This window comes from Bactrocera dorsalis, chromosome 3 (assembly GCF_023373825.1).
Source record: "Bactrocera dorsalis isolate Fly_Bdor chromosome 3, ASM2337382v1, whole genome shotgun sequence".
NCBI lineage: Eukaryota > Metazoa > Arthropoda > Insecta > Diptera > Tephritidae > Bactrocera > Bactrocera dorsalis.
In genome coordinates, this window is record NC_064305.1 from 41,525,724 (window position 1) to 41,580,276 (window position 54,553).

The 54,553-nt window shown below is 35.8% G+C and overlaps 1 protein-coding gene across 1 annotated transcript; it reads left to right on the forward strand.

Annotated features, from left to right (window-relative positions):
• Window positions 1-276: 276 nt before the first annotated feature.
• LOC115066617 (uncharacterized) lies at window positions 277-36,944 on the forward strand. The gene is made up of 3 exons (XM_049451448.1): window positions 277-591; window positions 9,363-9,581; window positions 36,241-36,944. The coding sequence occupies exons 1-3, from the start codon at window positions 549-551 to the stop codon at window positions 36,531-36,533; spliced, it is 555 nt and encodes a 184-aa protein (XP_049307405.1). The 5' UTR covers window positions 277-548; the 3' UTR covers window positions 36,534-36,944.
• Window positions 36,945-54,553: the final 17,609 nt, after the last annotated feature.

Below are 54,553 nucleotides of genomic sequence, written 5' to 3' on the forward strand. Positions count from 1 at the left end.
ACTGAACCGGCATACCAATTTATTCGAATCGCTCTCGCGGTGTTTCTCTTCGCAGCTCTTGATATGTGGAATTACTTCACAACTTTTACTCTCTTAGTTTACGGCACGTGCAGTTCAGACTATGCTCACTGTGCGATTTATAGCGCATACTCAGTGTGCAGTACGAATACTTCAAAGAGAATATAGCTTTGTTTTTGAAGCATTCAAGAAGGTTGCACAAGACTTTCCAAACATATGCTATAACATTATGTTTACGTTATTCAAAGGATACGCACATATCCTTTGAAGTATACCTGGTATTTATTCCCAATACGAATTGTGAATTTTTAGTGGGGGAACAAATTATTTACACTATTTATTTGAGTATTTTGAATTATATGAATGTAAATAACGGAATAAAAAAAATATTTGTCGTAATATCGTCACTGTTCGGAGTCGCGGAAATGTTTTCGGTGTTTATTCGCCTGAGCCCGGTGTTCGGTGAAAATTCTATAGCGTTATCATCATTATAAAAGATAGTGACCATTAAAAATTGCAACTACAACAACATGTCGCGTCGTAAACAGGCAAAACCGCGTGCATTTCTTAAACGTAAGTAGCTTGGCTATACTACACAATTATTCATAGGTATATAACTACATATATACTTATAATTACATGAAGTTAATCAGTTATATAATAACATGCATATATTCAAAGTAAACATCATAACTAAATCATTGTGATCATCGTGTTTGAAATGCACATGCATTCGCAAATAAACTAAGGACTGCTTTTCCAGTCCAGAGGTGCAATATAGACTTTAACAACGTCTAAGTCGTTAAATTTATTTAAGAACAAGCTGGAAATTCCTTCTGATAACATCACACAATCTCCAATCAAACTGCATATTTTTATAGTTAATATGTGATTTGAGCGACATCAGCAACTTTAACTAATTTTTGCTTTAGAAGAACACTTTGGCGGCAGCCATGTAAAAGATATTAGGCATCACAAGCGAATACCTTTCGACCTGGGAATGCAGTGTTACTATACGAACAACCTTACACAATTTATTAGCAATACAATTCATGCATATAATGCACATGGATATTTGTTTTTATTCAACTTCGTTGTCGATGCACTTTTGGCGCAAAACGTCCTCCCATTGTGGCTAGCCATGCACCCATACCAAGTGTCCCTTGCACCTTTTATTTTTGCTCTTTCTCGTCCTGACTTTCGGCTAGAGTGAGAGTAGATTATGGTGTGTGGTGGAATGACAGGCACATGCACGTATTTCAGTTGCTCATACGCCACCGAGCGCAGCGATTTCCCATGTGGCGCGCACACTCACTCGATCCAATATCACAATAACAGCAACAAGGCTATATAAAACTTTATGTTTTGTTCGTATAGCAGCTTGCCTTCCTCGTCGCCGGAGGCATTACTATCGCCTCAATTTTGTTGTTGTGTATTTGTTGTATACACTCTACTTGTTGTCGGCCCGTAACGCAGCAGAGCGGCGCATCGAGGACGGTAAAACACAGAAAACCCATCGTTGGTATTTCTCTTGGGAGCTGTCAAACCCAAGGGACTTCCCCAGAGGATTAGATCCGCTTGGACTGCGCAGGAATGGTTGGGGTAGACTTTCGTTTTAATTCAGCCAGTTCAGTGTGGCTTGTTTCGTTTACTTTCAGTTATCTCGCAAATTTTGGAACGTACATATGCATTCGTGTTAGTGAGTAAGAATACAGTGAAACTTTTTTGAAAATCTCTCTGCTCTGCACAATAACATACTATCAGTAATAAAGCCATTACTGGTCTTGAGATTGTTAAGTGCGGTCATGAACGCAATTGGTTGCAGGTTCTGTTCTCTCCAATACTGTCCCTTACGAAACTGCAAAAAATGTAACGATGGTTCCATTTGCACCATTCTAAGGAATAACTTATAGGAAACTGTACAGCAGCATTACAAGATTGTACCTGCAATAACAATTTCCAAATATTTTAAAATATCCTGTCTCTAATTTCTCTATTAAATACACAACTATATATTTAATGGCGTCAACTTTGACTAAAAATTTCTAACAATACATACATATGTATGTCTTCTTCTTTACTGGCGTAGACACCGCTTACGCGATTATAGCCAAAAGGGGGGTCTCTCATCCGAGGCTGTTTGTTGTTTTTCATTGGGGGTGTTTTTTACGTAGCGGGTCCGAAACCCAGCGCAAAACCCTAAGTAGGGGATATTTCGCCTTCTCACTCTAGCTCGCCTTCAAACGGATGTTCTTAGGCTACCCAGAGGATACTTGGTCAAAGACCGGAAGTCGTGAGCTGCTTGAGTCATATGTAAAAGAATCGTTTCTGGCTACTCCCAAGTGAATGGCGATCAGAGAACTTTCCTCACTTGCGTAAACTTCTACACATGACTCCATCCTATGTATGTACATAGATGTAATTACTAATGGAATAACAAATCCCAGTCCTTTGGAAAAAACAATATGACATCTTATAGTTGTATCAAACTTTTTAGCTTCTAATAGTCCTATAATCGTCAGACATAACATCTTATCAAATATATAATTTTGATTTGCTTCAGATATAATGCCTTATCAAATACAATATATTGGTTTGTCGAAAAAGTCTTTTCGTATTTGGTCAATAAATGTCGTTGCAGTCGTATATCTACAGTGCTACCAATCACATTGTGTCATACTATATAGTTTTAGAAAGGCTGTGAAAGTTAAGCTGAAGCTTAATGAATTTAACAAAAAAAAATTAAATTCGGGTAAGTTGAAAAAAAATATTACAGCTGTTAAAAAATGAGTGAAAATGATAAAGAAATTCGCTATATTTTGAAATTTATGTATAAAAAAGGGAAGAATGCCACGCAAGCCACTAATGAAATTTCTAAAGTTTACGGAGACAATGCTGTATCAGTTTGTGTAGTACAACAATGGTTTGCCCGCTTCTATTCTGGAAATTTCGATTTACACTGATTGAATCATTTTTCTAGCGGAAAAATGGCAAAAAGTGGTCCACCAAAATGGTACACATTTATTTATTTATTATTATAAAAAAAAAAATAAGTTAAAATTCGATTAGAAATATGATACGACTTTTTCGACTACCCAATATGTATAAGTATAATTTGCTTATGATTGAACACAAAACTGATTAATATTATTGAGAATACGAATTTACTAAAATAATTGAAAACTATGCACAAATTTAAATACGACAATGTTTATTTGCCATGCTAGCTATAAATTTCGGTCTCGAGATAGATTTTGAAATTTTCATCAACCACTTCATTAAGCTATCTCCAAACCCATATGTAAGAATATGTACATATGTATAGGTTGGTATCCAGCTCTCAAGTTATTGCTCAAGAAAAAAAATGCATTATTTCTGCAAGTAGTTTTGACAGCTGGTTACGCATTGTGAATGATCCACATTAGAAGAGTAAGATAGAATAAACAAAGAAAATAAACATTGTGCGTAATATGTATGTATGTATGTGTGAAGTAACATAATTATTTTTCTTGCGATTTAAGGAATGTTGTTGATGATTCGTAAGTTTTATACAACATTTCAAAATGAAATATACTTCTTTATAATGATTTTAACTAATTTAAGACGATTTTAACGATTACTTTGAATTTCCTTCAAGAAACAATTGTTGATTTGATGTTTCTTCGCAAAACAAGGTTTGCCATATTCACATTTTATTGAAAAAAGCATTAAAAATTAGTACTAGATTACTTTAGAGCTGCATACTAGCACAAGTAAATTTATCGCAGGAAAGTTTCTTGACCGTTTCTTAAGCATTTTTTATATAAAGTTTTTACATTTCTTGAGAGCTGGATACTAAGCTTATACATATATGTATATATACATACATACGTTTGCATAACTAGAATTTTCTGACTGAATTGAACTATTACATTTCATATTTCTTTTATGTTTTTAGAATAACAATTTTATTGTAGATCAAGACAAGCGATAAAATTTATTCCAAGTGCGTGCCAAAAATAGACGCCATAATTTTGCCAGCTGACTTCCGTTCTTCCTCCTCCAGAATTTCGTTCATCTCCTTCAGTTCAATTGAATAACTATAGATTAGAATTCGGAAAATCGTGGAATCATGTTTCGCCTAGTGTTACTTTTTGGCGTCCACTGGATTCATAGGTAAACCACTTACGAGTGGTTGCTTCGTATTGCGTAGAAGCACACTCAAGTTTTGGTATTCTCAGTAGAGCTTTTTCGTCAAAACAATGTTTGATTAGCAGACAAAATCCTTTTATGGCTTTTTTGCATATACCAGGTATGTATCTTTTCATGGTTGGGTCTTACTAAGATATATGTTTTCCACTTATAGAAAGCATATGGACATCATTATATAACACATAGTCCGTTTATGTCTATCTGCCAGCGAAAGTACTATCAAAATTGTTTCAGAGATAAGCCGGAACAGACATACAGATAAAAATTTAAAAAAATGTTTCTTTGGTACAATGAATGCTATATTATATATTTAAAAAAAACATATTTCTGTACTTGTTATTTATGTGAAACTTTTTCAATGATCACCGACATATTTAAAACTAAGCTAAAAAACATTGCTGGAGTTGTTTTTGTTTATATAGGTAGGTAGATTTTAACCCATAAATGCGATGTAATTGTTTGAAATTTCTTTTTCCAAAATTTATCAATTCCGTAACCTTTGCTTGCTGGGTTATCCTTTCTGTTCATATATATTAAGTCAACACATATGAATGGGCCATTATAAAGTTGAGCTGTTGTTTTGATCAGGGGGAGGGTACATGCTTAGTGGTCATTTGGGACCAGCTTGAACAACACCAGTCGCGGTTCTGATGGGGGAAAAGGGGGTTATAACGGCATATACTTTCGCGTTCCTTACAAGCGTGTAAACTTAATATTGTTGTTATTGTGAGAAATATAATGAATGGCTTACAATCCTCTTCTCGCCATCCTGCGTTGCTACTCTTGCCTATTATATACATGTGTATGAATGTATTTTCTTTATCAAATGTAGTACAACGGTATTAGTAACAGTCATAAAAGTGCACCTTCGCTTTAGAACACCTCATATTTGCCGCTTTTGCCGCAACTAACTGCGTCGGCGGTCATGGTGGCCAACAGTAAAATGAATGAATGAACGAATGGGAACAAGACGCTTAAAATCGTTGTTGCTGCCGTGGACCACGGTTGTTGGCATCCAGAGCAAACGACAGTAATAAAGGCAACAACAACAAGTTTGGTGCGGGCTAGTGAGTGACTGAGTGCGAAATGCACTCTGGGGGGCTTTAAACTAAAATGAAAATCGCTTGCATATGTACATATGGGCGCTTGAACCCCAATGTATCCACCACCAATATGCGCTGCCGTACATCTCATATGAACATATTTATCCAGAAATATATACATATATATACATACATAAACCTTTACCTTGTGGAAAAATGGAGTATACGAGTATAGATGCCTTTGTACTGCTCGCTTACTCTGTAGCCGTATATAACGGGTGATTTTTTTGAGGTTAGGATTTTCATGCATTAGTATTTGACAGATCACGTGGGATTTCAGACATGGTGTCAAAGAGAAAGATGCTCAGTATGCTTTGACATTTCATCATGAATAGACTTACTAACGAGCAACGCTTGCAAATCATTGAATTTTATTACCAAAATCAGTGTTCGGTTCGAAATGTTTTTTATCGACAAATTTTGTTCAGCGATGAGGCTCATTTCTGGTTGAATGGCTACGTAAATAAGCAAAATTGCCGCATTTGGGGTGAAGAGCAACCAGAAGCCGTTCAAGAACTGCCCATGCATCCCGAAAAATGCACTGTTTGGTGTGGTTTGTACGCTGGTGGAATCATTGGACCGTATTTTTTCAAAGATGCTGTTGGACGCAACGTTACGGTGAATGGCGATCGCTATCGTTCGATGCTAACAAACTTTTTGTTGCCAAAAATGGAAGAACTGAACTTGGTTGACATGTGGTTTCAACAAGATGGCGCTACATGCCACACAGCTCGCGATTCTATGGCCATTTTGAGGGAAAACTTCGGACAACAATTCATCTCAAGAAATGGACCCGTAAGTTGGCCACCAAGATCATGCGATTTAACGCCTTTAGACTATTTTTTGTGGGGCTACGTCAAGTCTAAAGTCTACAGAAATAAGCCAGCAACTATTCCAGCTTTGGAAGACAACATTTCCGAAGAAATTCGGGCTATTCCGGCCGAAATGCTCGAAAAAGTTGCCCAAAATTGGACTTTCCGAATGGACCACCTAAGACGCAGCCGCGGTCAACATTTAAATGAAATTATCTTCAAAAAGTAAATGTCATGAACCAATCTAACGTTTCAAATAAAGAACCGATGAGATTTTGCAAATTTTATGCGTTTTTTTTTAAAAAAAAGTTATCAAGCTCTTAAAAAATCACCCTTTATATATACAAATATGCACTTATCTGATTATATATGTACCGTAATTGCATAAATACTGACCAACTATATGTATATTTCTCTACTTATTTAAAAATGTGAAGAGCGATCATTTCTTAAACATGTTTTACATATGTAACTGTTCTGCTGTCATCGTAGTTAAGTGCTGCATAACACATCTACTATGAATAAGTTTACAAAGTTCGTATTAGACCCCAATTCTTAACAAGTAAGTAAGTAAGTAAATTCGGGTGTAAATGAACATTTTATACTCAATCAGTTTTATCTATTTGATCAAATACTATTAACCTACCACATATTAATTAAACGCTCCCTGGGGATCATTAAGCAACCTCACATACACTCACCAATCTAAGTGGATCAATCTACCTGGATGCTCGAAAATTCTATTATATATTAGTTATTGTTTAGCATTGAACTAAACACTCAAAACAAACCTGTTTAAATGACGTATATTTTATATTTGCACTATGTACAATAAAACAACAATTCAATTGATATCTCTTTTAGGTCAGTACACTCCAAGTATCATCCAATTCATTTGAAGGACAACTACCTTTAATCTTATGCTTAACTCAAACTTATATAGAAAAATAGTATGTAAGCGAACTGGCGAAAGTAATAATGTTGTTATTGTATACGGAACGGCACAATGGTCTGATCAAAGAACAGTAAAATCGTATCGATATGCCAAAGCTAAAAAGCATCACCTAATAATGTTGATTCCAGTTGTTCTTGTATACTGCACAAAGGTCTGACCCAAACAATGGCAGAATGGCGAACACTAAAATACGTCAGCCGATAATGGTGATGCCAAATAGGGTAGCGTGTACCTGGATAATGGTTATGCCAAATTCCACAGTATAAATCATTTAAATTAAGTGAACTTATTATTAATCGTTAACAGTTATAAAATGTTTAGTTCAAGAATTCACTCGATAAGTAAAACACGCTCTGCTACCTGTGATATATGTAAAGTTACCCGAAGTTCAAAAATTTTTGTAGTAAGTATATGGGAGCTAAGGGAAGTATTGACTCGAATTAATCCATTTTTGACACACAGATATGCCATTGTCAGGTAGGCTTATCCCTGATTTTCAATTTTATATCTCACATTTTGACCGAAAGTTTCGGAAAAAAGTCAACTTTAGATACTGAAGTCCAAATAATCTGAATCAAATGGCTTGAACAGTTTTGTTGGATTTTGACAATTTTTTATCGTAAGATGGCATACTAACTGGTGTTCCAACAGATGTACTTTTTTCAATAGCCTTTTTTGACAGTTTTTATTTTATCTTTTTATTCATTATTGTTTGGCATATTATCAAACCGTTCAACTTTATTACGAAAATTCACATTATGTAAAGAATATGTTTTGCGCGGCTCGGTCAACTTATGGTCTACATAATCGGCCAACTGAGTGTACTATTCGCAACACCATCAGCCATCTTGTTACCCAGAATTCATTATTGGAATCGAATATTAACCAAATAGACCATGTCCAGCACGCACACGAAGACCATGGGGAGTCGATTCGGCGCCGTTCGCAGTAACTTGAACCGTTATCGTGCCATGATAACCGACTATTTAATTGAAGCTCGCATTTTGAGAGAACACTTCGGTGAGCAGATAATTTATCGTTTTGGCTTCGATGTAGGCTTTGGAACAAAACATAATGTGTATCATTCGCCAGTTACCAGTCGGAATGCTCGAACGAGTCATCGAAAATTTGACTCAACGAATGGACTATCTGAGACGTTGCCGCAGCCAACAGTTGAACGAGATAAGAGATAATGTTCTTTTGAACGATAAGAAACCTTCCCCATTAATTCATTGAAGTTTCTGTGTTTTTTACTAAAAAAAGAAGGCACTATAAGGTACTACTATCGCAAAGTTTTAACCCGTTATGTTAATTGCTTCTTGATTTAATGTTAATCGTATGTAGTATTGGCAAAATAGGTAAGATCGGGTATATACTACCCTCAATTCCCATATACTGTATATGCATAATTATTTTCGTTTAGCTAACAATTATGTCGAAAATTCCGGCCAATGTATGAGTTATATACACCATATGTGCATATATAATTGCTGGGCTTTGATTCTGTCAAGATGCAAGAGTTTAAAATGTTGAGTTGCACCCGAACTTAGCCCTTCCTGACTTGTTTTCAATGACTCCGTAAAGGAATATATAAACGAATCTATCAGATTATTTACCATATATATAATATATATAAATATATATGGCAAATAATATGACGTATATATATATATATTTTTTTTTTGTTTATACTAGATACAAGTATGAATTCTATTTAATGCTTAAATAATGACGTATAAAGTACCATATAGACATACAACTATAATTTGGACCAGGGGCATCTTTTAGGAAGTGTGCATGTGCCCCGGTCCTCTAATAGGTTTAATGTACACATCGGTGTAATGGGGTATAGTGATGCTTCTGGATAAGCAGTTCAGTCGTAGGGGTATACCCAAATTCTTGTCGCACACCCTGCAAACTTACTCACGTAAGATGCGGTAGCCAACCCTTGTGGAACTGAAGTCACGGTTAAAAGAGAGAGAAAGCTTCAGCTTTCTACAAATTAAATTATTGTGTTTTCATTTGTCATTATTACCGTTTACAATAGTAAAACTGATCTAAAATATACATTGGAACCGATCACCTTTGATTCTTGCCAGAAGTTTATTGTAGAGCCAAAATATTTCTATAGTCAAACTTTCCCGGAAATGCCGTTATATCATTTTTACTTACATGTGTAAGTACTTATGCACATACAGATATCAATGTGTTAACACATTAGCAGTATTATTAACTAACTAATCTTAATTTCTTTTTTCATCTTTCTTTTTATTATTTTATTAGTTGGCGAAGATCCGGATAAATGTTCTAATCTTGAGCTTTTGGAACCAAATGCTAAAAAACATGAAGAGAACAGAACAGCTAATTTGGAAAAACAAATGAAACCTGAATTTAGCAAAACACATAAACAGCAATGTGATCAAAAATTGAACTCAGCATCAGCAATTAAACTAAAAATAAAAGTATCTCATGAGACTTCAGCAGTATACACTAAATATGAACGTAAGTTTAACTTAAATATGCGTTAATATAGGCAGTTAAGGTATATATGATAAGTGAGTTAAGATGTGGTTTAATTCTATAAGAAGCATTTATTAGTCAACAATATAATTTATTATTTTAGTTAATGGCTCTAGGAAAGTATATACTGGCTAAGCCTGTGTTTATTCAAGGAATACAGCGTACACGGACGACAAGGTGTTTTCTGTATGTTATTTCATATTATACAAGTATACTTAAAATATTGTACGACACATTTACGGGGTACACAAAAATATTTTTCATTAGCAACTTTATTCATAACTTTTTTAAGATTTCGATAATACCTATTTTGCATATTTTTAAACAATTACATACCAAATATAGAAATTCACATTTCCGAATATATCGTAGACTAAATTACTACTAACTTGTGAACTAACTCTTACAATCCTCATAAATCGAACTTATTAATCAAAGCAAATGTGTGATACAAAGCAACTCTGTCATTCCTCGGCGCTTCTACGAGTTTGGGAAATAAAAGTTTTCTACCAGACACTGCCGTGTCTTTCAAGCAGAGGTGTCTTGACATCAAGGTAGCATAGATTTTCTACTTCGAACCGCAGTCCTTTTCAGAGAGGACTTCAATAGCAGAGCGCCAATGCTCGCCTTGAGTTCGCTCAGAGCTGAAGTTATTTTTCTTTCTTGAATAGAAAAATCTTTGTTCCATTTTATATATTATAAAAATATTTTCCAGCTTTCTTTTGTTTGCTTAATGCGGCAAACTAATGGAGACGTATTTTCTTATTTCGACACAATACGAACTATTTTGGAGTTACGAATTTTCAAAATGGAAAAACCTCAGAATTATACGTCCATTGACCCTATTAACGAAATATTTATCTAACTTACGCTTCTTTTCTATAATGCAACGCAACGGAATCTACATAAAAATATACATATACATGTCCATTTAAGCTTATCCCTAACAAATTTATACATTCATGGTCACTACCTGCTTATAGTTGGCAAATGATTGTCATAGTAAAGCGGAACCAAGCGTATCAATGCGAATTATGTGTTGGATGTGTCCTTCTTGGCTTATATTTATGTTCGTTATGGCCCGATTGGGTAAGGCCTACCTCGTGCTTAATAAAGAAAATATTCCTCTGTGTCCAGGCAATGGCACTTGGGTGGCACAAGTTGAAACGCAGCAGCAACATGTAACATAATGTTTGTTACGAGCGCGACTGGAGCAAGTTGACATTAAAGGCGTACAACTTGCGGTAACACACATAACAAGGCTTATGTAGCACGCTTGTAGGTATGCGTATAGCTTCATTTATTGCCACTATGGCATTTGTGCTTGCAAGTGTAAAACAAATGATTGTGTACTCTTTTTTGATTTAAAAATTACAGAAGTCCGTTTGCATATGAAAACAGCTCTTCGCTTTTTTCTTTTGTGTGTCGTTTACGTGTGCTAAAAGCATCCAGAGAAATCTATACGATCTATGTGAGAACATTGACATAAAGAGTTATATGAATATATCTTCAGTGTGTAGTTATTTTCAGTATAATAAGGAAACGGTTATAGTAAGCAGCGTTGGAAATAATGTGTTAAAAAATTATTGAATTAACATTTGAAGTTATTTTTAAATTTAATAATTCCGAAAACCTTAGTTTAACTAATAATTTTTAATTCTAATTACTTAATTGAAAAATTGTAATCCCAAGCTTATAATTAAACATTAAGAAAATAAATTGTTTTCAATTTACATTTTTCGCGTTTCGCAATTTACATTTCGTGCTCCTCAATTTTTAAACAGAGTTCATACAGAGCCATCACACTCTAGAGCAGCTTACACATTCAAACGATTTATATTTTATTAATTTTTAATCCAAGCTATTAAGCTGATGTCATATTATTTAAACAAATGTAAAAAATTTAGTGTTCGAAACAGAATCCATCCGTAATTGGATTTGTCCAGATCCTTGAAAATTAAGAATTTATACATATTATATACATATATATTTATATCAGGATAATTGGGTGTTAAAGGTATTAGAATTAAATTAATTCCACCAGAAATTCATATTATTTCATTAAAATAAGAATAACTAGTTGTAGGATAAGTGGAATATTCTCTGTCTTTGGGTACGTAGATAAAATTTTTCCTTTTGATAGAAATCAGCAAAATTCACCTTATTTGCTTAATTTATTGTGTTGATGGCAGAAGAATATGTCGATGTATCTTTGTGTCCTTTGGGTTATACTAACACATACCAGTACAATTTGAGAACTGTGTGCAAATAATACAATATATGAGTCAACAGTGTATAAGACCTCTGGGTATTGCATAATTTCTGGAGGGACATGTGAATGGGATACATTTCGAGTTCCGAAAATTCACTTTGTAACAATTAAGTAATTCACTATACATCTGAACATACATATGTATATTCCAATAACGAATATGTTTATATTAACAATTATATGAATGAGAAAAATCCTTGACGTCTTGTAACTAAATTCTGTTTATATGTACAGTCAAAGACAAAGGTTCAAATACACCAACAAAGCCCCATTTTTTTATTGAAATAAGATATCTTATCGGAAATGTAGGTATGTAGTTTATTTATAGTAAACTATTTACCAACATTGAAACCCAAAAAACGCATCGCATGTGTTCTGTAAATTCTGTAGGTAGCCATTATATTCCATGATTTAGCAACATATTTAAATACCGCAGGTTTGGAAAATAAATGGTTGTTGTATTATGCTGTTAGTCACCTCTATAGGCCGCCACAATCACCAGACTTGAACCCGATTGAGGATGTTTGGGAACTATTGGTAATGCATCTTCAACTAGCAAATAATCCTTGACATAAGCTCTAAAAAGGGTATGGTCTAAAATTACGTCATCGAAAATAAAAAGTTTGATTCTATCTATGTCACGCCGTCAAAAAGCAGTTATTGAAGTCCGAGGTGTATCAACAAATTACCAAGACAGTTTTATGTTCCTTATTTAAGTTTAATTTAGTAACAATATGAAACACTATGTAATGTATTCAAACTTTTGTATCGAGTAATTTTACATTTTTGATGAGATTACCGTTATATACGCGACATCGATATTTTGTTTAAAATAAATTGTTAGTTAATTATCTACTATAAATTAACTGCATTTTTACATTTTCGTTAAAATGCTTTATTCCAATAATATTATTGGTGTATTTAAGCTTTTGTCTTTGATTATATATATAGCATTGGGAATTATTCAGGTTAGGTATAATTATACTGATCTTCCCTTAAGATTTTTTAAACATAGAAAATTAAAATTCAGAAAATTTAGGTTAAATAAGGTCTCAGTCAACTGCAATTCCCCGGTGGTATAATTCTGAAATTTTATAACAGGTGTGCTAATGTGAAATAAAATTACGAATATAAATGTGTTCACTGTTGCCCCGTTTCGGCAATTGCCCTATGCCACTGTATTCGTATGCGTGTAAACGTTTACAGCGCTTGGACAATGAATCTACTTAAATTCATTATTTTTTCGGGCCGCGGCCAGACATAAAAAAACGTAGCATCTCTTTTGCAGGATCAGGTATCATACAGAGTTTAATTTTTCCATTATTTTTATGCGCTCCTGGATCTCTATCACTTTAAACTATCAGGGTGTTTTTTTGGGTTATTATACATACATATATCCATTTTAAATGCATAAGTCAGCATTGCTACATTTTGCGATGATCATCCATATAATTTTTTCAATGTTCTGCCCCTAACATTTGCTGCATATTCTTTAGAGGATTAGGGATGGGTGTTATTTTTATAAGGTCAAAATCAAGGCTGCGATTTTTTCCCCGATGTTGTGATTAAAAATTAAAAATATTGTCCTTGAAAATTTTATTTTTTAATATGAATGAAGAAGGCAAACGCAAAATGCTTTTTTTTATAATTCTTTATTATAAGCTTAGGATTAATTTTTGCTTATTTATTTTCCTAAGAGGCAATTCGGAGTAAAGATGATTCGGTATGCCGAATTAAATTTACAAATAAAAAAGATATCCTATTTTGTTGGCTATAACTGTATATTTACATACTAATACACCTCAGTTAATGTGCATGCTTGTGCGACGGTTTTTGCTTGCATTTGTGCTTTGGGTGAACATCTTGCGAGATGATTGTCCTTCACTTTTCTTGTATGTTCACTTCTTTCGCAACCACATGGAAGTTGCTCATTTTGTCATTATTATTCCGTTGGGTATAAAATATTAAACAAAAATAAGTTATCATATTTTCTTTACATATTTTTATTTTTCTTTCCACTTGTCATAGCTGCAACTTGTTACATTTTACATAAATAGGTTTGTAGCATTGAATAATATCATAAGAAAAGTAAAAAAAAATCTGTAGCTAATCTTGAAATAAAGAGACATAAAGTTCATCACTTTCCAATTAATACTGCTACTTTAATGATAATTTTTTAATTTTGTTTGTCTGCCTGTCTATGTTCGGCGGATGACCGGTAATAGTTTGTGGGTCCATGGGACCAAGTTTCTAAAGTTGATACGGATAGCGCGTATTACTCCTATGGCGGTATTAAGTTAAAGTACTGTACTTATTTCTCACTATCATTTAAAATCGTGATCACTGCGTTCACCCTTAGCCCCTATTCACTATCGCTTGGATATTGAAATAGTTTATTGTCAGTGTTCTGTCAAATATGAAGACCCATAGAATGGGTCGTGAGGTACTCCACTTGCAATATAAAGGTGTTGGTACTTCAATGTCGAACACCAGTCGTCAGATTTTAAAAAGCTCTTTAGATTGTTTAATATATATTAAGAATACTTTTCTAGTGGAGTATAAAAGCCGTAAATTTCTATTTTCATTCGCTGAGTGGGTTAAATAAAGTTTGACACGAAGTTTGCAGCAAGCTGAAGGAAACGTCTGATACACTATAAAATTTATATATAAATGATCGGCATGACGAGCTGAGTTGAGTTAGCCATGCCCGTCTGTCTGTCCATCTGTATGTACGCGAATAAGTCCCTTAGCAGCTTAAGATATTGTTTCCATACAAAATGATCGATCAAAATCAAGTCCTTATACATAAATCCTTTTCATTTAACAGTCTATCTTTACGAAATTGTGCATAGGATATTACTCAATGATCCGAATCTCCGAACATATTTCTTTGATTCGACCGCCATATCAATTATCTGTCAATCAAAATTACCGATCAAAATCCAGTTCTGTTATGAAACTTTTTTGTTTGACAAAATATCTTCATGGAATTTGGCATGGATTACTGTCCTAGACAACGCTACAGTCTTCACATAAATTGTTCAGATCAGACCGCTGTAGCACATATTTACCATTCTTCATAAAATATATGCCTCATGGCGTAAACGACTAGCAAAGCGAGTTTCCGTTGGAAACAAATCGTTGATCGGTTACCATATGTTTATGCTTTTGCAACCTGTTGTTACAGTTTTGTTCATACATATATATATGTATATACAAATAATCAGGATGATGAGACGAGTTGAATACCGATTGACTGTCTGTCTGTTCGTCCGTCCATCTATGCAATCTGTAACTTGAGTAAAAATTGAGATATCTTGATGAGACAAAAAAAAGTATAGGTTAAAGTATATATCTCTAAAACCGTTCAAGTAACAACTACAGATACATTAAATTTTTACACAGAGATGGTATTAGACAGATTTATGAGAGTCGGGATTAAAATTGGACAATGAGGCTGGCAGTGCCCCTTTTTAGGTGAAATCACATATCTCGGGACCTGCTTGACCGATTTCAACCAAATTCGCTACATGCCAATCTTATGTCACAGCGTTAAAATAGGCGAAATCGGAAAACAACCAATATCTAAATACGCCAAAGACATAAAATTTTATCCACTTTTAGAGAAAATCACATATTTCATATAAACTCCACGGCCGATTTCAACCAAATTGTGACAAAATGTGACATTGTGAAATCGGACTACAACCACACCTACTTTCCATATAACATAATTTTTAATTCCTTTCGATCTTTCCCTTTCGTGTATACAAATCAAGAAACAATTAATATAAAGTGATAAAATTGCACGTACTTACATACATTGCCTTTGAAGTATGCCAACTTTTGACAAAAAATCATCCAAATCCAACCAAACCAGTTCAAGTTGTACCGAATAAAATCAGAGCAAATTCTTTCCTTTCCTTTCGGGGGAACCGAATACATATACCCGTGGTAAGGCATGCCTGTCGTAAGAGGCGACTAAGGTCCTGGCCGCCAGTCCAGAGTTGTGTGGAAACTCAACTGGTAGTAGCTTCGGTTACAAGGCCAAAGACTTTAACCTGGTACTACGAGGAGCAGTTAGCCCTTGGAGGTAACTCCAATCTGCTCATTGGGTTTGGCTCTTTGTGAAGATTCGTGGTGGCTGTGGTTAAAACCCAAATCGCGGGAAGAACTGACTTTGTCAGTTCAAATGTGGAGTTGCATTGCAACCTGGCGCCGTGCACATAGTACGGTAGAGGTTTTAGATGGGCCTCGAACCCTACCAAGGTGGTTAGTGTGTCCATGCCACACTGCCAATTGGTACTGAAAATGTTTACCCAGTTTTCAGGGCGCTGATCAACGCATTGTATTGATCCGTTGTGGTTCTGAGCACCGTAGATTTTAGCTGTTCGACAGTAGGAACCTACGTTAAACACATACTTCACAGTTGTTGTTGATACATACAATCGGGTCAATACTAACTCTTGTATACCAAATATAAAATCTACAAACTTCCGTAAAAACTAACATACCGTGTAATATTGGATATACATATTTACTATAGTTTAATGCCGAAAATATGGGAAATTGGTATACGAAGTACCCAAACTTCAATATAGTACATACTTATAAATATTTTCGTTACTCTAACAAACCTTGTTTCAAAAATGGAGGTCAGTGTATGAGTTTTATAAATATGGAATTACTTGGGTTCCGAACTTCTAGTTGACTTTTAGCACCTTAAGATATTTTCCTGGCTTGTCTTTAGTCATGGCAAGTTACAACAGTATGAAATATTCTGTTACGCCAGAAGAAAGCTCTTCTATAATTGTTTCAAAGTATGTTATATAGTACATGTATGTAGTTGCTTTGGTAAATGTCTTGACAAGTTTATAGGTTCGATGTAGGCGAAGATAAAGTTTTTCATGTTAGTTTTATGTTTCCACACCTTCTAAGTTGAGTATTTAATTAAAGCTACGTTTTTTAATTGTTTGTGCTATGTTTAATACTTTTTCCTTACGTATCTAATCTACTTTGGAACTTGGCTTAGTACGTTAAGCATCAAAATACATATTTTTACATCCAGTTATTTCGTGTAGGGATCCTGAGCGCGTGTCTATCAAATAATATAATAAAATAGATTCGCACTCTTTTTTCAACGTTACAAAGCTCATTTGCTGTAGGTATGTTATTTAGATTTAAGCCCAGTTATCAAGTCAGTTGTAGCTTTTTATAATTTGAAAAAATATGTACGATTCACTACATCAAAAATATTTGGTTGTTAATTCCAAATTTAAATTATATTGGAAAATCGTATGAATTAAAAATTTAATTTTAATCTCAAAATCATGAATAAAACTTGACAAATTTCAATCGTTTCATTACAAACTTGGGATTAACATTTTTGTCAATTCGCTATTTGGGATTATTAAAATCTATTTTTAGTTTTTGCAAGTTGAGTAGAAAATCATTAGCCTGTCTGTTGTGATTGCAGCTTCTCGACGTCGCACCTTCCTTGTGTTTGTTGACGTGCGTTGTTTATTGCACAGAGGCAATAATACCTTCTTTTCCAAATCCACTTTTCTAATCCACACCACTGTTTGGAAATAGGAAACAAATTTATATCTACTTTCTTGGGATTACAAATATTAAAAAGTAAATAATAATAATAATTTAAGTTTTAATTCAATTATTATTTTAGTGCACTAATTACAACCCTGGTTTGCAATGAGACAGTTTTTAGTCTTTCTCGCCATTCTAATGGACAGTGGACAGTATGTTTTACGATCTTGAGATTGTACCGCTGAGCCCTTACCGCAAGGTGCCAACGGTGTTCCTACCCGTTCCCATGTTAAGCACCTCTAGCAAGCGCATCAACCTTGTAGTTCACTGTAATATCGTTGTGGCTAGGCACCCGCACTAGTCTATTAAGGTAGTAATCCGATGCTAGATAAATATAAAGCGTATCCCTTTGCTTGTCTTAGCGCATAGTCAGCGACAACAAGGTTAAGGCAATGGGCAACGCTTCGGAGCAGAAGATCTATCTTTATGTGAACGCTTACTCAGACTCCGAAGTGAAAGAAAAATTGTTAAATGATAAGCTTTTTCACTAGTTTCTAAAAATACAATTATAAAGTTTCTGTACTGGATGTACGAAATTATGAACGAAATCATCGCAACATTTTCATCGAGAAATACTATAAACCATTTAAAACATACAAATCGTCACCTAAAATGCAAAATATCGTATCATCAAAAAATTCAAAATTGAGTTCTTTATTGATTACGATTCACGATTTCATATTACATATGTATGTAGCACAAATTTTAAGCTTCTCCGATTAGAAATACCTAATTTGTATTAAAAATTCAAATTAACGTATCATCACTCATGTAAAAATAACAGAGTATTTTTTATAACGAAGTTAGCATTGATTTATTCTTTATGTTTTTATTTATTGGTTATGTTTAAGGAGGGTAAGGTTTGACAACTTTTTTCCATTTTTTTTTTATTTTTTGTTTCTGAACCATCAACAACTCAAGAATATTGTGTTACAGTTTTAGGTCATTCGGAGAAAATCTAACGTCGTTAAAACAGGTTGAATAACGGTACCTCTAACTAAGGTTTGCGCGCCTTCCAGCTACCTGCGCTGAGCGGCGAGAACTTTGAATCGATTTTCCCAAATATGTCATTTTTAAAGTCGGTGACCAGCCTACAGAAAAAACTACTGCATCGATCGTTTTTTTGTACAAATATTCTACATATATATATGTAGCTCTCGAATGACATCGAGTTTTTCCAAAAATTTTAATTACTAACAATTTTACAATAACAAATAGGTCGCTTTTTTCGTCTTAAATCGTCATTTTGGCTTGAAAATAGTACCAAAAATTGAAAAATTAAAAAAGTATGCGCTCCCATGTGCATCAATCTTGACCTCCCAAATGCGAGATAGTCAAGAAGGAAAAGCTAAGCTGTTACCACCTCATCTTCTTCCATACCGTTTCTGCAAAAGGCGTCTGGTAGGATTCCCTGCCTTACTGCGTGGACGCCAATAGGCCAATGGACCGTTAAAGGCCTCAAAACTAGGGAGAGACTAATCTTACTGCGAGCAATAAGATTACTAGGGCCAGCTATTCAGTGGTAGAACATAAGAGGATATGGGAGCACCCACCCTCTCCCATTTTACGGATAGAAGTTCCAGGGTGCCTTTCCTTGCTAGCTCATCAGCTTTACAATTGCCTGCGATTCCGCTGTGGCCTAGCACCCATATCAGTCTTATCACAAAGTCACTCGCTGCTATTGATAGCAAGATTAGGTATTCTTCCACCAGTCCTGAACGTATTGTTAATGAGTTTAAGGTTAGTATCGCCGATCTGCTATCTGAGTGGATGGTCACTCCTCTGAAGGAGGCCGCAACTCGGAGCAGTAAATCTAATGCTTGCTTAATGGTTGCAACCTCGGCCTGGAAGACACTGCAATCGTCAGAAAGTCTGAAACTGGTGTTGATAGAGAGCGCCTGACAGTAGACCGCTCCACCCACCTTCCCCACAACTTTTGACTCATCAGTGAAGAAGCTCACTGCCCCTCTCCTCCAAAGGCTTCTTCCCACCCACAACTCCTTCGCCGGTATATTGCTAGAGAAGGAACCGCCATTTTTATAGCTTGAAATAACTTAATTTTTTTCTAGTACTTTACATTAATAATAAAAATAACATGAAATATGAAAAACTTGTAGCTGTCTTTATTTAAAATTAAAAAAATATATATATGTAAGTATTAATATATTATAATATTAATATTAAAATTTTTAATTTTTATGCAAATTTAGATAGATCATACGTTATTTTGTTTCAGAATTGAAAATTGTTTCGCTTTTCGAGGTTAGCCTCCTGTTGCGGTTTAATAGCGCTCGCGGAAGATGAATTATATTAACGCGGATTGAAATAAAAGACGTGCTATGCGGTCGAGTTCCTTTATTGAAGAGAGAGATAAAACGGAAGCTGGATTGACAGCAAGCACATATGTAAGTGCTGCCCATGAAGCTTCAAACATATGTTTAGAAAGGTGATGCCAGATAGGCGCGAACATACCGGCCGCCTTGAACAACAGTTCAAAAAAGTACAATTTTAATTAAGATCTAAGAATATCATATAGAAAATATGTCCCCCTTTGTTGGTAGTAGCGATAGCTTGATCACGGGCCTTAACAGCTCTCCTTCGGATGTCTTCAAATTTACAACCCGAACTTGACCATCCGTCCCTGGGGAAGTGCCAATAACACGGCCAAGCTTCCATTTAGTTGGGGGCACGTTGCCTTCATGTATGATAACGATATCATCTTTCTGCAAATTCGGCGTTGAACGTATCCATTTCGAACGACGTTGAAGACTGACAAGACACTCGTCTCGCCATCGATTCCAGAAGTGCTGTCTAATTGACACAATGATTTGCCAACGTTGAAATATAGTTCCCTTGAAGACCTCAACGTCAGGGTCGGGAAGTCCTTTTAGCGGTTCGCCAATCATGAAGTGTCCAGGAGTGAGGACTTCAAAGTCATTTACATTTGTAGGAATAAAGCAAATAGGACGCGAGTTTACACAGGCTTCAACTTCAGTCAGGACTGTTGCAAATTCTTCGTAAGTTAGAAGCGAAGTATCTAAGGCCCGCTTAAGATGATATTTGATACGTTTTATACCAGCCTCCCAGAAGCCACCCATGTGAGGGGCGCTTGGAGGATTGAAATGCCAAAATATTTGGGCCTTTGCGAAATATGATGACACTCTTTCATTGCGAATGCAGCGTTCATAGGCTAATCGTAATTCCTTCTTATTATTCTTAGTTGTTGTTGTTGTCTTTGCGGTAGTGTTGAGTAATGGTACAATCCAGTGAGCGTGCGCGGTTTTCAAGAAATTCTCGAAGAACGGAGAAAGATGGTAGATCATCCATGACGAGCGATAACTCCCATTGCTTGCGAGTTTCATGTGCTAACTTTGAAACGGTTAAGTGAATGAGCCAGTCAGCCCAGAATTCGACTGGTCGTTGGAGTGCACGTAGAGCGCCAACGTGTTGAAGTATAGAATTAAGCACTAGCTTTATTCCCTTAGCAGTATCCTTGGCTGTACTTCCAATTGCCATGAGTGCTTTGATGTGGCTGTCCACCATGACACGCATGACCTTATACCTCGCGGTCAATAAGTCCCAAGCTTCAGCGTAATTGCTATCACATACTGCTAAGCTACTCACCAAATCGAATGCTTCCCCATTCAAACAGTTTCGTAAATAGTGTAATTTTTGTCCGTCCGACAAATTGACATTCGTATGAATGAGTGAGCAGAAAGCATCATGAAAAGGGAGCCATTGAGTGGGATCACCACTAAATGACGGCAACTGTAGCTTTGGAAGCGGTACAGGAGCAGTTGAATCATGAACGGTAGTTTGCAATGTCTGCTGCCTTTGAGTTACGCACAGGCGTTTCAAGTTAGCTTTAGCGGTGCTGTACCACTCCTCACCTTGTATGCGTGCCTGCTCCTCCATAGAAACGTTCTCGTCACCACATGTAAGTTCCACCTCTTGTTGTGCTACGCCAAAACGAATCCATTGCTCCTCCAACAATTGGAGGTAAGTAGATATTACCTCAGTGTCTACCGACAGAGCATCGACTTTGCTAGATTGCAAATAGCGTTTGATAGCATTTAGCGCGGAGTCGCGAATTTTAGCCGAAGACATGATTAATATTAAAAATGCGGAAAAATATTGAGAATAATAGCGAATTTGCCGAATATCATTAATATGCGATGATATCCGGCTCGAAGGACCAAAATATGTTGCGGTTTAATAAATATATTAACGCGGATTGAAATAAAAGACGTGCTATGCGGTCGAGTTCCTTTATTGAAGAGAGAGATAAAACGGAAGCTGGTTTGACAGCAAGCACATATGCAAGTGCTGCCCATGAAGCTTCAAACATATGTTTGGAAAGGTGATGTCAGATAGGCGCGAACAGCCTCCAAAATTTAAATATTTGCTTTCGAATCTTTCTTGATTAGTTTTAGATGATAATCTTTATGTGAACAAAACTATTATAATCTGTAGCAATACGTTGCAAGAGTATAACAAAGCCAGCTTTGCGAAAAATAAAAAATTTGTGTTTGTGTGTTTTTATAAAATACTAGTAGTAGTTATGTTTGTTGGTGTCTATGGTATGTATTTACTATTGTAGAATTTTTAACGGTCAAAATAAAATGTTATACATATTCAGGTAATTCGGCATTTGCTTGGGAAGCATTAACAATAATTATTACTAATGTCATTGGTAACACTTTTATGGTTTTTATTGTGAATCATATACTCCGATGGAAGACCTTTCGAAATCGAAAATTTATATGCCGATGAAAATACATTTAATACATCGTAATCTCTATTGATTTGAAAGGCAACTTTCGAGTGAATTTGATGAAAAAAGCAATTAACTGATAGTTGGTGACACCTTATGTATAAAGTATTGCTCATCACTATCTAAAAACCAAAACTTTATTTGAAACTCTATTTTTATAACTAAAAAAATTTATACTCTGTAGCAACATGTTGCAAAAGTATAAAAAAAACAATGCATTATCACAGTAAGCATTCATACGAAGCATTTGGATTCAACATAAAATTGTTCAAATGTCTGCAAGGATTTCTTCAGAGCAGGTTTCAAAGTTGTTTTTTAAAACTTAAATACCTACGCCTAAATTATATTAAATTTAAATAATTTTCAGTGTATTAAGTATAATTGATTAATTAGATCGTAATTTGGCTTTAAAATATGTAATGTATAAAACTTTTAGGTACTCTTACTTTTAAATCAGCCTCTCTGATTGTATTTGATATTTAGATAAATGGATCTATGAAAAATATAGAAAATCGGTATCAGAATTATGCGAAATCTAAAATTTATCAAAATATTTATATGAAAAAATGATCATCGTTATATAAAAATACAAAAATATATATAATTTGGATTTGCTCAAATAAACCCGAATATTTACGAACTGAAAACAGGGGTACCAAATCTTGTTAAAATCGAGAGCGCTGATTAAAAACATTGGTTATAAATATTTTATTTACAGGATAGTATATGCCTTACATATCAATAGTTTTTTATTTAACTATCGTATAATTATTTACTCTACCCAAAAGTTGTGTTGTGACGGTTAGTGAAATATACTAGATACCTGTATTTGTGCTACAAGTTCGGAAACGGATCATAAAATTGAAACACTAAATTAGAAGTGTTGTTGGTTCCAATGTTGCAGCAAAGAAGATTCTAGAGGTGTGGCAGTTTGAGCACGTGCGTGCAACAAAATTTTAAGCATTCGCCACCCTCCCCTTTATTGTCGACGTTCGTATTCAAATTTTCCAATGAGGAATTCCCAGGATTAAAAATAAGGATTGCATTTTATGGACGAGTGGTATGTGTGCGCTCGTGTTGACTATGGACATAGCTGAACGGACAACGTGCGTTCATTTCGCAACTATAAATGGATGAAGACTCGTCAAACTCGCGATGGAATGTGTTTTGTGCGCTTTGAAGACCGCCAGAAGTGCCAAACGCTAAATTGAGTGACAGTACATGATGTTGCGTTGACTTTGAAACCTTGATGGAAATATATTCACATACATATGTAGGTACATAAACTGTATATCTATGTTTAAGTGTGTGAAAAATGTGTACACTGGTCAAAAATTCAGATTTCGTTATATTCATATTAAATTTATTGTTTAGGCATTGCATAAAATTCTATTTTATATATTTCTTGAAGGTCACACTCGGTTTTTTTTAAGCAGCTAGTAAACTACGGGGAAATCAAATAAGTAAAAGATTTTCATTGTTGGACCAAAGTATACTTTTATTATATTATTACAAGGTCTGTCACAAAAGAAACAGAACATTTTAAATATAACTGTTTCTGGTGGCGCCACGTATTGGTGGGTATATGAAATAAAAAGTTTGATCTCTTGTTGACATTTCGTAAAAATTTTAAGACAATTGGATAACTACAATCGATGTTATCGATCAAAAAGTGACAGCAGCTTTTGGTCATCGGTCGTAAAATGCATTTTGAACAAAGAGCAAATATTAATTCTTGTTTTAAACTTGGGAAAACATTTACTGAAACATTTCAAATGATGAAAAAAGTTTATGGTGATCAGTGTCTATCCCGTAGTAATGTGCATGAGTGGTTTAAGCGATTCGAAGAAGGTCGTGAGGACCTCTGTGACGATCAGAAGTCGGGCCAAAATCAGTGATTACCCAAAACAATATTGAAAAAGTGCAGGAATTTATTGATTCCAAGGGTATTGTACACCGAGAGTTCGTCCCACCCGGGCAAACGATTAATGCTGTGTTTTACCTTGGTGTTATGAAGCGTATTTTGTCACGCATTCGTCCTGGCGCCTGTTGCACGATAATGCGCCGTCTCATCGGTCGTCGCTTGTCAGTGATGTTTTGACGAAAAACTCCATGTTAACCATTAAACACTCATCCTACTCACCTGATCTGACACCCTTTGATTTTTACCTATTTGAAAAACTTCATTTGCCCATGAAAGGACACTGTTTCAGGAAATTTCAGCTATCCAAAAGGCGACGACCGAAATTCTCAAGAGCATTCCGAAAAATGACCTTAAACACTCATTTAAAATGCTAATTGACCGGGCTAAACGCTGTAGCGAAGCACAAGGAAACTGCTTTGAATAAAAAATATAACTTTTGAAAAATATTATTTTTTTTTGTTTTTTTTAACAGTCCTGTTTCTTTTGCGACAGACCTTGTATATTTCTGTAAGGTGAAAGTTATAATGAAAAAATAATTCAATTCATTTCAATTTCTATATAACTTATACTGTTATATCTGAATTAAAACGAAAAAAATGTTCCAACACTCTAAAAACATTGGGACTTATCAGAGAGGGACGAAGTTTAAGCTTTGGTAGCTTACAAAAATTATTTACTACGAGTATATATGAAAGAGAAAATTTCCGAGTGTACCTAGTTGACGCTGTCTTTTCAGCATTGACTAGTCAATGATGATGAAATCGATAAACAAGCAGTCAAACCAATGTAGGTATAGGAACATAAAGGGTGATTTTTTAAGAGCTTGATAACTTTTTAAAAAAAAAAACGCATAAAATTTGCAAAATCTCATCGGTTCTTTATTTGAAACGTTAGATTGGTTCATGACATTTACTTTTTGAAGATAATTTGATTTAAATGTTGACCGCGGCTGCGTCTTAGGTGGTCCATTCGGAAAGTCCAATTTTGGGCAACTTTTTCGAGCATTTCGGCCGGAATAGCCCGAATTTCTTCGGAAATGTTGTCTTCCAAAGCTGGAATAGTTGCTGGCTTATTTCTGTAGACTTTAGACTTGACGTAGCCCCACAAAAAATAGTCTAAAGGCGTTAAATCGCATGATCTTGGTGGCCAACTTACGGGTCCATTTCTTGAGATGAATTGTTGTCCGAAGTTTTCCCTCAAAATGGCCATAGAATCGCGAGCTGTGTGGCATGTAGCGCCATCTTGTTGAAACCACATGTCAACCAAGTTCAGTTCTTCCATTTTTGGCAACAAAAAGTTTGTTAGCATCGAATGATAGCGATCGCCATTCACCGTAACGTTGCGTCCAACAGCATCTTTGAAAAAATACGGTCCAATGATTCCACCAGCGTACAAACCACACCAAACAGTGCATTTTTCGGGATGCATGGGCAGTTCTTGAACGGCTTCTGGTTGCTCTTCACCCCAAATGCGGCAATTTTGCTTATTTACGTAGCCATTCAACCAGAAATGAGCCTCATCGCTGAACAAAATTTGTCGATAAAACACATTTCGAACCGAACACTGATTTTGGTAATAAAATTCAATGATTTGCAAGCGTTGCTCGTTAGTAAGTCTATTCATGATGAAATGTCAAAGCATACTGAGCATCTTTCTCTTTGACACCATGTCTGAAATCCCACGTGATCTGTCAAATACTAATGCATGAAAATCCTAACCTCAAAAAAATCACCCGTTAGTATTGGCATACAGCGCTGATAAATGTGGGACATCCAAAGGTATTTCCACGCTCCAATATGAATGGTAGAGCTAACAAATTCTAGGCACTTGGGCGCGCTGTTGCAGGTGTTCAGCAATTCCATAATTTGCATAACTATCCAGCAATGCATAGCGGTAAAGAAAGCTTTACTGTCATAATTTCCACATAGCTGTTTCAGTGGTATTCACTACATTTTTGGATTTTGATCTAGCGACGGAGTGTAAACTTACATGTTCATATATGAATGAATGAGTATATCTTTCATTTTTGTTAGAACGTTAAGAAGGTACTATCTTGTACATAGTTCATTAAAAGCAATGTTGAAGTTAATGAGCAAGTTCGATGCACAGCTCTATTTATTTTTTATTAGTATTAAATCCTGACACAAAAGGACACATGTATATACTTACATATATACAAAGTGAACTCCAAAGTAAACAGGACTTTTTGAATCTAGCGCCCCTTTGTGGTGCCATCTATATGGCAACTGGTGCGTTAGAATCTGATATCTTTATCGATTGTCCAGTGAGAATTTTATGACATTTCATAAATTGGAGTTGAAGTTATTGCGTTTTAAGTGTGAGTATGTTTGTGTTGTCGGTGCGAAAAGGAGCTTCGAACAAAAAGCCAACATTAAATTTTATTTTACATCTGGTAAAACTTTTGCCGAAACGTTTCATTTGATGAAACACGTTTATGGCTATGATTACCTATAACAAAGTGGTCGTGAGAACATAAATGACGATCAACATGTGCGCCAAACAAAATCCGTGATCACCGGAAATTACATCGAAACTGTGCGTGAATTCATCAACATGAACCGACCGAACATTTGGGCTTACGAAAGGTATGTGCTCGGTTTGTTCCACACAAATTGACTGACGACCAAAAATTGCTCAGAATCCAATATTCGAATTACGATTATTTGACCAAAAATCACATTTTAACCGTAGAGGCCATTCAAAAGGCTTGCATCGGCAAACTGGCGGCATACCGGCAAACGAATTAAAATACTCGTTCGACATGCTTTTGGACCGTGCACAAAGCTGTATTGAAGCAGAAAGAGTTTGTGTTGAATAAAATACAGTTTAATCCGAATATAACGACCTCGCTTACAACGTCCGACCGCTTTTAGCGACGTAAACGCAACTTAAAGTTTGGTTTTAGTACAAATTTTTGAAAAAAACATTACTTAAAGCGTCACCGTTTTTAGCGACATACCGGCTTTAGCGACGTAATTTCACGAAATTTTAAAATAAGTTTACTGGTTATAACGTCGACGCATGCTTTTTTATTAAGAATGAATGTCGCCGATGAGTTGCGGAATCAATAACGGTAAAGTACGGTACAATATTTTTATGTCTTTCGCTAGTACATAGCTATTTACTTATGTATGTATTTCGTAAATTTTTGTAGATCAGTCTCGTCTTCAATGTATAAATGTCAGTTAGTTAGTTATTTTTTCGCGGTCAGACAATAAGAAGATGCGCCGCAATGAATGCTCTGAAGAGAAAATGTTTTTCTTCTTCTTCTTTACTGGCGTAGACACCGCTTACGCGATTATAGCCGAGTCAACAACAGCGCGCCAATCGTTTCTTCTCTTCGCTACGTGGCGCCAATTGGATATTCCAAGCGAGGCCAGGTCCTTCTCCACTTGGTCCTTCCACCGGAGTGGAGGTCTTCCTCTTCTTCTGCTTCCCGCGGCGGGTACTGCGTTGAATACTTTCGGAGCTGGAGTGTTTTCATCCATCCGGACAACATGACCTAGCCAGCGTAGCCGCTGTCTTTTAATTCGCTGAACTATGTCGATGTCGTCGTATATCTCGTACAGCTCATCGTTCCATCGAATGCGGTATTCGCCGTGGCCAACGCGCAAAGGACCATAAATCTTTCGCAGAACTTTTCTCTCGAAAACTCGCAACGTCGACTCATCGGTTGTTGTCATCGTCCAAGCCTCTGCACCATATAGCAGGACGGGAATTATGAGCGACTTATAGAGTTTGGTTTTTGTTCGTCGAGAGAGGACTTTACTTTTCAATTGCCTACTCAGTCCGAAGTAGCACCTGTTGGCAAGAGTAATCCTGCGTTGGATTTCTAGGCTGACATTGTTGGTGGTGTTAATGCTGGTTCCTAAATAGACGAAATTATCTACAACTTCAAAGTTATGACTGTCAACAGTGACGTGAGTGCCAAGTCGCGAGTGCGACGACTGTTTGTTTGATGACAGGAGATATTTCGTCTTGCCCTCGTTCACTGCCAGACCCATTTGCGTTGCTTCCTTGTTCAGTCTGGAGAAAGCAGAACTAACGGCGCGGGTGTTGAGACCGATGATATCAATATCATCGGCATACGCCAGCAGCTGTACACTCTTATAAAAGATTGTACCTGCTCGGTTCAGTTCTGCAGCTCTAATAATTTTCTCCAGCAGCAGATTGAAAAAGTCGCACGATAGGGAGTCGCCTTGTCTGAAACCTCGTTTGGTATCGAACGGCTCGGAGAGGTCCTTCCCGATCCTGACGGAGCTTTTGGTCCCGCTCAACGTCAGTTTACACAGCCGTATTAGTTTTGCGGGGATACCAAATTCAGACATTGCGGCATAAAGGCAGCTCCTTTTCGTGCTATCGAAAGCAGCTTTGAAATCGACGAATAGGTGGTGAGTGTCGATTCTCCTTTCACGGGTCTTTTCCAAGATTTGGCGCATGGTCAATATCTGGTCGGTTGTTGATTTTCCAGGTCTGAAGCCACACTGATAAGGTCCAATCAGTTTGTTGACGGTGGGCTTTAATCTTTCACACAATACGCTCGATAGAACCTTGTACGCGATGTTGAGGAGGCTAATCCCACGGTAGTTGGCGCAGATTGTGGGGTCTCCTTTTTTATGGATTGGGCATAGCACACTTAAATTCCAATCGTTGGGCATGCTCTCATCCGACCATATTTTGCAAAGAAGCTGATGCAGGCTCCTTATCAGTTCTTCGCCGCCGTGTTTGAATAGCTCGGGCGGCAATACGTCTAACCCTGCCGCTTTGTTGTTCTTCAGGCGGGCAACTGCTATTCGAACTTCGTCATGGGCGGGCAATGGAACGTCTGCTCCATCGTCATCGATTGGGGAATCGGATTCGCCTTCTCCTGGTGCTATGTGTTCACTGCCATTCAGCAGGCTGGAGAAGTGTTCCCTCCATAATCTAAGTATGCTCTGGGCATCGGTGGCTAGATCACCTTTGGGGGTTCTACAGGAGTATGCTCCGGTCTTGAAACCTTCTGTAAGTCGCCGCATTTTTTCGTAGAATTTTCGAGCATTACCCCTGTCGGCCAGCTTATCAAGCTGTTCGTACTCACGCATTTCGGCCTCTTTCTTCTTCTGTCTGCAAATGCGTCTCGCTTCCCTCTTCAACTCTCGGTATCTATCCCATCCCGCACGTGTTGTGGTCGATCGTAACGTTGCGAGGTAGGCAGCCTGTTTTCTCTCCGCTGCGACACGGCACTCCTCGTCGTACCAGCTGTTCTTTTGCACTTTCCGAAAACCAATGGTTTCGGTTGCAGCTGTACGTAAGGAGTTTGAAATGCCGTCCCACAGTTCCCTTATACCGAATTGTTGGTGAATGCTCTCAGAGAGCAGGAGTGCAAGCCGAATAGAAAAACGTTCGGCTATCTGTTGTGATTGCAGCTTCTCGACGTCGAACCTTCCTTGTGTTTGTTGGCGTACGTTTTTTGCTGCACAGAGGCGGGTGCGAATTTTGGCTGCAACAAGATAGTGGTCCGAGTCGATGTTAGGACCTCGGAGCGCACGCACATCTAAAACACTGGAGACGTGTCTTCCGTCTATCACAACATGATCAATCTGGTTGGTGGTTTTTCGATCCGGAGACAGCCAGGTAGCTTGATGTATCTTCTTATGCTGGAATCTAGTACTACAGATAAACATATTTCGGGCCCCGGCGAAGTCGATCAGCCTCAACCCATTTGGGGATGTTTCGTCGTGGAGGCTGAATTTACCGACCGTAGTGCCAAAGATACCTTCTTTGCCCATCCTGGCGTTGAAGTCGCCAAGCACGATTTTGACATCGTGGCGGGGGCATCTCTCATAAGTGCGCTCCAAGCACTCATAAAAAGCATCTTTGGTCACATCGTCCTTCTCTTCCGTCGGGGCGTGGGCGCAAATCAGCGATATGTTGAAGAACCTCGCTTTGATGCGGATTGTGGCTAGACGTTCATTCTCCGGAGTGAATGATAGTACTCGGCGACGGAGTCTCTCTCCCACCACGAATCCAACACCAAACTTGCGCTCCTTTATATGGCCACTGTAGTAAATGTCACAAGGACCTACTCGTCTCTGTCCTTGTCCCGTCCATCGCATTTCTTGGACGGCGGTGATGTCAGCCTTTATCTTTACGAGGACATCTACCAGCTGGGCAGCGGCACCTTCCCAATTAAGGGACCGGACATTCCAGGTGCATGCCCTCAAATCATAGTCCTTATTTCGTTTGCCATGGTCGTCATCAAAAGGGGGGTCTCTCATCCGAGGCTGTGTTTGCTTTTTCATTGGGGGTGTTTTTTTACGTGGCGGGTCCCAAACCCAGCGCACAACCCTATGCAGGGGATGTTTCGCCTTCTCACGTTAGCTCGCCTTCAAACGGATGTTCTTAGGCTACCCAGAGGATACTTGGTCAAAGACCGGAAGTCGTGAGCTGCTTGAGTCATATGTAAAAGAATCGTTTCTGGCCACTCCCAAGTGAATGGCGATCAGAGAACTTTCCTCACTTGCGTGAACTTCTACACATGACTCCATCCTCCTAATAATTTGATTAATTGAGGCGTGACGGCGTGGCGGCGTGGCGGGGGATGAAAATACGGTTGACACGATTCCAACACTTCGGGTGATCTGAAAAAAAAGTATAATAATTTTAATCAGTACAAATGCCGCTATCGTCTGAACTAGGATAAATAAAAAAAAAAAAATTTCAGTAAATGGCGACTGTTTGAATTTTTTGGCCGTTTTTTGGCAAAGATCAAAATTTTTTAAAAATAGTAGAAATCAAAATTTTTTAATGATCCTAGTTCCAACCATAGAGAGATATATAAAGAAGGTCCACACCAAATTTCAAGTTAATCGGTTCATTAGAACTTGAGAAATCATGTCAGAAGTTTTGAAAATAGTAGTTTCGAGAAAAACGCTATTAAAGTTTTACGTTATACGATATTCGCTCAACCTTTGTACGATATTCGCTCACTAAAATGGCTATAACTTTGAAAATAATTTGAGTTTTGAAAAATCCTTTTAGGGAGATATTTTTGAATATCAAAACTATCGAAATATAAAAAAAAAAAATTTCGATTTTTTCAAATTTCTAGACTAGAATACCCCCTTAAAGTAGTGCACCTGAAAATATTAATTTTAGATTATAACAAATAGTTTATTGTTAAACTTATTGAAAGTTATGCTTACATATATAATATTGCGAAAACTTGGATTATTACAAATATTTGGGTACTTGAAATCGTTAGCACGTGTTTCTCTGAGTTTTGCCAAACAGCTGATGCGCTTTCAATTTGAATCTAACGCTTACTTGTGCCCACTTAAAAATTCTCATCTACTCCTATGCTTAAATTTTCTCTTAAATTTTCCGAAATACTGCGTATGCGCATGCTTTTCTCAGTTCTGTATAGACTCTTCTCTTTACCATTAAGCTTAGATTATCATACAAGTATGCATATGCACATTGCAAGGTTATCCTTTTCGCCTTTTGCATCAAGTTTTATATGGTTATTTGATAGTCTTCAGTACAAAGAAAAATATTATTTAAAATTATGAAAGCAGAGAATGCCTAAAGCATATATCAGGATTTATTTGTAAATCTAATATTTTATTCTAATAGACATTTGTAGAAATATATTAGGAAAGCTCTGCTCTGTTTTAGGGACTAACCTAGTATATATTTCATTCATATATACAGGTGCTGTTATGAGAATATGAAGAGAGTGAAAGAAACGTTAGCTTATGTTATTGGTTCACTCTTAATATTATTGTTTGTTTTGCCTTAGTGTAATGCCACAACGTATACTTCTTTGGGGGAATTATGGGACCCTTGAGATTTTACTAATCAAAATTCCTTTCACCTGGGATGTACATCTACTAACAATGTAGAGACTGGTTCGGCGTCATGCTGCATTTAGCCATCAACAAACATATAAGTGTGTATATAAATTCTTGCATACAGATTTATATACATATCAACATTTGTAAATAAGCATACCCAGCCAACAAAAAAGCTATTTTTTCACCCATAGTTTTGAAGCCTAGTGCGATGAATATCCTCATTGTAAGTAAGTTACGAAAAGTTTGAAATTTCACATAAAATTCTTAGTAAGTTTTTGCAGCAATTCGCGTGGGATTGCAGAGTTCTAGCTGTTAAATTATACGAGGCTTTACAATCGTCCTTCTTCTTCTTCTTCTTTACCGTGTTAACAACAGAGTGCCAGTCGTTTCTTTTTTCCGCAACGTGGCGCCAATTGGAAATACCAAGCGAAGTCAGGTCCTTCTCTACCTGATCTTTCCCACGAAGTGGAGGTCTTCCTCTTCCTCTGCTTCCTCCGGCGGATATTGCGTCGAATAATCAGAGCTGGAGTGTTTTCATCCATACGTACGATATGACCTAGCCAGCACAGCCACTGTCTCTTTATTCACTGAAATGTCGTCGTATAACTCATACAGCTCTTACCTCATAACTTTCTCTCGAAAACTCCTAAGGCCGACTCATCAGATGTTGTCATCGTCTATGCGCCATATAGCAGTATGGGAATAATGAGTGACTTATAGAGTTTGGTTCTTGCTCGTAGAGTGAGGACTTTACATCTCAATTGCCTACTCATTCCAAAGTAGCACCTGTTGGCAAAAGTTATTCTGCGTTGTATTTCCAGGCTGACATTGGTGTTGCTGATAATGCTGGTTCCAAGATAGACGAAATTATCTACGACTGCTAAGTTATGACTGTCAACAGTGTCGTGGGAGCCTAGTCCCTAGTGCGACGACTGTTTGTTTGATGATAGGAGATATTTCGTCTTGCCCTAGTTCACTACCACGCTGCCTTTTCCAGTCTGGAGAAAGCAGAACTAACGGCTGATATCAATGTCATAGGCATACCTAAGCAGCTGTACAGTTTTAAAGAAGATTGTACATACTCGATTAAGTTTTGCAGCTCGAATTATTTTCTCCAAGAGCGATTGAAGAAATCGCACGATAGGGAGTCGCCTTGTCTGAAACCTCATTTGGTATAGAACGGCTCGGAGAGTTCCTTCCCGATCCTGATGAAGCTTTTAGTATTTGCTCAACCTCAGTTTACACAGCCGTATTAGTTTTGCGGGGATACCAAATTCAGACATCGCGGCATAAAGGAAGCTCCTTTTCGTGCTTTCGAAAGCAGCTTCAAAATCGACGAAGAGGGGTGTGTGTAGATTCTCTTTCACGGGTATTTTCCAAGATTTGGCGCATGGTGAATATTTGGTCGGTTGTTGATTTGCCAGGACTAAGTCCACATTGATAAGGTCCAATCAGTATGTTGACGGTGGGCTTTAATCTTTCACACAATACGCTCGATAGAGCCTTATATGCGATGTTGAGGGGGCTAATCCCACGGCAGTTGGCGCAGATTGTGGGGTCTCCTTTTTTATGGATTGGGCAGAGCACGCTTAGATTCCAATCGTTGGGCATGCTTTCGTCCGACCATATTTTACAAAGAAGCTAATGCATGTTCCTTATCAGTTCTTCGCCGCCATGTTTGAATAGCTCGGCTGACAATCTATCGGCCCCCGTTGCTTTGTTGTTCTTCTTACGGGCAATTGCTATTCGAACTTCTTCATGGTCGGGCAATGGAACATTTAATTCATCGTCGTCAATTAGGTAATCGGGTTCGCTTTCACTACAATTCAGCAGGCTGATGAAGTGTTCCCTTATAATTTTAGTATGCTCTGAGCATCTGTTACCAGATCACCTCCTTGGGTTCTACAAGAGTATACTCCGGTCTTGAAACCTTCTGTTAGTCACTGCATCTTTTCGTAGACATTTTGAGCAATTCCCTTTGTCGGCCAGCCTGTCAAGCTCTTCATACTCACTTATTTCGGCCTCCCTTTTTTTCTGTCTGAAAATACGTCTCGCTTCCCTCTTCAACTCTCGGTATCTATCCCATTCCGCACGTGTTGTTGTCGATCGTAACGTTGCGAGGCAGGCAGTGTGCTTACTCTCCGCTGTGACACGGCACTTCTCACTGTACCGCTGTGCGTTTTTTGCTACGCGAAGGCGGATTATAATCTTGGCTGCAACAAGATAGTGGTCGAGTTGATGTCAGGACCTCGGAGCATACGCATATCTTAAACACTGGGAACGTGTATTCCGTCTATCACAACATGATGAGACAGCCAGGTAGCTTGAGAGATTTTTCTATGCTGGAATCTGGTATTGCAGATAACCAAATTTCGCGCCCCTGCGATGTCGATCAGCCTCAACCCAGTTGGGCATGTTTCCTTGTGGAGACTGAATTTACCGACTGTTGTGCCAAAGATACCTTCCTTGCAGACACTGGCGTTAAAGTCGCCAAGCACGATTTTGACATCATTAGGTTCGGGGGCAGCTCTCATACGTGCGCTCCATCTTACGAACGCCCTACTAACTTTTAACTTTGATATGTGCGGGGAGTTTTCCGGATGATGCATTGAATTCGAAAATTTATATCGGCTGTATCGTCTACTTTTACAACGATGTCTAATAATTTATGTGACACTGTTGTTGGGCTAAATGGTATGATTATGAATTAGTCATTCGAAAAAAAGAAACAATTATGTCGTCTGTATAAAAAATTACTTATCCATATGTAATATATGGATATGGATAAGTAACTTTTTACAATAATTTAAATAATAATAATAATAAGAAACTTATTGATTACCGCCTTCCTCTCAACCGGCGCGAGGGGTATTCACTTGAGTGTGGAATAAGCTGAGTCATGAAAATAACAGAGTTTTTACATATAAATACATATGTGTATATATAGTTTTTTGCGTAATGTTAAAAACAGAGTCTAATAAAATGAATGAGTTCCAATATAGGAACAACCAAAAGGTCAAAATGGTAAACCATTTGTAAATCTATCTAGCCCCGCCTGGTGGCGCCATCTATATGTCGATTGGTGCGTTAGATTCTGCTTTTTTTAACGATTGTCCAGTAAGAATTTCATGACATATACAAGTATGTCGACTGGTACGTTTAAATCTGCTCTTTATCGATTGTCCAGTGAGAATTTCATGACATTTCATGGATTGGAAGTGAAGTTATTGCGTTTTAAGTGCCAGTATATTTGTGTTATCGGTGCGAAAATGAGCTTCGAACAAAAAGTCAACATTAAAATGAGTTTTAAAATTGGTAAAACTTTTACCGAAACATTTCAATTGATGAAGCAAATTTATGGCGATGATGGCCTATCCCGTAGCAGAGTGCACGACGTTTTAACGTTTTCAAAGTGGTCGTGAGGCCGTAAATGACGATCAACGTGTTGGCCAATCAAAATCCGTGATCACCGGAAATTCCATCGAAACTGTGCGTGAATTCATCAAAAATCAGGCGAAATCATCATTGAAATTCAAAAAACAAAAAAACATTTTTTTTTTTAAGTCCTGTTTACTTTTACAAAAGCACATGGTCTTACAATTTTTAAGGTACATTATACCATTTTTGTTCCTCATTTCTATTCGGTTACATTCTACTCGGATAAGTTCAACCCACATGTATAAACATTTTTTCTCTTCGAGCTAAATGGTCTACTCGGATAGAATATGCACTTTTTCTTTACATAATTACATAAACGGATAACCAGATAGAATTTAATTGTCAGCTGATTTATGAAACTTATTCAAAGAGGTCTCGCGTATTGCTAATTTTGTGCCAAAAAATAAAATAATAAAAAATTATAATAAATTATAAATTATAAAAAAGTATAATAAAATATAATAATTTTCCTCCATATTTTAATTTGTCTGTACTAGGATATGTAGCTACTGTTTGTTAATATTGAAAGCCCTGGTAGCCCTCAGATTAACTCCATTGAGAATTCACCACAAGTACAATATTTGTTGTTTATGCTTACGAAATGAAACATAAACATGTTCTTTACATTAATATTAGTATATAATTACTACTACTTTCTATCAGTGTCTTTATGTGCTGTTATCGATATGCATTTTAATTATGTTATTCAATTAAATTTGCCCATCCTCTGATAGTGGAAACAATGTATCTGTATGTTTAATTAATTTTTATAGAATCAACATCGAATAATATTGTAAAGAATACAACAAATACAAAACTTGATAATCCGACCATAAAAATGGATAACGACTGCGTTAGTAGTATTTCCACGGAAGGAATACGGGAGTCAGACAACGAAGATATAGAATATTTGAATGACGAAGAATACACTGATGATGATTTACACAGTTTGGATAGTTTCTATTCTGGTAAGTTAAATGTGAAAATATATACATTGGCCGTAAATAAATATAGTAAATTGTATATATGCATGTATATTCCTACATGTCCCATGGACGCTCGGTAATCTGAATCTCTTAAAACTAATCCGGTTACTATTTACGAACAATATTTTTATACTTTTGCAACATGTCGCATCAGAGTATAATAATTTTCTACTCCTAACGGTTCTGCGTATCACCTAGTCGAAATAGATATTGGGTCATTTATATGTATATAAAAGATCCGGATGATAATATAAGTTGAAATCCGGGTGACTGTCCGTCAGTAAAAATTAAGATATCTTTAAGAAATTTGGTAGCGCGTTACTTAGTACCCGCTCCAACGATTTGGACTTTAGTTCGTGCCATTCTTCTCTCATCCCTGTATCACAGTGCGAAAATTCACGAAATCGGAGTACAACCACGTCTACTTCCCATATAGCACACTTTTAAAATCAATTTGAAATTTTCACTTGGCATCTTATGACCAAAAATTTTCCACATCCAACAAAACCTGTTCAAGCCCTAAGTACCGAATATGTGGACCCCAATATCTATAGTTGACTTTTGAACCAAAATATCGGTCAATGTATTGAGTATACAAATTTAGAGAGAATATCTTCCTGATAATAATGTGTATCAAAAATGGGTTGAATTGAGTCAATACTTCCCCCCAAATACCCAATGTAAAGATTTTCAAACTTCCGGGGGATTTATACCGCATATATTGGCCAATATATGAGTTATTTCAATGAAAATGACAGAGCGTGTTTTGATCATAAAAGTGTATCTTTGTGCCTAAAATATATCAATTCGAGTAAAAACGTGACCTGTCAATACACGTTACACATTTGACGTGTACACGTTTGACGAAGTTTTTCGAATTGTATAGAATACAAAAGGTACAAGTATTACTTGTTTTCCTTACACCCTATTGCGGAAGGCTAGTGTATTATAACTTTCATTCGACTTGTGTTAGATACTGAAGGAGGCTTGTTATTTGCGAAAAGCAGCAGATGATAGTCTATTTGAAAACCCTTACATATGACATTTGTTAATATGTAAATATTTAATTTTTCAAATATGGTGTTTAGTGACGAAAAAAAATTCAATTTGGACGGCCCAGATCATTGCAAGAAATATTGGGGAGATTCGCGTCAGCAACGACGTTCCTGCTACAAGCGAGGCTTTGGAGGTATGGGCTGCAATCTGCTTCAATGGAAAGACACCTATATGTTATATATCCACTCAAATGAATGCTAGTATGTATGTAAATCTGTTGGACAGTGAGTTGATAGAATTTGCTGGCAATATTTATGGCGATAACTGGACATATCAGCAGGATAACGCTTCAATCCACACGGCACAGGTTACGAAGCGCTTCTTTAATGACAGGCAAATTCCCGTATTACAATGGCCAGCATTAAGTCCGGACCTAAATCCGATCGAAGATCTCTGGGGGGTCCTCTCTGCACGTGTTTTCCAAAACGGAAGGCAGTTTGAGACAGTATGTCACCTTAAATTAGCCATAGAGCAAGAATGGGCCAATATTGACATAACTATTCTACAGTCATTAGTTAATTCTATGCCAAAGCGGCTTAATTTAGTTTTAAAAAATAAGGGCAAAACTATTTACTATTAAAGTAGAGATGTCTTTTAGTTGAACTCAAATGAATAAGATTTACAGGCAAAAATAGAAAAATGCACATATAAATATTTACTATAAGCATAAATTTAAATTTTGTTTTTTAGTTTAAAAAAATATTTGAAATTTGTTATTTTTTGTTTTTTTTATATCTTATGTAATAATAAAAATAAACCTGCATACCCAGAAATATTTTGCAATTTTGTAATCTTTTCTTTTTTTGCAAAAAGTTGATGCACATATAATTATTTGTATGAGGTATATTAGCAAATTAACAAAGCTTTTATTATCAATAAAAACTCACATGTTAAGTTAGGTAAGGTAATCAGGCTGATATTCATAAAGTCACGAATGATCCCTCTTGGACAGCTTAGTACGAGTATAAACACTGCAAATCTCAATTTCAACCACTGAGTCTTTTTCGCAGAAGGTATGACTACCAAGATACTTCAAACTTAAACTAACATAAGAAGAACTGGAAAATGCACCGCGTGTGATCCAATAAGACATTATCAAGTTAGAATTCCTATCATTGCGATCTAAATCGAACTTTTGCATAGATGCTGATTGTTAGCGAACGCTTTTTGAGCTAACACAGAGTTCAAGTAAGAAATAGCCGGTGCTGTAAAGCAAAAGCCCTACTGCGCACCGACCCAGTATGATTAGAATGGGGTAAGTGTACCCCTTATTGTGAACTTATCAGTTTTGCAGTTTCCAACAATTCTGCTATGACCAGGCACAACACCCAAACTGTTCCGCTGTCGAATTTATTGCATGCCTCTCTGAATGAAGCTGCACTTCGAAGTAGAACCTGAAAAATACTACATTACATATTTTACCTTAATATAAGAATAGACAATGTAAATTCTTAAAATATATTTCAAAACCAAAAAGTGTGAAAGTAAATATTACTTCAAAAAGTCATAAAACAGTAACAATTCTTTTTTGAAAATCAATTTTACCATTTACGTAAGTATGTTTCAAATATTGAAATCTTTATAGATAAAATTAATACTTGCCACGTTGTTTGTCCGCGATGGACTCCTAAACTACTGAACCGATTTTAGGACACTGTGTCCAGTTCAAACCAACATAGAAGATAGGATAGCATTAAGGACAGTAAAAACAATTCATAAATAAAAAACACAGTGAAGCTCTATTAAATGGACGCTCTATTAAGCCGATATCTCCATTAATCATGCATTTTGGCCGGTCCCACAATTTGTAGATGTATATTAAGTACAATCTATTAAGCAGACAACTCCATTAACTGGATAGAAACGCCGGTAACCAGATATTGAGAAAGTAGTCTTAAATTCCTTACTTTTTTCATTGAATTTTTTTTGTATGAGCAAAATTAAACCTCAACTATAATCCTTTGGATTCTAATACCGACAAAAACGTTTTCGCCTTTATTCGCAAATTAAATTTTCACCGTATTGAATGGTTTATTATATAAATAATAGTATAAAATGTACTATACAGCAACGCGTGGCCGGATCCACTAGTAACATATAAAAAATAAAATGCATATACAAATTTCCATGAAGAAAATGAATTTGTCATATTGTTAGAATATTATAAAAAATCCACATTCACATGAAAATTGCTGTAGAGGGTGACGTTTATAACTGACCACGACACTCCAGAGTGCACTACACCCGTGCCACGGGAGTCGTTCAGTTTGCTTAGCATCCTAACTGTATTTAAAATCCCAAAACAGTAATTCACACCTACAGCATCAAGCCGCAACCAACCATCATAGGTTGATGTCATAATAAAGTTTGAGGCGACACACGTATGTATGTATGTCTCATGTAATATTTAGGGTGCATAAAAATGTACTTTTACTATAGGTAAATATGTACACTTATACCTACATTTAATTGCCACTTACTCGTAGGAAAAAGATATTTTGTCTTTATTTTCCAAACCACACACATTGCAAATTATTGTCAGTAATGAACAAAAAAAATCGGGACGGCGATAGTTTTCTTTTAAGTGAGCAATAATTTCTATTCCTAAGCGAAAAAGTTTTCACGACATTAAGCATGTAAATATTGTATGTTTGTATGTACATTTTTTTAGAGTCTTAAGCCCGTCAGAGTTCGTGTGATAATGTGAATAAATTAGATGTCTTTCTTAGCCTTGTTCATATTTACAATGATTTATTAATGAAATTTGCATAGGTTTGTGTCTGGTAATACAAAGCATAAAATAGTTTGAGGTTGTACAATTCTTCACAACTCCCTTCAAATTTCTTCTCATTCATCCAGTTTTTGTATTTTTAGAGTTCGAGAACTTGTTTAAATCTCAAGTACAATTTACGTTCCTTTGTTAACATATCTATCCATAACAGGATAAGGAAATAGAAAGACAACTATGGTTCATCTTTACGTATCCTGGAATAACTCACACATTTTGATAAATACGAGCACACGAGTGTGTATTCTATGTAAATGCACACATTTCATTCTCAATGTTGAACAGGATGTCAAGTATAGCGTAGCCATTCACAAAACATATATGTACATATGTATGTGTGCCGTATATATATACATACGAATGTATGTAAAAACTTACTTAAGTATGACATGATTGCGACTGTGTGAAAGTTACTCAGTTTCCTTTAATAGCGGGTAATTAATTACATATTTGTCTTACAAGACAAACAGTTAACATTTGTCTAGTCTAATTTGTACTAAACAACAAATAATCCCCTTACACCGTCAGCATCGGGAAGAGGAAGCTTTAATCTACTACAGCAAGACGTCCAACGGAACTCCTAAGTACCACTACTTCATGGTTTGTTGGACAATAAACTTAATATCGCATTTGACGAAAATATAAATTACTTGCTGTAAGTATCTAAAAACGTACCTAAATACTTACATTATATATATATATATATATATACATATTTATATAAGGACGCACGTATCGATGTATGTATAACACCGGATGGGACCGGCAATAAATAATTACTAAAAGGCTGAAAGAAATGCCCGAATGTATTCGACTACTATCGGATCTTGTAACGAAACTTTCGCGTTTTTAGCATACATACATACATATATGTATGTTTCCTTCTAAAGGTCTTCGTCGCTGTTTGTCAACTCTTCGCCCAGCAGCCTTTGCCCTCATATTTGTTGTTATTGCAAGTAACACCGACCAAACATTATAAGTACATTGACATGTTTTAGTGTATAACGAGATAATTTCAGATCCCCCTGCCAATCCGCTGCTGCTAGTCTTTACAAACATCTCAAAGATGTTATCTTTTTTCTTGTAAATCACTAAAGTATTGTAACAACAATATACAGTAGCGCCGGCTTGCGGCTTTCTCAGTCATCTGATTTCTTCACTTTTAACTGATTATACTTTAAACATGAATGGGTTCACGCTTTTTATAAACTATAAAGTACTTTATGTGCTTGGAAAATACTGGCATAGCAAATGCCAAATTGTACCGTACGTTGCCACTAGTGGAAGCATTCAAAATGATTTGTATGGTTGGTAACCTGCTTTTCACACTTCAACTACGTGTATTTCCTAAATAAGCGGCGTTTCTTTTACCAAGACCTCCGGTGGTCGCAAGTCTTTTATTTGCGGCATTAAACTCGCGCACATTCGTTTAAGCATATACATATATACTATAAGTACATACCTATGTAGGTATGTACTTGTGGGTATGTGTATATGTAGGTGCATATGATATACATCCATACATATGTTATACAATTAGCTTTAACAATTTAAAGGAAGTGCTTATACAAATCAAGATGCTAGTTACAACTGTGAAGTTTTCATTATACCCTGAACAGAATGCAATGTACATATATGTATGTAAACAAGTAAGAATGGGCTAAATTGGAGTGCAATCGAACATTCTAGACCCTTGAAACTTGAAGGAATCAAAGCCAGGGAAATACCTTATCGTGAAAACCGTCAACCACAGAATCGGAACCCAAGCTATTTTATATACATATACAAGTATAATACATCTACTATACGAGTATATAACTTATACACTACTGACTTTTTCGGCTTAAGGTTTGTTAGAAAAACGAAAATCATTATACAATATGTGGTATATGGGAGTTAGGGTTTATCTATTAACTATTACTAATAAAATGTTCCCTGGATTTCATTAAGGTACTTCACATACAATCACCAATCTTATGAAGGAAAATCCTGATATTAGTTATATCGTGGCTAGGTCCAGTTTTCGCTCAATAGTATCAGGATACACTGTTAAGCGTAAAATATGTTCTGTAATTTTCACGGAGGTCTGTCAAATATTGGCCGATATATTCAGTATTAAAGTCACCAGGAAGTTCGAAAATCTTTAAATGGGGTATTTGGGGGCTCAGGGAAGTATTTACGCGATTCAGCCCATTTTTGATACACAGAGTTTCTACTGTCAGAAAAGGATATTTTCGATCAAAAGTCAACTATAGATACTGGGGCCTACTTTAAATGAATTGTTTGGGGCAAAATGTTATCCCGTTATACATGGCGCCTTCCAAAGTAAACAGGACTTAAAAAAAAAAAAACAAACGGTTTTTTCGGCAAAATCAATTTATTTTATTCAAAATAGTATCCTTCTGCTTCAGTATAGCTGTTTGCACTTTCCAAAAGAATGTCGAACGAGTGATTTAGCTCGTTGGCCGGTGTGGCCGCCAGTATGTGCAAGCCTTTTGAATGGCCTACGTTTGCAATACTGAGGTCAGTTAGTGTATTGAATAGAAAAATTTCACACAACAACAAAATTTAACAAACACAACAAAACCAAATTTCGAGAATCTTTAGAGATCTTGTTCAGCAGTGTTGTTGAGCGTGCAGGAACGCCAGAACGATCTATATTGAAACATTTTCGTCCTCAGCTAAGTTTTTTATGTGGCGAAGTGCCGAAAAAGAGCGTTCGCGCTCGATTTCGTCACAGAAAGTGTGCAGAATGTGGGAAGAAAACTATGATTTATGGGGTATAGGTCTTCATCGCAGTTTTTCAATGTGTCCACTGTAGTAGTCGGTAACTGATTGTTTTTTTGACCCCCATTTCCACCTCTGAATCCGCCACTGATATACATAGCTGCCATTCAAACTGCTTGATCCACATCATGTCCTACAAATCATACAAACTGACCTATCAAAATCAAATTCTTGTATGGAATCTTTTGTATTTATGAAGGATATTATAACTTCACTTATAACTTACAATCTCTACTAATTTTTTTCAATAATATGGGATATTTCTTAACCTCATTTGCTATATTGGCCTTCCATAATAAAGGTATGCTATTGTGATGTGATATTTCGCATTTGTATATGGTTATGTTGTTGTTGTTTGCAACACCTAAAATTAATCGAGATAGATATAGAGACATAACGTACATATGTATGTATAGTATGTATGGTATTTCAAAATTATCACGATGCATAGTGTGAAATCGGATGATTTAGATCCGATTAATTCTAATTTCAACTTTTATCTTGCGCTATTATCATTTCGTAATTGATTACCAATATATCCTACGTATAGGATATCGCTTCGCTTCTTCCTGAACTTTGACAGTAAAATTTCAAAAACAACATATGTATCTTCTATCAGTTTCTGCCAATGGTTGCCAATTTTGATCAAGTAATTAAACTTTTATTTATATAAAGAAGTTGTTATTGCCAAAATAAGTGTTAATGCATATGATGGGATTTGTTCTAAAGTTCTTTTTTCATTAATCGCCGTTAATTAGTCAATGCTTACGCTTTGATAGCACAGGTATCTAATAAAAAAGCTACCTGGATATTTTCAACTATTTTATATGTATTTAAGTCTTATTAAAACAAAATAATCAGAAAGTTCTTTGACGTCTAGCTATTTTGCAAAACGCAAAACTTGGTTAATTTTTTGGGGTAACTTTAAATCAAACATAAATGGCACAATTTTATTTCATAACTATTATTACCGAATAGAAAGTCTACTATAAAAACGAATAATTAGGAGTATTCTAAGAAGGTGTAATTTGTACTACATTTCCACACATTTCCGGCTTTAGACTATATTATATCCAATATTATTGGTTCATTGAAATTAGGGCATATTGCTTAAACCTTTTTAAAAAGTGACACCTGATTCATTTGGTATACTATATCAATGAAACTGGGTGAAATAGATTATTTATTTTATTTATTTAGTAAAGTCTATGAACATTAATGCGCTAACTCACTAAAAGAACATTAGACGCAGTAAATTTTACAATAAAGATGAATTGGTATAAAAAATTGGAAAACGAGCGTGACACCGCCCAATTTTGTGCACAAAGCATAAAACACTCGAACAACACCACCATTTCGTAACTATACTAACAGTATTTATTTCAGGTACAAAGAAAGCCTTTACGTGATATTCTTTTTGCAGCATGTTCAAACCAATATGTAAGTCCCTAGCTCAAGAAGTTGAGTCTAACCATGAACGCTTTCAATTCGCAAATTCATTTGCCAAAAACTTGGAGGAAAGAGATTAGAGGATTAAACAACAAAAGCAAAAGAGTTTAAACTGGGACAATACAAACCTACAACTGGGTACAAATCAATTTTTTTCAGACGTCCTATCCAGCAAACAAATAGAAATTTGTTTTCTATGTACCATTTTCGAATCAGATCATCAAAAGGCCAAATAGTGGCACTGCAAGGTATACGGCACCAAAGCAACAAAGGATAAATAATATTTCTCAAAATAAAGGTGCTTCTGTTCAAGAGGAATTAGAATTGCAGGAATTGAAACTAATCAATATGATGAAGTGAATTTTTTAGGATAGCTCCCTGCTGGGGTTTGTAGTACGAACGACCACAGGCAGAACCATAAAGCTATTTATTGATCAAAAAATTACATTAAGCCGTTATCTGAATAAAAAAGAAAGGGATTCTTTCTTAGTTAAGCCACTTCATGGTTATAACTCTGTTCAAAATAAATGCCTTATGTATCTTTTCACTCACATAACGACATTTTTTATACTTCCAAATCTGTTAACATTTGATGGAATAATAGGAATAATCCTCACATCGCTGTCACTATCCGAACGTAAGATGAGGAAGCGGTATACTTCAGATTGTATCCTTACCCAATTGGTGTTTCTGACTGCGTAAATAACGAAGTCAGTAATTTGTTGGGAAATAATATAATTAGGCTATCTAGAGCATCAATACAATAGTCCAGAATGGGTGGTAGAAAAAAGGGTAGACGAACAAGGAAACATAAAAAACGACTAGTTACATACTTTATGAAACTGAACTCCAAAACGGTTGCTGATAAATATCTTATTCCAAATATAGCGGAAGTTCCATCAAACCTCGATAAAGGCAAGTACTTTACCACGCTTGATTTAAAATCTGGATTTAACCAAATACTGCTTGCGGAACAGGATAGGGAAATAACTGCCTCTCCTGTAGCGAACGGGAAATACGAATTTTGCTGATTTCGTTTTAGTTTGAAAAATACTCCACGCTTCTTTTTCTATAGCGAACGGTAAGTACGAGTTTTGCAGACTTCCTTTTGGTTCCGAAAATATTAGTATTTCCCGAGAAAGGTCACAATTTTTCAAAGAAGCAGTGGAATATCTCAGATTCGTGGTGTCTCGAGAACAAACCCCATTAAAAATGGAAGAGTGAAAAAGGTGAAGTGAGTGCCAGTCAATCAAAAAAGATACCAGTGAGCGTTTATGTACAATACATCAATACACTCAATCTTAAAACAATGAGAAATTGATATAATACACAAATTCCCGACGAAATTCGAGTCAGAAATAAGGGAGTAAGTAACTGCAACTACAGAGGCATTATGAGACAAGACGAAACAGAATTATTGAGGTATGTATGTGATAAGGTACTTATGAAAGCAAATCAAAGGCTATGCAATAAACTTACGACTCTGTACGATGAAGCTATAATAAAAGCGATTTGGGAACAGCGCTTTTAATAAAAAGGGGAGAGATCCATAAGGCCAATTTGAGATAAAATTTATTCCTATTCGAAACAATGCTTATATATAACTATTTTTCTTGTCCAACACAATGGCACAATACTTTATTTAGCATAAGGCAATAACGTAGCAGATTGTGGTGATAAATTGGAAACTACTCCGACACACTCACTATAATTTTTTGCAAGGAATTGATGGGGAAGTCGAAATAAGTGCGTCTCTGTTTTCGAATATTAAGAAGATGGTTAGACGACACTCCGGCTTAGTGGCATCGCAGGTTTTGAATATCACCGCCCGTCAAAAGATTTTGAGTCTACCTTATCTACAAATTCCATTTAGAAGGAGGGGAGTTAACGCGAATAGCTCCTACGCAGCAAGAAATTTCGCCCGTGATCAGAGTCAGCGAATTTCCGTTTCCGCGCTGACTGAAAACTCTTCGTTTGTCGCTTTATATGAATGTTAATGCCAACAAGGAAAGGAAATCGGACAACGTTACGTATGCAGCAACGAACGGCTTTACTTTAGGCTTAGTTTTCAGTTTACTTACGTTTCTGTCCTCAGTTTTGAAAAGGAGTTCAACAGGTGCAGCGAACGCTCACCCTTAATAAATAGAACGAATAGCAAAATAAAACTAAAATTTATCAGTTTACATACGATATAATGCGTTGCTGGCCTTTCTCAGTCTTTATTCCACAATTTGCTTGCACAGCAGTTTCGTGTCCGTTATTAAGATTACAATGTCGCCTGCACAAGTCACAATCTTTGGGCCTATTCGTCTAAGTTCTTTAATAGTTTACCGAAAACCACAGGGAAGAGTACTTCCTTTGTAATTTTATTGTCGTTCTATTCTGATGTTATTCTTCTAGAGATCAAAAATTTTCTGATCTGATCTGACTTGAATTATTCATAATTAGATTTATTAGAATAGATTTCGTGGACGTTGTTGAATGCTTTATAAATGTTCAGGACTAATCCAAGAGCGTATTCCTTATACTCAAGAGCCGTTTCAATGTTACTCTGAAAAAAAAACTATTAAAATCAAAGTATTCTGCATTTGCCACAAATATTTTTTGCATTAGAAACGTGCCCAAATACTTTGAGCATTTGTTCTAAAAGTGCGAGCACTGTTGAAGTAAATGCGTCAAGTATTTAAATTAACAGTGGAATACTTTTGATCAAAATACGGGGCACTCTTGTAGCAAATACTTATACATTTATGTTAACAGTAGAAGTATTTGAGATTAACAGTAATTGCTCTTGATTCAAATGTAATCGTATTTGTTTTATTGTTGTGTTTAACACCCCCTCCCCATCCCACCCCTCTCCGCCCAGTTCCCTATGTACAGTCAAAATTTCAATATCTATTTACTTTTTCATAAAAAATATATTTTATTTGAGAATGTACAGAGTAAAGTTTACAAAAGTGACAACTAAGTACTATGCATGTATGTACACATATACATACATATATTTTTACTTTAATATATATTACACAAAGTTTAAAGCTTTAATGTAAGGTGGTATAAAATATATTTTAAATATATAAAATATTACCATCCACTTGGTTTTGATTACAAGGTAATGTGTATATTTGTCAAAAAAATCGTACAACTTTTTTGCCGTCATTTAAAGTATACAAATTTGTAGGTACTGATTTGAGATCGATTTTTTTTAAATAATATGCGTTATTGGTACCTAAAACTTCGTGAGACTGAAATTTTTCCAAAAAAGAAGTTTTGCATTCCTGACAAATCAAACAAATTTCATTATGTAAGTCAAAAAATATTTTTAAAATAAGCAGTATTGTATTCTTTGATTTATGGTGATCGGGGTCATTTTAATATCACGTATTTAGTAATTATCCACAATAATGCGAACTATTGCAGATTGGTCACTCTCTTGGAGGCAACCACAGTTTTCGTACTTCTTTATTATGTCGTTACCTGCTACTGTTTCTTTTAAAACCTCTTCGACGTTGGGTTCGTTGTTTGGGGATGTTCAAGGTGTGCTTGAGGAGCTCAGCCAGCTTCGAATGGATGAAAGGTTTGTTATAGTTCTATCATCACTACAGCACGTGAGCATATCGAACTAGAAAGACATTAATATAAATAATTTATAAGCGTGTTATAAATGTGTGCGAAACCCTCAATGTGAAAATTTAAACGGAAGTTACGCTGAATTTTTAAAATGATTTGCTTACATTATTTTCTAAACGCCATTTTTGCAAGTTTTACCGGAACTTAATTTTGTCCGCAATTAGTTCTCTGGCATTAAAAATTTCGTCAATGTCGTGGGAATGGATCATCTGCAAAATTGCTACACTCTTTAAACCACACCTATTGAACTGTATCAATGCATTTGACGACAAATTCCACGAACACAATAAATTAATTAACTGTTCATCACTATCCAAAATTACTACGGACTCATTGTCTAAATTTTTCGTTGTAGGGGACTTATCTCCCAACGGACATTGCTCGGCAAATAACGACAGCTCAGTTGATGGTATCAACTCCTCACTCATAGTGTAAACTAAAATGCACAAAAATTGTTTTTAAACACATATTTTTGTTGAAATAAATGTGTATATAAACCATGACATACCTGCAGAGTAAGCTTTTCGCAAATGTCGTCTTTTATACAAAAAAATGTCGTCTTTTATATAAAAAAAACAGCCTCCGTAAGCTGCGGGTGATGCGGCAGGCGCACTAATGCAAATGCAAACTATGTAAGCTCCTTTTGCGCAGCTTCACTAAACGCGAAATGTCTTGAAGTAATCACTTTCACTTAAATTAATACTTTCAGCACATATATTTACCTATAAAACCCAAATTAAAGTATTTGCGCACGCAACACGTGTTTCTGTTAGAATGATCGATGGAAAAATGTAAGCGTCAACTTCCCTGTCGTCGTATGGAGAAACAGTAAAATTAAATGCGAAATGGTTGTGACAAATACTTTTACATTTAAAAAACTGTAATCAAAAGAAAATTAAATACGAAACCTTTAAAACAACTATTTTTATATTAGATTTTTATAAGATAATTTTTAAAAGCACAGCTGTTGAAACAAATACTTTTGTTTTACTGTACTTTAACTGCAGAAAGTATTTGATTTAACTGCGGGGTTTTTTTCAGTGTAAATACTAGCGTATGAAGTGCAGTCTCTACTGATCTGCCTTTTGTGGCGCTAATGTCCTCAATTTCCTGTCCAAGATTTTCTCTAACGAGTTCAGTAAGAAGATAGTTAAGCTTATAGGCCTAAACTCCTTCGAGTAAGTTGTGTTGTTTCTACCTACCTTCTGTATAAAGACTACTGTAGTCCCTCTCCATGAGTGCGATATAGCTGAACCCCAGGTATCGTATAAAACTCGTGGCTAACGGCACGGACACACAAACGGCACTTTGTAGCATTGCAGAAATGATAACGTTCATTTTATTCTCCGTCAAAATGTTTTAACTAAAGTTTATGCCAATATTTCCAACATAGCGTGGATTTACGTGTTTTAACAGCCAGGAAAGTGCATACTGAGTAGTTGTTTATGAGTCCTCATAGCTGTGCATCCACTCTGCGCTACTCTTACGAATTAGACCTGGCAATGCGGGGCTTTTGGATAAAAGTTTCCTGTGTCTCGCCACCTCGATGGTCTTTTCAAGCTGCTAAGAAAGTTCTTCCAGGATTGTGGTCTTGTCCTGCGCACCAATTTTTTGTAGACCCTTTGAAGATCATTCCAACACTGCTCGATTTACGCTAGCTTGGCCCAGTTGAAACATTCTCGTACTCTGTATCTGCAAAACCCGAGCTTTTTGTTCCACCAAGGTGACTTCGTTTTGTTAATAGTATCTGCATATACATACATATGTAGAGATCTCAGTTTGGGTTTCTCGGTTTCTGGTCAGAAAATTACGGTGTACTTAGCACCCTCCAGTTCTCTAAAATGGCATATATACTGGTATATAGCGTTATGTGTGGGATGTTTTTGGAGGTGGGTCCTATGTAGGTACATAGCTACCACCAGACTTTGTAAAATAAAATTGATTAGGGACTCACTTCTTTAATTAATTTAGAAGTTACATACATCGTGTGTTGGGCTTCTGATGGATGTAGGCGCGAGCGTTTGGAGCTCTGCCGTTGGTTCCTCGCAAACGTGTAGCATATATGTAGCAGGATGCACGGAGTAAAGACTCTTCCTTGATACCCTATACTGCCTCAACCTTAAGGTCATCTGTGGAAAGACTGAGGTCAATATGGGAAATTGGATTTTTGTTACTTATTTTTTAATTGAGAAGAAACTCCTCGGATGTGATCTTCCTTTGATAGAGGTTCACTCACAGGAATGAGTGCTTTCTCCACCTCCTTGAGGACGAGTAAAGTTGCCATGATGATTTCTATGTCTTCTTCACTTCACCTTTCTCCAAAGTATTTTTGTTGTCCTGGGCGCTTAACGCCTTCCAGTTGGTAATCGGCACGTCCGTATTCTGTCGTTTTAGTAGCTGTAGCGCCTGTACCCAATTCACTACGAGAGATATTATTATACTTGTATTCGCCTTGGGCTTCTCTTCTTAAAGGTGCCTTTGGGTCGGGCCGCCGCCTTCAACTCTTCAACTTTCTTGACGGTATCTCGTTGCCACCAAATACTTCAGCTTTTGATAAGTGCCGTGGGCCTGCAAAATCGTGAGCAGCTAGACTATCGCCGCCTTGAAACCATGATATTGTAAGCAGCATGGTTTAAAGTATAATAACTAATAAACACATAAGACACATAATGGATATACTTTCTTAAACATAATTTGGCTTAGCACGGAATATTAATTAAATCGTTCTAGACCTAAGTCAAATATAAAGAAATGCGACAATGAGACAGCAATTTCTAAACGTCAAAACTTCCCGATTTCTGTCAACTTTCAAAGATTTAGACTTTTAGCTATGGAACGATTGGAACAACCAGATTGACATTCTACCAAAAATGTATGTGGACAGAGGAATTTGTTGCCACTATTCCATATCACTCATTATAACTGTGAAACCAATAAATTAAATTTACTAAATACTCGAAATTTAAACGTACTATACTTATTTGATGCAGTTTTTTTAAAACGAAATGCTTCATATTATTAGTTTTCACTTGAAAATTGCAAAAAAAACATATATTTATTGAGAGCTAACAAGTTAAAATCACAATTAAGTATTGAAAGGTTAAAATCCATTTGTTTTAATAAATCATAAATTCATAATAATCATACAATTTATTTAGTTTCTCCATATAATAAATGATAAGTCCACAATTATTTTTAATCTTAAAAAATGTTGGGTATTTTATTTTGTATACCCCAAAACAAGTATTTTGTCTGATCTGACTACAATGCAAAATGTTATAAAAAGCGCTAATTTTGAGGCGCTCTCGCACTATAATAATTTGGACATCCCTTTAACACTGCCTTAGGCTTAACTCCACATCCCAAACATAGTGGTATCCACGCCTCTAGTCGCTTTTCCCTAATTTATCGAAAATATTAAATTGTATACTCTTGCAACATGTTGCTATAAAATATAATAGTTTTGTTCACTTAACGATTGTACGTATCACCTAAAACTAATCGATATATGTAGATGTAGGGTTATATACAAGTAGTATATGTAAATAGTCAGGACGATCAGACGAGTTGAAATCCAGGTAACTGTCTAAAAGTCGGTCCGTCCGAGCAAGCTGTGACTTGAGTAAAATTAAGATATCGTGATTCTTACCGCCCTCTAATAAGTTTAAAGAACATACCTTCTAGACCACTAAAGCTACAAAAACCAAATTTGCCTAGCGCATATTTTATAAGAAGTCCTACCGACAGTATGAAAATTGACCAAATCGGAAATTAACCCCGCTCACTCCCTATAAAACAATACTGTTAAAAACTACTTAAAGCGCAAAAAAATCAATAACTAAACACGCGAAAGGCATTACATTTTTATCTTCGAGACGATATGAGAAGGCTTATGGTAGCCGGTGTGAAAATTTGGCAATGGGCGTGACACCTCCTATTTTTTGGTGAAATCAAATGTCACACTTCGAAAATTTCACTTTCCAGTACACAAATCCAGTGGTAATTATTACCACGGAATAAAATTTTGCGCCAATATTTCTTTTACTATATATGGACTTGCGTAATGGCATTCGCTTTCTTGAAAACAATACGCCGAATGCGTCGTCCAATATTTGAGTTATACTAGTTGAGGCTCCTAGAAATCATATATGTTTCAATTGTACAAAATGTATTGAAAACTGCTGTTATTATTCAAAATGAATAACGAAGATCATGGAGCATTCACCAAAAAGTTCACGATGTTTATTTGGAATACTACTTTAATATACATGAACTTGTAGCCAAATATTTAAAGATTTGCATGTTAAATGTACTACTCCTTCTGTGGTAGAAATGCTAAGTGTACTTTTTTTTGAGATTGGTAGGAAAACTTAAAATCATTTTTTTTTATTTGGGTATTTCTTTTCGCTATTGTAAATAGTTTTACTCTTGTTTTTACACAAAGCTATTTTGGTTCATGGTTAAGACAGTTGAAAACAAAAAAGGAAGCTGAGCGAGGAGTAAAAACTCATAAATAATATTCACGCCAGTGCCACGATGCCGCGGTAGACGCTGTTGCTTTAAACAGTTAACTTGTGAGTTTCCGAAATGCAAAAGCAATCTCAGGTGGAAAATTTCTGGCACCAGCAGCCAGGAGATTCTCAAAGAAAAAATCCGACTACACCTCAAAGCAAAGCAGAGAAAGAGTGACATTGTATTAACCCTTTTAACAGATAAACAAGCACGTGAATAACTAAAAATTATTCATAAATGAAGAAATATGACAATCGTATATGTATATTAGTTATTAAGAAAAGAAACTACATAGAAAGAAAGCCGAAAAATAATATTTAAATAATTAAAATTTAATATCAGTTTAAATTAATTCGATATTGTCTAAAAATTACTACTTGACATAATTAGAGAGAAGTTCATAAACTATTTTTAATTACAACATCTTCTATCTAAAGTAATAAATTAACGTATGACGTATTTTTCGTAAGTATAATATTATGGAATTTTGTATAAATCTAAGCCACCATTTTTTTTGATAGCATGAATCACAATACTCTGGTCAATAAAAATGTGTTGAAATGTAAATTTTCTTTTCCGTAAAAACTTGTCCGTCAAATTTGGTTGGGAAACAGAACGACTCAAGGAAATACAAAAAGGCAGATATATTTTTCTATATAAACAAAAATAACACCAATATTAATTGGAATGAGGAAACAAACCAACATTTTTTAAATAGTTATTTGTATACTCTCGCAACAAGTTGAAACACCTGATAATCGTTTTCAACATATTAAACTAACTGATATACATAGAAATAGAGGTATACTTGTATACATTCATATACTATATATGTAAATATTCACGTTGACAGAGCAAGCTGAATGCTGGATTCCTGTTCGTCCTGTCCGTCCGTCCGAAATTTGATAGAAATGTTCTTTGGTTCCCAATTTCTTTGATAAAATTAAATGAACTTATAATATTCCATATATGATAGTTTAAAGCCGAAAATATATGAACTTGGTCCACGAATTAACCAAACACCTTTAACAATGTGTGACATATTGTGATGCAATTAGTGCACATGCTGTAACTGTGTCTATGTGTACATATATTCAAAGCTTCATGTGGAATATATATATATGTATATTAATTAGTCAGTGTGGCTGCTTTAAACTTTTCCCTTTGGCAAGTATCTATAAGTAATTTGGCTCAACTAAAAGTTTTATATTTCTTTTATTGCAGCAAAAGGTATTATTTATGTACATTAAGATCTATATAACAATCCAACCTCTTCACTTCAGTTTGCTCCTAAATAAAGACTGTTTGAATTAAATGATGGTTCGATAATTACAGAAAAATTAACGCTAACATTTTAAGTTAAAAACTGTTAAAAATTAATAATCAGTATTATTACTAAAGTTTACTTCCCTACATTCCTGATTATGGAATTATCCCACAGAACACAAACTGAACCTTTTACGATCTATTCACCTTTTCCAACCCATTTTTTTAATAACAATTAATCAAACTCCAATTATATCCTAAAATAATGTGAGAATAATTAGCACTTAACTGTATACTACATTTAACATACCTTTGTATTTCTATTTTTGACTTGTATTTCAATTTTGTTCCCAATTTTACTTTATACTTCAGGTAGACAATTATTACAATTGCACAATTATTTATTAGTTTTAAACGTTTTAAGTTGCACCATAATTAACCATTTTGCAAAATAAACATTTCCATTATCAAAAAAATACAGATACATACGGCGGATATACATATATGCCATGTCCAAGATTGCACATTTTCAGAGGGATTCGTAGAATTATATTAACACATGCCATCATGCTAAAATAAAATAAATATACAAATAAGTCGATATGAACTCAG

Excerpts from the sequence above, each read along its gene's own strand:
- LOC115066617 (XM_049451448.1), top strand. The coding sequence starts at position 549 with ATGTCGCGTCGTAAACAGGCAAAACCGCGTGCATTTCTTAAAC. Across the intron at positions 592-9,362 it reads ACCGCGTGCATTTCTTAAAC|TTGGCGAAGATCCGGATAAA; the intron begins GTAAGTAGCTTG and ends TTATTTTATTAG. Across the intron at positions 9,582-36,240 it reads AGTATACACTAAATATGAAC|AATCAACATCGAATAATATT; the intron begins GTAAGTTTAACT and ends TAATTTTTATAG.